This window comes from Sturnus vulgaris, unplaced genomic scaffold, assembly GCF_052056855.1.
Source record: "Sturnus vulgaris isolate bStuVul1 unplaced genomic scaffold, bStuVul1.hap1 Scaffold_198, whole genome shotgun sequence".
In the NCBI taxonomy this organism is placed as follows: Eukaryota; Metazoa; Chordata; class Aves; order Passeriformes; family Sturnidae; genus Sturnus; species Sturnus vulgaris.
Genome location: NW_028276185.1, coordinates 1,330 through 72,530, shown reverse-complemented (window position 1 = coordinate 72,530; position 71,201 = coordinate 1,330). Strand labels below are relative to the sequence as shown.

The 71,201-nt window shown below is 58.6% G+C and overlaps 4 protein-coding genes and 1 long non-coding RNA gene across 33 annotated transcripts; all 5 read right to left on the bottom strand.

Moving 5' to 3' along the window:
• Positions 1–1,717: 1,717 nt before the first annotated feature.
• Positions 1,718–3,952, bottom strand: LOC148217858 (uncharacterized). Its single transcript, XM_088158316.1, is given in 3 exon segments — positions 1,718–1,839; positions 1,842–2,746; positions 3,945–3,952. Coding segments are annotated over 3 exon segments (1,035 nt in total).
• LOC148217857 (uncharacterized) lies at positions 3,100–6,142 on the bottom strand. Its single transcript, XM_088158348.1, has 2 exons — positions 6,005–6,142; positions 3,100–5,595 (listed from the first exon to the last, which is right to left on the bottom strand). Exons 1-2 carry the CDS (start codon positions 6,017–6,019, stop codon positions 4,654–4,656), a joined length of 957 nt encoding a protein of 318 aa, XP_088014474.1. The 5' UTR covers positions 6,020–6,142; the 3' UTR covers positions 3,100–4,653.
• Positions 6,143–6,524: 382 nt separating this feature from the next.
• LOC148217856 (uncharacterized) lies at positions 6,525–14,770 on the bottom strand. The gene is made up of 3 exons (XM_088158315.1): positions 11,279–14,770; positions 7,513–7,897; positions 6,525–6,976 (listed from the first exon to the last, which is right to left on the bottom strand). Exons 1-3 carry the CDS (start codon positions 11,300–11,302, stop codon positions 6,525–6,527), a joined length of 861 nt encoding a protein of 286 aa, XP_088014441.1. The 5' UTR covers positions 11,303–14,770.
• A 7,238-nt stretch (positions 14,771–22,008) lies between these two features.
• Positions 22,009–24,983, bottom strand: LOC148217855 (uncharacterized). 3 transcript variants are annotated; one of them, XR_015800658.1, is made up of 3 exons: positions 24,219–24,981; positions 23,455–24,036; positions 22,009–23,390 (listed from the first exon to the last, which is right to left on the bottom strand). It is a non-coding gene; the product is annotated as an uncharacterized LOC148217855 (long non-coding RNA). The 3 variants fall into 3 exon arrangements; XR_015800660.1 differs by having other exon boundaries at positions 22,010–23,390; positions 23,455–23,534; positions 23,717–24,983; XR_015800659.1 differs by having other exon boundaries at positions 22,010–23,390; positions 23,455–23,514; positions 23,555–24,982.
• A 701-nt stretch (positions 24,984–25,684) lies between these two features.
• Positions 25,685–67,384, bottom strand: SYNGAP1 (synaptic Ras GTPase activating protein 1). 27 transcript variants are annotated; one of them, XR_015800652.1, is made up of 20 exons: positions 67,332–67,372; positions 65,501–65,598; positions 61,733–61,854; positions 60,627–60,737; positions 58,890–59,043; positions 58,698–58,796; positions 56,031–56,585; positions 49,010–49,154; positions 46,695–46,839; positions 46,361–46,597; positions 44,173–44,374; positions 43,331–43,506; positions 42,356–42,484; positions 41,581–41,622; positions 38,790–39,669; positions 36,006–36,204; positions 35,755–35,947; positions 35,295–35,501; positions 35,142–35,258; positions 34,613–35,104 (listed from the first exon to the last, which is right to left on the bottom strand). XR_015800652.1 is itself a non-coding variant. In XM_088158289.1 (19 exons), exons 2-19 carry the CDS (start codon positions 65,534–65,536, stop codon positions 26,277–26,279), a joined length of 5,799 nt encoding a protein of 1,932 aa, XP_088014415.1. In that variant the 5' UTR covers positions 65,537–65,598; positions 67,332–67,384; the 3' UTR covers positions 25,685–26,276. The 27 variants fall into 27 exon arrangements, 21 of the variants coding, with proteins under 21 accessions (XP_088014415.1, XP_088014420.1, XP_088014414.1 ...); XR_015800653.1 differs by having other exon boundaries at positions 34,613–35,113; positions 35,152–35,258; XR_015800654.1 differs by having other exon boundaries at positions 34,614–35,104; positions 35,295–35,482; positions 35,881–35,947; positions 67,332–67,368.
• Between the last annotated feature and the right edge of the window lie 3,817 nt (positions 67,385–71,201).

Here is a 71,201-nt window from a genome sequence, read left to right as displayed (position 1 = left end):
TGGGAACCGGGATGAAATGGGAACCGGGATGTACTTGAAACTGGGAATGGGATGGACTGGAAACTGGGAATGGGATGAAATGGGAACCGGGATGAAATGGGAACCGGGATGAACTGAAAAATGGGAATGGGATGAAATGGGAACTGGGATGGACTGGAAACTGTGAATGGTATGGACTGGGAACTGTGAATGGAATAAACTGGGAATGGGATGGAGTGGGAACTTGGAACCAGGATGGACTGGGTTAGACTGGGAGCTGGGAACTGGGATGGAGTGGGACAAACTGGGATGGACTGGGATGAACTGGGATGGACACCAATTCCTAAATTCCAGCTCCAACACAAATTCCTGTTTGCACTGAATTCCTGAGCCAGCCGAGGGATTTCCAAGGAACTGGGAGGGAATGGGAGGGACTGGGATGGAACTGGAACTGGGAACTTGGATGGACTGGGGTGGACGGAGCTGGACTGGGAGGGACTGGGAACTGGGCTGGAGCGGGAGCTGGGATGAACTGGGAAGGACTGGGAGCTGGGAATGGGTTGAACTGGGAATAGGATGGAGTGGGAACTTGGAACCAGGATGGACTGGGTTAGACTGGGAGCTTGGAACTTGGATGGACTGGGAGGGACTGGAATCTGGGATGGACTGGGAATTCTGAACTGGGATGGACTGGGAAGTGGGATTGACTTTGGACTGGGATGAAATGGGAACTGGGATGAACTGGAAACTGGGAATGGGATGGACTGGAACTGGGGACTGGTAACTGGGATTGACTGGGAGAAGAACCTGAACTGGAATAAGAGCCTGAACTGGGAAGGACAGGGATGGACTGGGATGAACTGGAATGGGAACTGGGATGGACATGGATGGGCTGGGAGCTTGAAACTGGAATGGGCTGAGAGCTGGGAACTGGGACCAGAGCCCTGAACTGGGAACGGGCACCACAGCCTGGACTGGGATGAACTGGGATATAGTTAACATTAATTAATTGTAATGAACATTCATTAATGAGTTAATGACAGAGCTGTGCACAGGATTGATCTCAAACCAACACCCCCAGCACAGCCACACCATCGGTGTTTGTAACTGACATTAATTAGTTACTGGTGTTTGTAATTAATTCGTTAATTAGTTAATCATAGGGCACACCTTGTGCTTGCCCTGGCAGGGCCTGGGGCCACCAAACCAGTAGAGGGAACTGGGATTGGCTGGGCTGAACTGGGAGGGATTTCCAAGGAACTGGCATGGGCTGGGCTGGGAACGGGGAGCGACTTCCAAGGAACTGGGAGGGACTGGGATGGGCTGGGAGAGATTGGAATCCTCTAGGAACTGGGGTCTGAGCTGGGCTCCGGACTGGTCTAGACTGGGAATGGGATGGGAACTGGGATGAACTGGGACTTGGGAACTGGGCTGGACTGGAACTGTCAAAGGGATTGAGATGTACGGGGAACTGGGATGGACTGGGAGGGACTGGGAACTGGGATGGACTGGGAATGGGATAGAATGGGCTGGGATGGACTGGGGTGAACTGGGTTGGACTAGGCTGGACTGGGAATGGGATGAACTGAGGACTGGGATTTGGGATGGACTGGGACCTGGGAACTGGGATGGACTGGGCTGGACTGTAACTGTGAATGGGACTGAGATGTACGGGGAACTGGGAGGGACTGGGATGGACTGGGAGCTGGGAACTGGGATGGACATCACAGCAGTGACATCATCCCCACAGCAGCCTCGGGATGTCCTCGATGGCTTTTGGGCCCCGCGTGGCCACTGTGCGGTCACTGGGGCCACCAGAGCCACTCGGGAGGAGCCCGCAGATGTCCCCAAATGTCCCCTCAGGTGACACTTGGCCAGGTCGGCGCTGGCCTCCCACAGCCGCTCGGCCTCGGCCACCTTGGCCACCAAAGCCTCGGGGACATCGATGGCCGCCCCCTTTGTCCCCACCAGGGTGGCCTTGATGTCCCCGAGGTGGCACCACAGCTCCCGGACCATGGCGGTGGCTTTGTCACACGCGGCCACCAAGCTCTGCAGTGGCCCCAGGGCCACCTTCCCCCTCTGCCCCCTCTTGGTGGCCGCCTTGGCCTGGCTGGTGGCCACCACGGAACTTCCCCAGTCCTTGATGGCCTCTTTGGCCTCCTCAGCGGCCTCCCCCATCATGGCCACCTCCCGTGCTGAGATCTTCTGATCTTTGCCCGTGGCCACCGACAGCCACTGGCTGGTGGCCACCAGCTTGTCCCCAGCTTTTGTGTACTTGGTGTCCTTGTCCTGCAGGTCCCCGGCCCTGGCGGTTTCGGTGGCCGCCGTGGTGGCCTCGGTGGTGGCCGCGTCCCTGCAGGCGTCACGGAGCTCGGTGGCCTCCGTGGCCACCCGGGTCCATTTGTCCCTGGCCGTGGCCACCGAGGCCCGCCAGGTGGTGGCCGCGGTTGACACATCGGCCCAGGTGGCCCCGCGGGTGGCCAGAGTGGTGCCCAAGGAGGTGACACCACGGTGGCTCAGGGCATTCTCGAGGTGGTCAATGAAGGTCTCCAGGGCCTTGTGCAGGGAATTTGGGGACACGGCCAGCAGCACGTCCCCGTCCGGCCCGGCCACAGTGGCCACCAGCTCGCCCAGGGTGGCCACCACGTCCACCAGCGACTCCAACAAGGACGGGGACAGCTGGGGAGGGGACAGGGGAGGTGGCACCTGTGGCCTCCTGGGGTCTCCTCTGTCCCCTCCCTGGAGGGCTCTGCTGTGCCCTCTGTCCCTTTGTCACCCCCGCTGTCCCCTCTGTCCCCTCTGCCACCCATCTGTCACCCCCTGTTGTCCCCACCGCCACCCTGTGCCACCTTCCCATCCCCTGTGCCACCCCGTGCCACCACCGCAGTCCCCTCTGCCACTCCCCTGTCCCTCCCGTCCCCTCCTGCCACCACCTTGTCCCCTCGGTCCCCTCTGTCCCCCCGTGTCCCTGCCTGTCCCCTCCTGCCACCACCCTGTCCCCCCGTGTCCCCTCTGTCCCCTCTGTCCCCCCGTGTCCCTCCCTGTCCCCTCCTGCCACCACCCTGTCCCCCCTGTCCCCTCTGTCCCCTCCTTGTCCCCTCCCGGTTGCCAGAAACGCGATTTTAAATTTGGAAAATTTCCTTTATTTTTAGAAATTTAATACAGGATTAACAAAACATTTTAAAATCAATCAATCAATCAATCAATCAGTCAATCAATCAGTCAATCAAACGGATTTTTAAAAAATTTCTTCTATTATATTTTCGCTCTGCCTTTTAATTTATTAAAAATTATTACACCATTAAATTTATTAAAAATGATTTCCTGCCGTTCTTCCAGTCACATCGAAAAATTCCGAATATTTTGTGGTTTTGCTAAAGCCAAGGATATTATAAACCAATTAATTGTAGAAATTAAACTACATTAAACTGTATTAACTCTATTAAGCTGTATTAAACTATAATAAACTATATTAAACTATATTAAGATGTATTAAACTATATTAAACTATATTAAGATGTACTAAACTACATTAAACTATATTAACTATATCAACTAGATTAAACTGTATTAATTTATATTATCCTATATTAACTATATTAAACTATTTTAACTAAATTAACTAGATTAACTAGATTAAACTGTATTAAACTATATTAACTAAATTAACTATATTAAACTATATTAACTATATTAAACTATATTAAACTATATTAAACTATATTAACTAAACTATATTAAACTATATTAACTAAATTAACTATATTAAACTATATTAACTATATTAAACTATATTAAACTGTATTAAACTATATTAAACTACATTAACTAGATTAAGCTGTATTTAACTATATTAACTATATTAAACTGTATTAAACTGTATTACCTATATTAAACTACACGGAACATACTCGAGCTAATTGATTTTTATCCTAATGAACGGTTAATTAGAATTAATTATGCACTGAACCATATCCGATTATTTATGATCAATATCAGCACGTGCAGGCCAATAATTAATCAATAATTAAATCCCTAATTTAACAATTAAACGTGAAAGTCAAGATCGCACTGGAATTTTTAACACCGGGACCCTTGTTTGGGGGGATTTCCCACGGAATTCCCGGGATTTTGGGGGGGATTCCCAAGGAATTCCCGGGATTTTGGGGGGATTCACATGGAATTCCCGGGATTTTGGGGGGGATTCCCATGGAATTCCCGGAATTTTGGGGGGATTCCCAAGGAATTCCCGGGATTTTGGGGGGATTTTCCCACGGAATTCCCGGGATTTTGGGGGGATTTCCCACGGAATTCCCGGGATTTTGGGGGGATTTCCCATGGAATTGCGGGGATTTTGGGGGTTCCCGGGTCCCATTTTTGGGGCTAGAAGGGCTAAGGGGGGGTCCTGAGGGGTAAATTGGGGTCCTGGAAGGGGAAATGGGGTCCTGGGGGGGGATTTCCCTGTCCCCAAGTGTCCCCAAAATGTCCCCAAAGTGTCCCCAGTGACGTCAGCCCAGGAATTCCCATCAGGATTTGGGGGCGATTTCAATGCAAATTCCCGGAAAATTTCCCAAATCGGGCTCAAATTTGGAGGGGGGAGGGGACAAGCGACACCAGCGGTGTCCCCCGGTGATGTCACCGGCCCCCCCCCCCCGTGACGTCACGGCGGTGACGTCACTCTCCCCGCAGCAGCCCCGGGATGTCCTCCCTGGCTTTTTGGCACCGCGCGGCCACCTCGGGGCCACCTCGGCCACTCGGGAGGAGCCCGCGGGTGACATCGAGCGTGTCCAGCAGGTGATACTTGGCCAGGTCGGCGCTGGCCTCCCACAGCCGCTCGGCCTCGGCCACCTTGGCCACCAAAGCCTCGGGGACATCGATGGCCGCCCCCTTTGTCCCCACCAGGGTGGCCTCGATGTCCCCGAGGTGGCACCACAGCTCCTGGACCATGGCGGTGGCTTTGTCACACGCGGCCACCAAGCGCTGCAGTGGCCCCAGGGCCACCTCCGCCCGCTGCCGCCTCTTGGTGGCCGCCTTGGCCTGGTTGGTGGTCACCACAGTATCTTGCGTGTCCTTTGTGGCCCTCGTGGCGTCCTCAGCGACCTTCCCGACCTTGTCATTGAACGCCTCCAATGCCAAGGTCGCCTTCTCCTTGCTCGTGGCCACCTGCGGCTCTGAGGCCGTGGCCTTCAGGTTGTTCGTGGCCTTTTCCCACTCGCTCTTCTTGTCCTGCAGCTCCCTGGCCTGCACGGTGGTGGCGACCTCGGAGGCGGCCACGTCCCCACAGTCCTTGTGGAGCTCGGTGGCCTCCTTTGCCCGCTGGGACCATTTGTCCCTCAGCTCGGCCACCGAGGCCCGCCAGGCGCTGGCCACGCTTTTCTCGTGCTCCCAGGTGTCTTCTGGGGTGGCCCCGAGGGTGGCCAGGGACTCGCCCAGGGCGGTGTCCTCGCCATGGCCCAGGGTGGCCTGGAGGTGGTCAATGAAGGTCTCCAGGGCCTTGTGCAGGGAATTTGGGGACACGGCCAGCAGCACGTCCCCGTCCGGCCCGGCCACAGTGGCCACCAGCTCGCCCAGGGTGGCCACCACGTCCACCAGCGACTCCAACAAGGACGGGGACAGCTGGGGAGGGGACAGGGGAGGTGGCACCTGTGGCCTCCTGGGGTCTCCTCTGTCCCCTCCCTGGAGGGCTCTGCTGTGCCCTCTGTCTCTTTGTCACCCCCGCTGTCCCCTCTGTCCCCTCTGCCACCCATCTGTCACCCCCTGTTGTCCCCACCGCCACCCTGTGCCACCTTCCCATCCCCTGTGCCACCCCGTGCCACCACCGCAGTCCCCTCTGCCACTCCCCTGTCCCTCCCGTCCCCTCTGTCCCCCCGTGTCCCTCCCTGTCCCCTCCTGCCACCACCCTGTCCCCCCGTGTCCCCTCTGTCCCCTCTGTCCCCCCGTGTCCCTCCCTGTCCCCTCCTGCCACCACCCTGTCCCCTCTGTCCCCTCTGTCCCCCCGTGTCCCCCCGCCCCGGGATTGTCGCACCTCTCGGAGCTCCATGGCCTTGGGGACACTCTGAGGACGCCTTGGGGACACTCTGAGGATGCGACACTCCGAGGAGTCGCTGGCGGAGTGGGGGACACACCTGTGCGACACTCGGGGGACACGCGGGGATGTGGCGGTGCCGGGAGGGGGCGGGGCCGGGTGACGTCACCGCCCCGCCCGCCCGCCCGCGGGGGCACCGCGGTGTCCCCAAGATCCCCCCCCCGATTTCCCCAATGTCCCCCCCCGATGTCACCTGAGTGTCCCCACATGGCCCCGGTGTTTCCCGATGTCCTGTTGGGGACACTGCGGGACACACTGGGGTCCTGATGGGGACACCGGGGGGGGATACGATGGGGTCCTGATGGGGACATTGGGGACACACTGGAGTCCTGATGGGGACACTGCGGGGACATCGCAGTGACCCCAAACGGGACTGGGGACCTCAGGGTGGCCCCGGTGTCCCCAAGGTCCCCAGTGTCCCTCGGGGTGACGGTGCCACCCCCGTGTCCCCTCCCTGTCCCTACCCCCGCCCCGCCACCGCGCCCTGGGCCACCTCCCGGCTGCGCGTCCCCTCCGCCGATGTCCCCAAGGCCTCCACGATTCTCCTGAACACCCGGGGGGCCTTGGGGGACCCGTGTCCCCGTGTCCCCTTCGCCCTGTCCTTGTTGACAGCGGCCACCAAGTGCTCCAGGTGCCGCGTCACCGTCTCCAGCCGCCCCTGGGCATTCGCGGTCACCTCGCTGGTGGCCGCGGCGACCTCGGCGCTGGCCCTGGCGGTCACCACCTGCTGGGCGCGGTCTCGCAGGTGCTGGGCCATGGCCCGGTGCTGGCGGGCGACGTCGTCCAGGTGTCGCCGCGATGTCGCCAAAGCCTGCAGGTTCACCTGGCAGGACGCGGCCACCGTGCCCAGGGCCAGCAGCAGTTCAATGTCCTGGGCCAACCCCAGCGCGGCGCGGACCGAGTCCAGGGACACTGCGGGGACACGGGGACATCCTCGTGTCACCAGCCCAGTGCCACCAGAGCGGTGGCACCGGGGACACGGCAGCAGAGCCACCGGCACAGCGGCACCAGCCCAGTGCTCCCAGTTCAATCCCAGTGTCCCCAGTTCAATCCCAGTGCCACCAGAGCTGCTCCAGTGTCCCCAGTCCTGTCCCAGTGCCACCAGCCCAGTGGCACCACCCCAGTGCCATCCCAGTGTCCCCAGTCCTGCACCAGTGTCACCAGTTCAATCCCAGTGCCACCGGTTCAGTCTCAGTGTCCCCAGTCTTGTCCCACTGTCACCAGTTCCCTCCCAGTGCCACCAGTGCCATCCCAGTGTCCCCATTCTGGGGCAGGGGAAGGTCTGTACTGGTCTGTACTGGTCTGTACTGGCCAGGGCAGGGGGAAGTCTCTACTGGTCTTTAGTGCTTCCTACTGGTCCACACTGCTCTATACTGGCCTATACTGGCCTATACTGGCCTATACTGGTCTATACTGGTCTATACTGGTTTATACTGGTTTTTACTCACACACAGCACCCCACAGCACCATCAGCCCCACGGCCAGCCCGTGCCCAGCCCGTAGCCAGCTCTGGCACTGCCGTGCCCGTTCCTCCTCCCGCTCCAGATCCATGGCCACCACGTCGGCCATGTCCCCAAACAGCCGCAGCTCCTGCTCGTCCTCGTCCCCCAGGGTCCCCCGGGCCACCGCCGGGGCCACCTCGGCCTTCCTGGCCTCCTTCAGATCCTCCAGGGCCACCTGGGCCTCCCTCAGAGCGGCCTCGGCCTCGTCCAGAGCCGCGGGGACGGCGCTCGGTGTCCCCAAGGCCTCGCCCAGGGCTATCAGGGCCACCAGGGCTCGGTGCCTCGCGTTGTCCGCGTGGGTGACCTCGGGGGGGATGGCGGGGGGGGACAGCTGGGGACAGGAAAGGGGGGTTAGGGGGGTGGGGGAGGGGGTTGGGGGGTCCCGGGTGGAGTTTGGGGGGTCTCAGGTGGGGTTTGGGGGGTCCCGGGTGGGGTTTCGGGGGTCCCGGGTGGGGTTTGGGGGGTCCCAGGTGGGGTTTGGGAGGTCCCAGGTGGAGTTTGGGGGGTCTCAGGTGGGGTTTCGGGGGTCCCAGGTGGAGTTTGGGGGCTTCTGGGGAGGGTTTGGGGGTCTCAGGTGGGGTTTGGGAGGTCCCAGGTGGGGTTTCGGGGGTCCCGGGTGGAGTTTGGGGGGTCCCGGGTGGGGTTTGGGAGGTCCCAGGTGGGGTTTGAGGGGTTCAGGGGAGGGACTGGGGGGTCCAGGGTGGGGTTTGAGAGTTCCCAGGCGTAGTTTGGGGGGTTCTGGGGAGGGTTTGGGGGATCTCAGGTGGGGTTTGGGGGATCTCAGGTGGGGTTTGGGAGGTCCCAGGTGGGGTTTCGGGGGTCCCAGGTGGAGTTTGGGGGGTCCCGGGTGGAGTTTGGGAGGTCCCAAGTGGGATTTGTGGGGTTCTGGGGAGGGACTGGGGGGTCCCGGGTGGAGTTTGGGGGGGTCTCAGGTGGGGTTTCAGAGGTCCCAGGTGGGGTTTGGGGGATCTGAGGTGGGGTTTGGGGGTCCCAGGTGGGGTTTGGGGGGTCTCAGGTGGGGTTTGGGGGGTCCCGGGTGGGGTTTGGGGGGTCCCGGGTGGAGTTTGGGGGGTCCCGGGTGGGGTTTGGGAGGTCCCAGGTGGAGTTTGGGGGGTCCCGGGTGGGGTTTGAGAGTTCCCAGGTGGAGTTTGGGGGGTTCTGGGGAGGGTTTGGGGGTCCCAGGTGGGGTTTGGGAGGTCCCAGGTGGAGTTTGGGGGGTCCCGGGTGGAGTTTGGGAGGTCCCAAGTGGAATCTGTGGGGTTCTGGGGAGGGACTGGGGGGTCCCGGATGGAGTTTGGGGGGTCTCAGGTGGGGTTTGGGGGTCCCAGGTGGGGTTTGGGGGGTCTCAGGTGGGGTTTGGGGGTCTCAGGTGAGGTTTCAGAGGTCCCAGGTGGGGTTTGGGGGGTCCCAGGTGGGATTTGGGGGGTCCCGGGTGGAGTTTGGGGGATCTCAGGTGGGGTTTGGGGGATCTCAGGTGGGGTTTGGGAGGTCCCAGGTGGGGTTTGGGGGATCTCAGGTGGGGTTTGGGAGGTCCCAGGTGGGGTTTCGGGGGTCCCGGGTGGAGTTTGGGGGGTCCCAGGGGGGGCTTGGGGGATTCAGAGGAGATTTTGGGGGGTTCTGGGTGGGGTTTGGGGGGTTCCAGGTGAAGTTTAGGAGGTTCTGGGGAGGGATTGGGGGTCTCGGGTGGGGGTTTAAGAGTTCCCAGGTGGGGTCTGGGGGGTTCTGGGTGTGGTTCGGGAGGTTTCAGGTGGGGTTTCCCAGGTGTCCCAGGTGAGAATTCCCAACGATTTGGGATTTCCCAGCTGCGGCTCCAGGGGGGTTTTGGGGTTCCCAGGTACCCAGGTGAGATTTGGGGGTTTTCCAGGTGAGATTTCCCAAGGATTTGGGGTTTCCCAGGTGTCCCAGGTGAGAATTCCCGAGGATTTGGGGGTTCCCAGGTTCGGCTCCAGGGGGGTTTTGGGGTTCCCGGGTACCCAGGTGCGATTTTGGGGTTTTCCAGGTGAGAATTCCCAAGGTTTTGGGGTTTCCCAGGTGTCCCAGGTGAGGTTTTGGAGTTTTCCAGGTGAGAATTCCCAAGGATTTGGGGTTCCCGGGTGAGAATTCCCAAGGATTTGGGGGTTCCCAGGTTCGGCTCCAGGGGGGTTTCGGGGTTCCCAGGTGTCCCAGGTGAGATTTTGGAGTTTCCCACCTTAATCTCCCCAGGAATTTGGGGTTCCCCACTCCCCCCTTTCCCCTCCCACGTCCCTGGGCGCTCCCAAACTTCCCCCAAATCCCCCAAAATCCCCCCCAAAAATCCCGGGGACCCCGCGGGATTTTGGGGTGTCCCAGGTGAGATTTTGGGGTTCCCGGGTGAGAATTCCCAAGGATTTGGGGTGTTCCAGGTAAGAATTCCCAAGGATTTGGGGTTCCTGGGTGTGAATTCCCAAGGATTTGGGGGTTCCCAGGTGTCCCAGGTGAGATTTTGGGGTTCCCGGGTGAGAATTCCCAAGGATTTGGGGGTTCCCAGCTGCGGCTCCAGGGGGGTTTTGGGGTTCCCAGGTACCCAGGTGAGATTTGGGGGTTTTCCAGGTGAGAATTCCCAAGGATTTGGGGGTTCCCAGGTGAGAATTCCGGAGGATTTGGGGGTTCCCAGGTTCGGCTCCAGGGGGGGTTTGGGATTCCCAGGTACCCAGGTGAGGTTTTGGGGGTTCCCGGGTGAGAATTCCCAAGGATTTGGGGGTTCCCAGGTGTCCCAGGAGTGATTTTGGGGTGTCCCAGGTGAGAATTCCCAAGGATTTGGGGTTTCCCAGGTGAGAATTCCCAAGGATTTGGGGGTTCCCAGGTGTCCCAGGAGTGATTTTGGGGTGTCCCAGGTGAGAATTCCCAAGGATTTGGGGTTTCCCAGGTGAGAATTCCCAAGGATTTGGGGGTTCCCAGGTGTCCCAGGAGTGATTTTGGGGTGTCCCAGGTGAGAATTCCCAAGGATTTGGGGTGTTCCAGGTGAGAATTCCCAAGGATTTGGGGGTTCCCAGGTTCGGCTCCAGGGGGGTTTCGGGGTTCCCAGGTACCCAGGTGAGATTTTGGGGTTCCCGGGTGAGAACTCCCAAGGATTTGGGGTTCCTGGGTGTGAATTCCCAAGGATTTGGGGTTCCCGGGTACCCAGGTGAGATTTTGGGGGTTCCCAGGTGAGAATTCCGGAGGATTTGGGGGTTCCCAGGTTCGGCTCCAGGGGGGTTTCGGGGTTCCCAGGTGTCCCAGGTGAGATTTTGGGGTTCCCGGGTGAGAATTCCCAAGGATTTGGGGGTTCCCAGGTGTCCCAGGTGAGATTTTGGGGTTTCCCAGGTGAGAATTCCCAAGGATTTGGGGGTTCCCAGGTTCGGCTCCAGGGGGGTTTCGGGGTTCCCAAGTACCCAGGTGAGATTTTGGGGTTTCCGGGTGAGAACTCCCAAGGATTTGGGGTGTTCCAGGTGAGAATTCCCAAGGATTTGGGGTTTCCCAGGTGAGAATTCCCAAGGATTTGGGGGTTCCCAGGTTCGGCTCCAGGGGGGTTTCGGGGTTCCCGGGTGTCCCAGGTGAGATTTTGGAGTTTCCCACTTTAATCTCCCCAGGAATTTGGGGTTCCCCACTCCCCCCTTTCCCCTCCCACGTCCCTGGGCGCTCCCAAACTTCCCCCAAACCCCCCAAAATCCCCCCCAAAAATCCCGGGGACCCCGCGGGATTTTGGGGTTCTCACCTGGGGCTCCATCCCGGTCCCCATGCGGAGGCTCCGTGGGACGAGGCTCGAAGGAGGGAGGGCCCTGCCAGGACCTTGGGGACACTCTTGGGGTGCGGTTTTAACCCCTCGGCACCTGGATCCTCCCCCAAGGGGCAGAATCCGCCCTGCCAGGACCTCGGTGACCCTTTTGGGGTGGGGTTTAACCCCTCAGGGCCGGGTTTAACCCCTCAGAGCCGGGTTTAACCCCTCAGGGCCGGGTTTAACCCCTCAGGGCCGGGTTTAACCTGCCAGGACCCCCCTGACCCCCTCAGGGCCGGTTTTAACTCCCCAGGGCTCTGATTTACCCTGCCAGGACCCCCGTGAACCCCTCAGAGCCGGGTTTAACCCCTCAGGGCCGGATTTAACCCCTCAGGGCCGGGTTTAACCCCTCAGAGCCGGGTTTAACCCTTCAGGGCCGGGTTTAACCCCTCAGGGCCGGGTTTAACCCCTCAGGGCCGGGTTTAACTCCCCGGGGCTCTGATTTACGCTGCCAGGACCCTGATTTGGAATCGATTTTTGGGATTGTTTTTGGGGGATCCAGCAGCATGTGGGGTCTGGGAATATTTGGGAATCCAGGATTGGAGATCATTTAGGATTGGGTTTTGGGGGATCCAGCAGGATTTGGGGTCTGGGACTCTTTGGGATCCAGGATTTGGGATTTTGAGATCATTTAGGATTTGGGGTCTGGGGGATCCAGCAGGATTTGGGATTTGGGATTTGGGACTTTTGGGAATCCAGGATTGGAGTTCATTTAGGATTGGGTTAGGGGGATCCAGTAGGATTTGGGATCTGGGAATATTTAGGATTGGTTTTGGGGATCCAGCAGGATTTGGGATTTTTGGGAATCCAGGATTGGAGATCATTTAGGATTGGGTCAGGGGGATCCAGCAGGATTTGGGATCTGGGACTCTTTAGGATCCAGGATTTGGGATTCTGAGATAATTTAGGATTGGGGATCTGGGGGATCCAGCAGGATTTGGGATCTGGGAATATTTAGGATTGGTTTTGGGAATCCAGCAGGATTTGGGATCTGGGACTCTTTGGGATTTAGGATTTGGGATTTTGAGATCATTTAGGATTGGGTTAGGGGGATCCAGCAGGATTTGGGATCTGGGACTCTTTGGGATCCAGGATTTGGGATTTTGAGGTAATTTAGGTTTGGGTTAGGGTATCCAGCAGGATTTGGGATCTGGGAATATTTAGGATTGGTTTTGGGGATCCAGCAGGATTTGGGATCTGGGACTCTTTAGGATCCACGATTTGGGATTTTGAGATCATTTAGGATTTGGGGTCTGGGGGATCCAGCAGGATTTGGGATCTGGGAATATTTAGGATTGGGTTAGGGGGATCCAGCAGGATTTGGGATCTGGGATTTGGGATTATTTGGGAATGTTTGACTGGAGATCATTTAGGATTCAGTTTGGGTGCTCCTGCAGGATTTGGGATCTGGGATTTTTTGGCATCCAGGATTTGGGATTTGAGACCATTTAGGATTGGTTTGGGGAGATCCAGCAGGATTTGGGATCTGGGATTTGGGATTTGGGATTGTTGGGAACCCGGGATTGGAGATCATTTAGGGTTGGGTTAGGGAGATCCAGTAGGATTTGGGATCTGGGAATATTTAGGATTGGTTTTGGGGATCCAGCAGAATTTGGGATTTTTGGGAATCCAGGATTGGAGATCCTTTAGGATTGGTTTTGAGGATCCAGCAGGACTTTTTGGTATGGGATTTGGGATTTTTGGGAACCCGGGATTGGAGACCATTTAGGGTTGGTTTAGGGGGATCCAGCAGGATTTAGGATCTTAGACTCTTTGGGATCCAGGATTTGGGATTTTGAGATAATTTAGGATTGGGTTAGGTAGATCCAGCAGGATTTGGGATCTGGGAATATTTAGGATTGGGTTAGGGGGATCCAGTATGATTTGGGATCTGGGATTTGGGATTATTTGGGAATGTTTGACTGGAGATCATTTAGGATTCAGTTTGGGTGCTCCTGCAGGATTTGGGATCTGGGACTCTTTAGGATCCGCGATTTGGGATTTTGAGATCATTTAGGATTTGGGGTCTGGGGGATCCAGCAGGATTTGGGATCCAGGAATACTTAGGATTGGTTTTGGGGATCCAGCAGAATTTGGGATTTTTGGGAATCCAGGATTGGAGACCATTTAGGGTTGGGTCAGGGGGATCCAGCAGGATTTGGGATCTGGGACTCTTTAGGATCCAGGATTTGGGATTCTGAGATAATTTAGGATTGGGGGTCTGGGGGATCCAGCAGGATTTGGGATCTGGGAATATTTAGGATTGGTTTTGGGAATCCAGCAGGATTTGGGATCTGGGACTCTTTGGGATCCAGGATTTGGGATTTTGAGATAATTTAGGTTTGGGTTAGGGTATCCAGCAGGATTTGGGATCTGGGAATATTTAGGATTGGTTTTGGGGATCCAGCAGGATTTGGGATCTGGGACTCTTTAGGATCCACGATTTGGGATTTTGAGATCATTTAGGATTTGGGGTCTGGGGGATTCAGCAGGATTTGGGATCTGGGATTTGGGATTTGGGATTGTTGGGAACCCGGGATTTGAGATGATTTAGGATTGGGTTAGGGGAATCCAGCAGGATTTGGGATCTGGGATTTGGGATTATTTGGGAATGTTTGACTGGAGATCATTTAGGATTCAGTTTGGGTGCTCCTGCAGGATTTGGGATCTGGGATTTTTTGGCATCCAAGATTTGGGATTTGAGATCATTTGAGATTGGTTTAGGGAGATCCTGCAGGACTTGGGATGTGGGATTTGGGATTTTTGGGAATCCAGGATTGGAGATCATTTAGGGTTGGGTTAGGGAGATCCAGCAGGATTTGGGATCTGGGAATATTTAGGATTGGTTTTGGGGATCCTGCAGGATTTGGGATTTTTGGGAATCCAGGATTGGAGATCATTTAGGATTGGGTTAGGTGGATCCAGCAGGATTTCGGATCTTGGACTCTTTGGGATCCAGGATTTGGGATTTTGAGATCATTTAGGATTTGGGTTAGGGGGATCCAGCAGGATTTGGGATCCAGGAATATTTAGGATTGGTTTTGGGGATCCAGCAGAATTTGGGATCTGGGATTTGGGATTTGGGATTGTTGGGAACCCGGGATTGGAGATGATTTAGGATTGGGTTAGGGGGATCCAGCAGGATTTGGGATCTGGGATTTGGGATTATTTGGGAATGTTTGACTGGAGATCATTTAGGATTCAGTTTGGGTGCTCCTGCAGGATTTGGGATCTGGGATTTTTTGGCATCCAAGATTTGGGATTTGAGACCATTTAGGATTGGTTTAGGGAGATCCTGCAGGATTTAGGAACTGGGACTCTTTGGGATCCGGGATTTGGGATTTTGAGATAATTTAGGATTGGGCTAGGGGGATCCAGCTGGATTTGGGGTCTGGGATTTTTTGGCATCCAGGATTTGGGATCATTTGGGACCCCTGGCGTCCCCAAACCACCCCCAGATGTCCCCAGAGGGTCCCAATTTCGCCCCCACTGATGGCCCCGCCCCTTCCCACGCCCCATTGATAGCCCCGCCCCTTCATTCCCACTCAGGCCCCGCCCAATTTAATTTCCCTCCAGGCCCCGCCCCCTTTCCACGCCCCCGTTCATTCCTCGTTTAAGCCACGCCCCTTTCCCACGCCCCCATGCACTGCTCGCTCAGGCCCCGCCCCCTTTTCCCACGCCCCCGTTCATTCCCCGTTTAAGCCACGCCTCTCTTTCCCACGCCCCCGTTCATTTCGCGTTTAAGCCACGCCCCTTTCCCACGCCCCCATGCATTGCTCGCTAAGGCCCCGCCCTCTTTTCCCACGCCCCCGTTCATTCCTCGTTTAAGCTCCGCCCCCTTTCCCCACACCCCCATTAATTTCCCCCCCCTTCCAGGCCACGCCCCCTCCTCTCCCCATTGGCCGCCCCCCACCCGGGCTCGGCCCCGCCCCTTTCCCCAATCCCCGCTCCCCATTGGCCACCCCTCGCTCGGCCCCGCCCCCTTCCCCCAATCCCTGCTCCCCATTGGCCACCCCCCGGCTCGGCCCCGCCCCCTTCCCCAATCCCCGCTCCCCATTGGCCACCCCCCGGCTCGGCCCCGCCCCCTTCCCCAATCCCCGCTCCCCATTGGCCACACCCCCGGCTCGGCCCCGCCCCCTTCCCCAATCCCTTCTCCCCATTGGCCGCACCCCCTGGCTCGGCCCCGCCCCCTTCCCCAATCCCCGCTCCCCATTGGCCGCCCCCCGGCTCGGCCCCGCCCCTCTCTGGGCGTGGCTACAAGACCGATCGTTTATTGAAAGGCTCCGCGCAGCGGCGGCCCCGGGGGGGTGGAGCCAGCCCGGCCCCACCGGGGGGGCTCGGGGGGTCCGGGGGGGGCCCGGAGGGGCCGGGGGGGCTCGGGGGGGCCCCGGGGGGTGGAGCCAGCCCGGCCCCGGCGGGGCCCAACGCGGGGGGGAGGGGCTGGGGCTGGGGGGGGCGGGGTTCGATCAATGGGGGGAGGGGCCCGGGGGGAGCTGAGAGAGAGGGGGAGGGGTGTGGTGAGTGGGGGAGGGGCGGTGAGTGTGGGGGGGGTCTCATGGATTTTGGGGGGGGGTCCTGGTGAGTGTGGGGGTGGATCCCACCTGAACCCAACGATTTAGGAACATTTAGGAACATCCAAAGGGCTCCACAAACTCCTCTCAGCTCCTCATCCCCCTGGGCTGGATCCCATCCCACCCCATCCCATCCCATCCCATCCCATCCCATCCCATCCCATCCCATCCCATCCCATCCCATCCCATCCCATCCCATCCCATCCCATCCCATCCCATCCCCCCCATCCCATCCCATCCCACCCCATCCCATCCCATCCCATCCCATCCCATCCCATCCCATCCCATCCCATCCCATCCCATCCCATCCCATCCCATCCCATCCCATCCCATCCCATCCCATCCCATCCCCCCCATCCCATCCCATCCCATCCCATCCCATCCCATCCCATCCCATCCCATCCCATCCCATCCCATCCCATCCCATCCCATCCCGTCCCATGGGATTTAGGAACATCCGGGGCTCTCCGCTGCTCCCTGGCTCCCCCTCCTGGGCCCCAGGGCCCCGTTCTGTCCCTGTCCCCAGGTGCCACCCCCGCAGGTCGCAGCTGACCTGGGCTGTCCCCGAAGTGTCCCCAGTGACGTCACCCCAGGAATTCCCATCGGGATTTGAGGGAGGTTTCAATGACAATTCCCTGAAAATTCCCCACATTTGGCTCAAATCCGCCATGGGGGACGGGGGGAGGGGACAAGTGACACCAGCGATGTCCCCGGTGATTTCACAGCGGTGACGTCACTGTCCCCACAGCAGCCTCGGGATGGCTGAGGTGGCCACTGGGGCCACGAGGGCCACGAGGGCCACCAAGGCCACCAGAGCCTTGGGGACACTCCGGGAACGCCTTGGGGACACTCTGAGGACGCCTTGGGGACACTCTGAGGATGCGACACTCCGAGGAGTCGCTGGCGGAGTGGGGGACACACCTGTGCGACACTCGGGGGACACGCGGGGATGGGGCGGGGCCGGGAGGGGGCGGGGCCGGGTGACGTCACCGCCCCGCCCGCCCACCTGCGGGGGCACCGCGGTGTCCCCAAGGTCCCCCCCCCGATTTCCCCAATGTCCCCCCCCGATGTCACCTGAGTGTCCCCACATGGCCCCGGCACACTGGTGATTGTAATTGACATTAATTAGTTACTGGTGTTTGTAATTAACATTAATTAGTTACTGGTGTTTGTCATTGACATTAATTAGTTACTGGTGTTTGTAATTAACATTAATTAGTTACTGGTGTTTATAATGGACATTAATTAGTTACTGGTGGTTGTAATTAACATTAATTAGTTAATTACAGGGCACACCTTGTGCTTCCCCAGGCAGGGCTCGGCCTCGGCTTGCCAGGGCTTGTGGCCACCAAAGCAGTGCTGGGAACTGGGATGGACTGGGATGGACTGGGAGGGACTGGGAGGGACTGGGATGAACTGGGAGGGACTGGGATGAATTGGGAGGGACTGGGATGGACTGGGATGGACTGGGATGGACTGGGATGAACTGGGATGGACTGGGATAGACGTCACACACGTCCAGGGCCACCAGCCCAGTGGCACCGGCCCAGTGCTCCCAGTTCAATCCCAGTGCTCCCAGTACAAACCCAGTGCCACCAGTCCTGTCCCAAGTGTCACCATCCCAGTGCCACCAGTCCCTTTCTGACGTCCCCCTCCCAGTGTCCCCAGTTCCATCCCAGTGCTCCCAGTTCAATCCCAGAGTCCCCAGTCCCAGCCCAGTGCCACCAGCCCAGTGCTCCCAGTGCCAGCCCAGTGTCCCCATGCTGGGACAGGGGAAGGTCTCTGCTGATCCATACTGGTCTATACTGGTTCATACTGGTTTTTATTCACACACAGCACTTGGGCCCTGCCCAGAGCCCAGCCCATCCAAACTGGTCTGTACTGGTTCATACTGGTCTGTACTGGTTCATACTGGTCTATACTGGGTTATACTGGTCTATACTGGGTTATACTGCTTTATACTGGTCCGTACTGGTTTATTCTGCTGTATACGGCTCTATACTGGTTTTTACTGGTTTATACTGGTCTATACTGGTTTATACTGGTTTATACTGGTTTTTACTCACACACAACACCGCACAGCACCTTTTGGGGTGGGGTTTAACCCCTCAGGGCCGGGTTTAACCCCTCAGGGCCGGGTTTAACTCCCCGGGGCTCTGATTTACCCTGCCAGGACCCTGATTTGGAATCGAATTTAGGATTGGTTTTGGGGATCCTGCAGGATTTGGGGTCTAGGAATTGGGATTTTTGAGAATCCAGGATTGGAGATCATTTGGGATTGGGTTTGGGAGTTCCAGCAGGAGTTGGGACCTGGGATTTTTTTGCGATCCAGGATTTGGGATTTGAGACCATTTAGGATTGGGTTTGGGGATCCAGCAGGATTTGGGATCTGGGATATTTTGGGATCCAGGATTCGAAATTTGAGATCATTTGGGATTATTCCTTGGGATCCAGCAGGATTTGGGATCTGGGATTTAGGATCCCAGGATTTGGGATCATTTGGGACCCCCAGTGTTCCCAAACCCACTCCCACGATTTCCCCAAGGGGTCTCATTTTAGCCCCCACTGATGGCTCCGCCCCTTTCCCACGCCCCCATTGATGGCTCCTCTCCATTCACTGCCTCAAGCCCCGCCCCTTTCCCCGCCCAATTCATTGCTCGTTTAAGCCCCGCCCCCTTTCCCCACCTCATTCGTCCCCGCCCCTTTCTGCCCCCCTTCCCGCCACCCCCAGACCACGCCCCCTCCTCTCACCATTGGCTGCCGCTCCAGAGGCCCCGCCCCCTTTCCGGGCACAATTCCTTGCCCATTTAGGCCCCGCCCCCTTTTTTTACACCCCCATTGATGGCCCCGCCCCATTAATTGCCTGCTTAAGCCACGCCCACTTTAATTTCCCTTCCATGCCCCGCCCCCTTTCCCCACACCCCCTTCATTCCAGGCCACGCCCCCTCCTCTCCCCATTGGCCGCCCCCCACCCGGGCTCGGCCCCGCCCCCTTCCCCAATCCCCGCTCCCAATTGGCCACCCCTCGCTCGGCCCCGCCCCCTTCCCCAATCCCCGCTCCCCATTGGCCACCCCCCGGCTCGGCCCCGCCCCCTTTCCCAATCCCCGCTCCCCATTGGCCGCCCCCCGGCTCGGCCCCGCCCCTCTCTGGGCGTGGCTACAAGACCGATCGTTTATTGAAAGGCTCCGCGCAGCGGCGGCCCCGGGGGGTGGAGCCAGCCCGGCCCCACCGGGGGGGCTCGGGGGGTCCGGGGGGGGCCCGGAGGGGCCGGGGGGGCTCGGGGGGGCCCCGGGGGGTGGAGCCAGCCCGGCCCCGGCGGGGCCCAACGCGGGGGGGAGGGGCTGGGGCTGGGGGGGCGGGGTTCGATCAATGGGGGGAGGGGCCCGGGGGGAGCTGAGAGAGAGGGGGAGGGGTGTGGTGAGTGGGGGAGGGGCGGTGAGTGTGGGGGGGGGTCTCATGGATTTTGGGGGGGTCCTGGTGAGTGTGGGGGGGGGTCCTGGTGAGTGGGGGAGGGGCGGTGAGTGTGGGGGTGTCCCATGGATGGGGGGGGGGTTCCCATGGATTTTGGGGTCCTGGTGAATGAGGGGGGGAGGGGTCCCAGCGCTTTGAGGGGGTCGGTGGAAGGGGGGGGGGCAGTGAATGGGGGGAGCCCCGGTAAATTTGGGTGGGGGGTCCCTGGTGATAACGCGGGGGGTTCCCGGCTGATTAAGGAGCGGGGGGGGGGGGGGAACCCCAAGGGACCCCCGCCCCCGGTGCCCCTCCCCCCCCAGCGCACGGGGCCCCCCCAATCCCAAAGGGTCAAAGGGGGGGGAGGGGCGGAACCCCCCGGGATGGGTGGGGGGGGCACAAAGGGGGGTCCGGGCCCGGTGCACGGTGTGGGGGGGGAGGGGGTTCGGTACACGAGGTGGGGGGGGGGGGGGGTCCAGTCCCGGTCCCGGTGTTCGAAGGGGGGGGGGGGTGGGTTTCAATGCACGGGGGGGGGGGGTCCCGGTGCACGAGGAGGGTCCAGTCCCGGTGCTGGTGCACGAGGGGGGGGCGGTGCCCGAGGGGGGGTCCCGGTGCCCGGTGATTCGGGGGGGGGTCGATGCTCGTTGGGGGGGGGGTGGGGGGTGTCCGGTGGTCCCGGTGCTCGAGGGGGGATCCCCGTTGATTCGAGTGGGGGGTCCCGGTGATTCGGGGGGAGGGGTCTCCAGTGGTCCCGGTGCCCGAGGCTGGCGATGTTTGAGGGGGGGTCCGGCGGTCCCGGTGCACGATGGGGGGGGGGGGGGGGTTTCAATGCTGGAGGGGGGGTCCCGGTGCATGAGGGGGGGTCCCGGTGATCGGTGGGGGTTGTCCGGTGGTTCTGGTGCCCAGTGCACGATGGAGGGGGTGGGGCTGTCAATGCTCGAGGGGGGGTCCCGGTGCTCGATGACGGCGCTGATTGATGGGGGGGGGTCTCCGGTGGTCCCGGTGCCCGGTGATTGATGAGGGGGGTCTCCGGTGGTCCCGGTGATTGATGGGGAGGGGTCTCCGGTGGTCCCGGTGATTGATGGGAGAGGTCTCCGGTGGTCCCGGTGCTTGAGGGGGTGGTCCCGGTGCCCGGTGATTGATGGGAAGGGTCTCCTGTGGTGCCGGTGATTGATGGGGGGGGGTCTCCGGTGTTCCCGGTGATCGATGGGAGGGGTCTCCGGTGGTCCCGGTGCTTGAGGGGGTGGTCCCGGTGCCCGGTGATGGATGCAGGGGGTCTCCGGTGTTCCCGGTGCTTGATGGGGAGGGGTCTCCGGTGGTCCCGGTGATCGATGGGGGGGTCCGGTGGTGCCGGTGCACGAGGAGGGGGGAGGGGAAACTCGAGGGTCCTGAGGGGGGGTCCAGGTGCACGAGGACGGTCCCGGTGCTCGGTGGGGGGGGGGGCGGGTCCTGGTGCGTGCCCGAGGGTGACACCGGGGACCCTGGCACGGGGCTGGTGACACCGAGGGGCTCCGGGTGGCACAGAGACCCCCCCCCAAAATTCTCTGCAACGAGGTCCTGGTGACACGAGGGGTGGTGGCACTCGGTGACACTCGGAGCTGGTGGCACTCCAGGGGCTCTCGGTGACACTCGGAGCTGGTGGCACTTGGTGACACGGAGGGGTGGTGGCACTCACAGGGCTCTTGGTGGCACTCGGAGCTGGTGGCACTCCAGGGGCTCCTGGTGGCACTCGGTGACACTCGGAGCTGGTGGCACTCGGAGCTGGTGGCACTCACGGAGCTCTTGGTGGCACAAGGACCCCCCCCCGGTCCTCCCGGTGTCACGAGGCCGCGGTGGCACAAGGGACCCTCGCACGAGGACTGGGCTGGTCCCGGTGACACGAGGAACCCCCCAAAATTCCTCTGGGTGGCACAAAGAGACCCCAAAATTCCTCTGGGTGGCACCAGGACCCCCCAAAATTCCTCTGGGTGGCACGAGGAGCCCTTGCACGGGGACCCCAAAATCCTCGCACGGGGACCCCCGAAATCTTCACGCGGGGTCCCCAAATCCACGCGGGGACCCCAAATCCTGTCACGAGCCCCCCCCCTCCCCCCTTTTTCCCCGCACGAGGAGCCCTTTGCACGAGGATCCGTCGCACGAGGACCCCCAAAAATTCCTCGCGCGAACCCCCCCGAAATCCTCGCTGGGGACCCCCAAACCCCCCCCCCCCCCAAAATCAGCGCGACCCCCCCCTCGCCTTCTTCCTCCTCCTCCTCCTCCTCCTCCTCCTCCTCCTCCTCACCCCGGGGGTCTCCGGGTTTTCCCCCCCCTCCCCCCCCCCCGCCGCCCTCCCCTTTTTTCCCCCTTTTTTTTTTTTTTTTTTTTTTTTTCCCCGCCCCCCCCAAAATTCTGGAGGGGGGGTGGGGGAGAAAATTTCGGGGGGGAATCGAAAGGGGGGGTGCGGGTGTGGATTTTTTTTTTTTTTTTTTTTTTTTTTTCCTTTCTCCTCCTTTCGCTTTTTCGTTTCCCTTTTTTTTTTTTTTTTTTTTTTTGGGGGGGGGGGAGAGGGGAGGGGGTCCCGGCGGCCCCCGGGGCGGGGGTCAGTGCTCAGCAGCGGGGCCGCGCCGCTCGCAGCCGTTGGCCGTGATCGGGGGTGGCGGGGGCGGAGGCGGGGGCCGCCCGGGGACCCCCCCCGGCCCCCCAAATCACACCCGGGTCTGCTGCACCCACGGCGGAAAGCTGCCTCTCCTGCAAGGCACCGAGGGGGCTCATTCACCCCCCCGCCCCCGGGACCGCCTCCCAAAATATCCCTGAGGGTCCCCCAAAAATATTCCTGAGTGTCCTCAAAAATATCCCTGAGTGTCCCCCAAAAATATCCCTGAGGGTCCCCCAAAAACGTCCCTGAGTGTCCCCAAAAATTGACCCCAAAATGTCCCTCCCGCCCCCCCCGCCCCCCCCCAGGGTCACTCACCTGCGGCACCGGCGCGGGGACCTCGAAATCACCGAGAATCCACCCAAAATTAACCCTGAGCGCCTCCAAAATTAACCCCGAACAGCCCCGAAATTAACCCCCAGCTCCTGGAATTAAACCTGAGCTCCTGAAATTAAACCTGGACTCCTAAAATTAAACCTGGACTCCTAAAATTAAACCTGAAGCCATAAAGTTAACCCCGAGCTCCTGAAATTAATCCTGAACCCGTAAAATTAACCCTGAGCCCCCCCAAAATTAGCCCCGAACTCCTAAAATTAAACCTGAACCCATAAAATTAAACCTGAATTCCTGAAATTAAACCTGAACTCCTAAAATTAAACCTGGACTCCTAAAATTAACCCTGAACCCATAAAATTAACCCTGAATCGCTAAAATTAATCCCGAACTCCTAAATGAAACCTGAACCCATAAAATTAACCCTGAACTCATAAACTTAATCCCGACCCCGCAAAATTAACCCCGAACTCCTAAAATTAAACCTGAACCCCTGAATTTAATCCTGAACCCATAAAATTAACCCTGAGCCCCCCCAAAATTAGCCCCGAACTCCTAAAATTAAACCTGAACCCATAAAATTAAACCTGAATCGCTAAAATTAACCCTCAGCTCCTGGAATAAAACCTCAACTCCTAAAATTAAACCTAGACTCCTAAAATTAAACCTCAAACCATAAAATTAACCCAGAACCCCTAAAATTAAACCTTAACCCCTAAAATTAACCCTGAACCCATAAAGTTAACCCTGACCCCGCAAAATTAACCCCGAGCTCCTAAAATTAACCCCGAGCTCCTAAAATTAAACCTGAACTCCTGAAATTAAACCTAAAGCCATAAAATTAACCCCGGACTCCTAAAATTAAACCTTAACCCCTAAATTTAATCCTGAACCCATAAAATTAACCCAGAGCCCCCCCAAAATTAACCTCGAACTCCTAAAATTAAACCTGAACCCATAAGATTAAACCTGAACTCCTAAAATTAAACCTGAGCCCATAAAGTTAACCCTGACCCCGCAAAATTAACCCCGAGCTCCTAAAATTAACCCCGAACTCCTAAAATTAATCCTGAACCCATAAAATTAACCCAGAGCCCCCCCCCCAAATTAACCCCGAACTCCTAAAATTAAACCTGAACCCATAAAATTAAACCTGAACCCATAAAGTTAACCCCCAGCTCCTGAAATTAAACCTGAACTCCTAAAATTAACCCTGAGCTCCTAAAACTAAACCTGAACCCATAAAATTAATCCTGAACTCATAAAATTAGCCCCGACCTCCCAAAATTAACCCCGAACTCCTAAAATTAAACCTTAACCCCTAAACTAAATCCTGAACCCCAAAAATTAACCCTGAGCCCCCCCAAAACTAACCCCGAACTCCTGAAATTAAACCTGAACCCATAAAATTAACCCTGAATCGCTAAAATTAACCCCGACCCCGCAAAATTAACCCCGAGCTCCTAAAATTAACCCCGAACTCCTAAAATTTATCCTGAACCCATAAAATGAAACCTGAGCCCATAAAATTAACCTCGAACTCCTAAATTTAATCCTGAACCCATAAAATTAACCCTGAACCCATAAAGTTAACCCCGACCCCCCCAAATTAACCCCCAACTCCTAAAATTAAACCTGAACTCCTAAAAATAAACCTGAGCCCATAAAGTTAACCCCGACCCCGCAAAATTAACCCCAAACTCCTAAAATTAAACCTGAACTCATAAAATTAACCCCGAGCTCCTGGAATTAAACCTGAACCCATAAAATTAAACCTGAACTCCTAAAATTAAACCTTAACCCCTAAATTAAATCCTGAACCCATAAAATTAACCCTGAGCCCCCCCAAAACTAACCCCGAACTCCTGAAATTAACCCTGAACCCATAAAATTAAACCTGAACCCATAAAACTAAACCTGAACCCATAAAATTAACCCCAACCCCGCAAAATTAACCCCAAACTCCTAAAATTAAACCTGAAATCCTGAAATTAAACCTGAACCCATAAAGTTAACCCCCAGCTCCTGAAATTAAACCCGAACTCCTAAAATTAAACCTGAACCCATAAAATTAATCCTGAACCCATAAACTTAACCCCGAACTCCTAAAATGAAACCTGAACTCCTGAAATTAAACCTGAACCCATAAATTTAATCCTGAACCCATAAAATTAACCCTGAGCTCCTAAAATTAAACCTGAGCCCATAAATTTAACCCTGACCCCTAAAACTTGGCACCGATCCCCGAAAATTCACCCCAAAAACGTCCCCCCGACCCCTAAAATGAACCTCGAACTTCTGAAATTAATCCTGAACCCCCTCTAAAATTAACCCCGAACCCCTAAAATTAATCCTGAACCCCTAAAATTAACCCTGAGCCCCCAAAATTTGCCCTGACCCCCCAAAACTGACGCTGATCCCCCCAAAAAATTAACCCTGAGACCCTAAAATTAACCCTGAGCCCCCTAAACGTAATCCTGAACCCCTAAAACTCCACCTCGATCCCCCCAAATTAATCTTGACCTCCCCAAATTAAACCCGAACTCCTAAAATTAACCCCGAACCCCTAAAATTAACCCCAAAAATGTCACCCTGTCCCCCCAAAATTAACCCTGACCCCCCAAAAATTAACCCTGAACTCCTGAATTATTCCTGACCCCCCCAAATTAACCCCGACCCCCCAAAAATTAACCCCGAACCCCTAAAATTAAACCTGAACCCCCCAAAAAATCCCAAAATTAACGCCAAGAAACGAAGACCCGAAATTTGTCCCCGCCTCGCCGAAACTGAGGCGATTCACCCCCAAAAATTGTCCCCAAATCCGCCCTAAAATTGTCCCCAACCTCCTCTAAAGTGTCCCCAAACCTCCTAAAACTGTCCCCAACCCCCTAAAATTGTCCCCAACCTCCTCTAAAGTGTCCCCAACCTCCTCTAAATTGTCCTCACCTCCCAAAAATTGTCCCCAACCTCCTCTAAAGTGTCCCCAACCCCCCCAAATTGTCCCTAATCCCCTCTAAAGTGTCCCCAACCCCCTAAAATTGTCCCCAATCCGCCCTAAAATTGTCCTCACCCCCCCCCAAAATTGTCCCCAACCCTCTCTAAAGTGTCCCCAGCCCCCCCAAATTGTCCCCAACCCCCTCTAAATTGTCCCCAACCCCCCCAATTATCCCCCTGACCCCCCCCCGCCCCCCCCCCCGCGATGTCCCCGCGCTGTCCCCTCCCCCGGTGACAGGACATGGCACACGGACACGGTGTCCCCTCCCCCCCGTGAGATGGGGACAGACACAGGACACGAGGATGGTGACGGTGACGCGGCGCCAGCGCTGGGGGACATTGGGTGACAACCCCCCCCCCCCCCCCAAACCATGGTCACCCCCCCCGGGGGGGGACGGGGACAATGGTGGCACCTCCAGGGGGTGGGGACAGGGCCGGGGGTGGCACCTGAGGGGATGTGGGGACACCTGGGGGCGGTGTCACCAAACGGTCCCCAAAGGGTCCCCAGTGTCCCCAAAGGGACATGGGGACACCTGGAGGGACATGGGGACACCTGGGGGGTGTCACCAGTGTCCCCAAAGGGTTCCCAGTGTCCCTAAGGGACATGGGGACACCTGGGGGCGGTGTCACCAAACGGTCCCCAAAGGGTCCCCAGTGTCCCCAAAGGGACATGGGGACACCTGGAGGGACATGGGGACACCTGGGGGGTGTCACCACTGTCCCCAAAGGGTCACCAGTGTCCCCAAAGGGATGTGGGGACACCTGGGCGGTGTCACCAGTGTCCCCAAAGGGTCCCCAGTGTCCCTAAGGGACATGGGGACATCTGGAGGGACATGGGGACACCTGGGGTGGTGTCACCAAAGTGTCCCCAGTGTCCCCAAAGGGTCCTCAGTGTCCACAGGGGACATGGGGACATCAGGAGGGACATGGGGACACCTGGGGTGGTGTCCCCAAGGAGTCCTCAGTGTCCCCAAAGGGACATGGGGACAATGGGGAAGAGACTTGGGGACACCAGGAGGGACATGAGGACATCTGGGGTGGCGTCCCCAGAGGGTCCCCAGTGTCCCCAGGGGACATGGGGACACCTGGAGGGACACGGGGACACCTGGATCCATGTCCCCAGGTGACACAGGGACACGGGAGGGACAGGAGGACACCAGAAGGGACATTGGGACACCTCGGTCCATGTCCCCAGGGGACATGGGGACAGCAGGAGGGACATGGGGACAGCGTGATCCGTGTCCCCAAAGGACATGGGGACAGGGGAGGGACATGGGGACATCCAGATCTGTGTCCCCAATGGTCCCCAGTGTCCCTGAGGGACATGGGGACAGCAGGAGGGACATGGGGACACCGGGGGTGGTGTCCCCAAGGGGTCCTGAGGGACATGGGGACAGGGGAAGGACATGGGGACATCCAGATCTGTGTCCCCAATGTCCCTGAGGGACACGGGAGGGACACGGGGACATTGGAGGGCCTTGGGGACATCTTGGATCCGTGTCCCCAAGGAGTCCCCAATGTCCGTGAGGGACATGGCAGAGACATGGGGACACAGGAGGGACATGGGGACATCGGGATCCGTGTCCCCAATGGTCCCCAAGGGTTCCTGAGGGACATGGGGACACAGGAGGGACATGGGGACATCGGGATCCGTGTCCCCAATGGTCCCCAATGTCCCTTGGGGACAGAAAAGGACCTTGGGGACATTCCAGATCTGTGTCCCCAAGGGGTCCCAGTGTCCCTGAAGGACATGGGGACACAGGAGGGACATGGGGACACCAAGATCCCAATGTCCCCTGGGACACAGGATGGACATGAGGACACCAGAGGGCCTTGGGGACATCTTGGATCTGTGTCCCCAGTGGTCCCCAATGTCCCTTGGGGACAGAAAAGGACCTTGGGGACATCTCGGGCTCCGTGTCCCCAATGGTCCCCAGTGTCCTGGAGGGACATGGGGACAGAGAAGGGACATGGGGACACTGGGACTGGTGTCGCCAAGGGGTCCCAGTGTCCCCTGGGGACAAAAAAGAGTCTTGGGGACAATTGGATCTGTGTCCCCAGTGTCCCTGAGGGACATGGGGGGGACACGGGGACACAGAAAAGGGTCCTGGGGACATCTCGGGCCCCGTGTCCCCAAGGGGTCCCAGTGTCCCTGAAGGACATGGGGACACAGGAGGGCCTTGGGGACACTCGGATCTGTGTCCCCAATGGTCCCCAATGCCCCTTGGGGACAGCAGAGTGCTTGGGGACATCTGGATCCGTGTCCCCAAGTGTCCCCAGTGTCCATGAGGGACTTGGAGACACCCGAGGGTCTTGGGGACATCCAGATCCGTGTCCCCAGGGGTTCCCCGTGTCCCTGGGGGACATGGGGACACAGGAGGGACATGGGGACAATTGGATCCGTGTCCCCAGGGGTTCCCCGTGTCCCTTGGGGACAGAAAAGGGCCTTGGGGACATCCAGATCCGTGTCCCCAGGGGTTCCCCGTGTCCCTGGGGGACATGGGGACACAGGAGGGACATGGGGACACTCGGATCCGTGTTCCCAGTGTCCCTTGGGGACAGGAAAGGACCTTGGGGACATCTCGGGCTCCGTGTCCCCAATGGTCCCCAGTGTCCGTTGGGGACAGCAGAGTGCTTGGGGACATCTGGATCCGTGTCCCCAATGGTCCCCAGTGTCCATGAGGGACATGGGGTGACAAAAAGGACATGGGGACACTCGGATTTGTGTCCCCAAGGGTTCCCAATGTCCCTTGGGGACAGAAAAGGGCCTTGGGGACATCCAGATCTGTGTCCCCAATGGTGCCCAGTGTCCCTTGGGGACATGGGGTGACAAGGACATGGGGACATCCAGATCCGTGTCCCCAAGAGTTCCCAGTGTCCCTTGGGGACATGGGGTCACAGGAGGGACATGGGGACACTCGGATCCGTGTCCCCAATGGTGCCCAGTGTCCCTTGGGGACATGGGGACACAGGAGGGACATGGGGACACTCGGATCCGTGTCCCCAGTGTCCCTTGGGGACAGAAAAGGACCTTGGGGACATCTCGGGCTCCGTGTCCCCAACGGTCCCCAGTGTCCCTGGGGGACACAAGAGGCTCTTGGGGACATCTCGGGCTCCGTGTCCCCAAGTGTCCCCCTGTGCGGCCCGGGGGGTGACAGGGAGGGGACAAGGACCCACCTGGGGTGTCACCGGTGGCCGAGGGTCCGGTGCCACTGGCGGGGCCGGGCCGCGCTACCTGACGGACAGCTGTGACAAGAGAGACACGGGGAGGGGACATCAGGGGACATCGGGGCCACCGCGGCCACCGCGCCGCGCGGGGACACGGCCCGGCCGGGCTGGTGGCCCGGAGGTGGCACCGGGGTGGCCCTGAAGTGGCACCGAGGGGACCCCGACCCGAGGAGGGGGCGCGGGAACGGCCCCGTCACTGGGGGAGGGGACACGGGGGTGGCCTTGGGGACAGCGGGGTGGCCTTGGGGACACGGGGGTGGCCTTGGGGACACGGGGGTGGCGCTGTCCCTGGGGCGGGGGAGGGGCGGTGTCACCTCTGCCCTGGAATGTCCCTCTGGTGTCACCCCAGGGGTGGCACTTTGTCCCCTCTGGGGGTCACTTTGTCCCCATGGGGGTGGCCCTGTCCCAACTGGGGTGGCCCTGTCCCAACTGGGGTGGCCCTGTCCCTTCCAGGGGTCACTTTGTCTCTTCCAGGGGTCACTTTGTCCCCTCTGGGGGTGGCCTTGTCCTTCTGGGGGTCACTTTGTCCCCTCAGGGGTGACTTTGTCCCCTCAGGGGTGGCCCTGTCCCTCCAGGAGTGGCCCTGTCCCTTCCAGGGGTCACTTTGTCCCCTCTGGGGGTGGCCCTGTCCCAGCTGGGGGTGGCCCTGTCCCTTCCAGGGGTCACTTTGTCCCCTCTGGGGGTGGCCTTGTCCTCACTGGGGGTGGCCCTGTCACCCTCACGTCCCCCTGGGGGACACCAGGTCCCCTCTGGGGGTGGCCCTGTCCCCCAAGGGTGGCCCTGTCCCCTCTGGGGGTCCCTTTGTCCCCTCTGGGGGTGGCCCTGTCCCCCAAGGGTGGCCCTGTCCCCTCTGGGGGTCCCTTTGTCCCCTCTGGGGGTGGCCCTGTCCCCTCTGGGGGTCCCTTTGTCCCCCCAGGGTGGCCTTTTGTCCCCCCGTGCCTCCCCCCCCCCCCCCCAAGTGCCACCATGTCCCCCCCAGGGGTGGCCTTGTCCCCCCACGGCCCCCAGAGGTGACAGGAGCCCCCCCGAGGGTCCCCAAATCCCCCCCAGAGGGACCCAAAAATCCCCCAAATACCCCCCAGGACCCCCAAATACCCCCCAGAAACCCCAAAATCCCCCCAAATCCCCCCAAAATCCCCCCAAAATCCCCCCCAAATCCCCCCAGGGCTGCCCCAACCCCCCCCTGGGGACACCCAGACCCCAAAGATCCCCCCCAAAACCCCCACGGATCCCAAATAATCCCCCCCAAACCCCCATGGACCCCAAAACCCCCACGGACCCCAAATATCCCCCCCAAACCCCCCACGGGACACCCATAACGCCCCAAATTCCCCCCACAGATCCCCAATAGTCCCCAAAATTCCCCCAAATCCCCCCCAGAACACCCCAAATCCCCCCCGAAAACCCCCACAGACCCCAAATAATCCCCCCCAAAATCCCCCCATAGACCCCAAATAATCCCCCCCAATCCCCTAATAGACCCAAAATAACCCCCCAAGACCCCCAAATCCCCCCCAGGACCCCCAATAACCCCCCAAAATCCCCCCTAGGAACCCCCATAACCCTCTAACAACCCCCCCAAAACCCCCAAATCCCCCCCCAATCCCTTAATAGACCCCCAAATCCCCCATAGACCCCAAATCCCCCCCAAATCCCTTAATAGACCCCCAATAACCCCCTCAATTCCCCCAAATCTCCCCTAGGAAGACCCATAACCCCCAAATTCTCCCCATAGACCCCCAATAACCCCCCAAATTCTCCCCATAGACCCCCAATAACCCCCCCAAATCCCCCAGAGACCCCCAATAACCCCCCCAAATCCCTTAATAGACCCCCCAATAACCCCCCAAATCCCCCCCAGGAACACCCGTAACCCTCTAATAACCCCCCCAAAACCCCCAAATCCCCCCATAGACCCCCCAAATGCCCCCCAAATTCCTTAATAGACCCCAAATAACCCCCTCAAATCCCCCATAGACCCCCAATAACCCCCCAAATCCCCCCCAGCACACCCATAACCCCCCAAATTCCCCCCATAGACCTCCAATAACCCCCTAAATTCCTTAATAGACCCCAAATAACCCCCCCAAATTCCTTTATAGACCCCCAATAACCCCCCAAATCCCCCCCAAATCCCCCATAGACCCCCAATAACCCCCTAAATTCCCTAATAGACCCCCCAATAACCCCCCAAATCCCCCCCCAAATCCCTTAATAAACCCCAATTAACCCCCCAATAACCCCCCCAAATCCCCTAATAGACCCCCAAATCCCCCCCCCAGCCCCCCCGGGGACCCCCAGCGCGGCGTGGGATGGCCGATGTCACACGGAGCAGAGCAATGACATTGTAATTTCCACCTGAGCGTCGAGCAGCCGCCGCCGGCCCTCGGATGGGTCGTGGGCGCCCAAGTGATCCCTGCGCAGCTCCTGCTCCACCAGCATCAGCCTGCGGGGCCAGGCTTCACCGGGGTCATGCTGCCACCCCCCCGGGGACATCCCCGGCACAGCCAGGGACACCCCCGGGGCGTGGGGACACCCCCCGGGGAACGGGGACACAGCCAGGGATACACCCGGGGACATGGGGACACACCCGGGGACATGGGGACACACCCAGGGTCACACCCGGGGACATGGGGACACACCCAGGGTCACACCCGGGGACATGGGGACACAGCCAGGGACACACCCGGGGACATGGGGACACACCCGGGGACACACCCGGGGACATGGGGACATCCGCAGGGACATGGGGACAGCGCCCCGGGAACGGGGACACAGCCAGGGATACACCCGGGGACATGGGGACACACCCAGGGTCACACTCAGGGACATGGGGATACACCCAGGGACACCTTGGGGACATGGGGACACCCGCAGGGACACCCCAGGGACATGGGGACACCCCCGGGGCGTGGGGACACCCCCCGGGGAACGGGGACACAGCCAGGGACACACCCGGGGACATGGGGACACAGCCAGGGACATGGGGACAGCGCCCGGGGAACGGGGACACATCCAGGGATACACCCGGGGACATGGGGACACACCCAGGGATACACCCGGGGACATGGGGACACCCCCGGGGAACGGGGACACAGCCAGGGACACAGCCGGGGACATGGGGACACATCCGGGGACATGGGGACACACCCCGGGTCACACTCAGGGACATGGGGACACACCCAGGGACACCTTGGGGACATGGGGACACCCGCAGGGACACCCCAGGGACATGGGGACACCCCCGGGGCGTGGGGACACAGCCAGGGACACCCACGGGGGAATGGGGACACAGCCAGAGACACCTTGGGGACATGGGGACACCCCCCGGGGAACGGGGACACATCCAGGGACACACCCGGGGACATGGGGACACCCGCAGGGACACAGCCAGGGACATGGGGACACACCCAGGGATACACCCGGGGACATTGGGACACACCCGGGGACATGGAGACACAGCCAGGGACACGGGGACACCCGCAGGGATACACCCAGGGACATGGGAACAGTCCTCGGAGACATGGGGACACCCCCCGGGGAATGGGGACACACCCAGGGACACGGGGACACAGCCAGGGACACCCCCCGGGGAACGGGGACACAGCCAGGGATACACCCGGGGACATGGGGACACCCGCAGGGACATGGGGACACCCGCAGGGACACAGCCAGGGACATTGGGACACACCCGGGGACATGGGGACACAGCCAGGGACACCTTGGGGACATGGGGACACACACAGGGACACCCCCAGCGACATGGGGACACACCCAGGGTCACCTTGAGGACATGGGGACACCCACCGGGGCGTGGGGACACAGCCGGGGACACACCCAGGGACACACCCAGGGACATAGGGACAGCCCCAGGGACACCTTGGGGACATTGGGAACACACCCAGGGACACACCCGGGGACATGGGGACAGTGCCCGGGGACACACCCGGGGACATGGGGACACAGCCAGAGACACACGCGGGGACACACCCAGAGACATGGGGACACCCGCAGGGACATGGGGACACACTCAGGGTCACCTTGGGGACATGGGGACACCCTGGGGATACACCCGGGGACATGGGGACACTCCCGGGGGAACGAGGACACAGCCAGGGACACCCCCAGGGACATGGGGACACCTCCAGGGACACTCTGGGGACACCCCAAGCCATGGGGACACGCCAGGGCCACCCCCAGAGCCGTGGGGACAATGGCGGGGACACAGGTGGCCGTGTCCCCGTGTCCTTCGATGTCCCCCTGTCACCTCTGTGTCACCCATGTCCCACATGTGCCTGTGTCACCGCCACGTCCTTCTGTGTCCCCTGTGTCCCTCGTGTCATCCTGCGTGTCCCCAGTGTCCCTGTGTGTCCCCCTCGATGTCCCTGATGTCCCCACTGTCCCCAATGTCCCTGTGTGTCCCCGTGTCCCTGTGTGTCCCCCTCGATGTCCCTGATGTCCCCACTGTCCCCAATGTCCCTGCGTGTCCCCGTGTCCCTGTGTGTCCCCCTCGATGTCCCTGATGTCCCCACTGTCCCATGGCTGTCCCCAATGTCTGTTTGTCCCCACTGTTGTCACTGTCCCTGTGTGTCCTCATGTCCCCAATGTCTGTTTGTCCCCAATGTCCCTGTGTGTCCCTGTACCCCCATAACCCTGTCTGTCCCCCATGTCGCCAATGTCCCCATGTCCCCCGTGTGTCCCCATGTCCCAAATGTCCCCAAGTCCTCAATGTCCCCATGTCCCTGTGTGTCCCCAATGTCCCTGTGTGTCCCCATGTCCCCGCTGTCCCCGTGTGTCCCTCACCTGCCGATGATGCTCTTGATCTGCGAGTCACCGTGTGTCCCCATGTCCCGAGTGTCCCCATGTCCCTGTCTGTCCCCATGTCCTCAATGTCCCCATGTCCCTGTGTGTCCCCATATCCCTGTCTGTCCCCAATGTCCCCATGTCCCTGTGTGTCCCCATGTCCCCGCTGTCCCCGTGTGTCCCTCACCTGCCGATGATGCTCTTGATCTGCGAGTCACCGAGTGTCCCCAATGTCCCTCTGTGTCCCTAATGTCCCTGCTGTCCTATGTCCCCTGTCTGTCCCCATGTCCCTGTGTGTCCCCATATCCCTGTGTGTCCCCATGTCCTTGTGTGTCCCCACGTCCTTGTGTGTCCCCAATGTCCCCATGTCCCCGAGTGTCCCCTGTGTGTCCCCGCTGTCCCCGTGTGTCCCTCACCTGCCGATGATGCTCTTGATCTGCGAGTCACCGTGTGTCCCCATGTCCCTGCTGTCCCATGTCCCCTGTCTGTCCCCATGTCCCTGTGTGTCCCCATGTCCCCTGTGTGTCCCCATGTCCTTGTGTGTCCCCACGTCCTTGTGTGTCCCCAATGTCCCCATGTCCCCGAGTGTCCCCTGTGTGTCCCCGCTGTCCCCGTGTGTCCCTCACCTGCCGATGATGCTCTTGATCTGCGAGTCACCGTGTGTCCCCATGTCCCTGCTGTCCCATGTCCCCTGTCTGTCCCCATGTCCCTGTGTGTCCCCATATCCCTGTCTGTCCCCAATGTCCCCATGTCCCTGTGTGTCCCCGTGTGTCCCCGTGTGTCCCCGTGTCCCCGCTGTCCCCGTGTGTCCCTCACCTGCCGATGATGCTCTTGATCTGCGAGTCCTTCTCCTGCTGCTGCTGCCGGAGCCGTTTCTCGCTGAGCTCCAGGCGCTGCTGGTACTGCAGGAGGATGCGGCTCGTCTGCTCCTCCTGCGTCACCAGGCGCCGCTCGTACTCCTCCAGCTTGCGGTTGGACATGTGCAGCCGCTCCTTCAGCGAGTGGATCTCCTCCTCGTACTCCTTCACCTGCCAAAGTTACACTGCAGCACACCTGGGCACACCTGGCCACACCTGGGCACGGCTATGGGCACACCTGGCACACCTCACACCCCCCTGTCCCTGTCCCTGTCCCTGTCCCTGTGCAGCCGCTCCTTCAGCGAGTGGATCTCCTCCTCGTACTCCTTCACCTGCCAAAGTTACACTGCAGTGCACCTGGGCACACCTGGAACCCGCTACAGGCACACCTGGGCACACCTGGGCACACCTGGGCACACCTGGGTACACATGGAACCCACTATGGGCACACCTGGCACACCTGGAACCCGCTAAGGGCACACCTGGCACACCTGGCACACCTGGCACAGCTGAGCACAGCTGGGGACACCTGGAACCCGCTACAGGCACAGCTGGGCACAGGTGGGGACACCTGGGTATGGCTACAACCCCGCTATTGGCACACCTGGGTACACCTAGAGTCTGCTAAGGGCACACCTGGGCACCGCTACAGCCCCACTATGGGCACACCTGGACGCTGCTACGGGCACACCTGGGCATACCTGGACACAGCTATGGGCACACCTGGGCACAGCTACAGCCCCACTATGGGCACACCTGGAACCCGCTAAGGGCACACCTGGGTACAGTTCCAGCACCTGGGAAAGCCATCAAGGAACACCTGATACACCTGGAGACACCTGGCACACCTGGGTCTCCTCCTCATAGTAATTCACTTGCCACTGGGCACACCTGGGCACACCTGGCACACCTGATAAACCTGGGCACACTGGGCACACCTGGGCACACCTGGGCACACCCTACCCGGTCCAGCCGGCTCTCGTCCATGGATTTCGAGACTCCTTGAGCTTGGATCCCTCACACCTGCATCCCTGCACACCTGGATCCCTGCACACGTGGATCCCTGCACACCTGGGCACAGCTGGGCACAGCTGGAACCCGCTATGGCCACGCCTGGAACCCGCTACAGGCACACCTGGCACACCTGGGAACTGCTACCGGCACACCTGGGCATGGCTACAGCACCTGGGAAAGCTGTCAAGGAACACCTGATACCCCCGGAGACATCTGGCACACCTGGCTCTCCTCCTCGTACTCCTTCACTTGCCACTGGGCACACCTGGCACACCTGGGCACACCTGGCACACCTGGGCACACCCTACCCGGTCCAGCCGGCTCTCGTCCATGGATTTCGAGACTCCTTGAGCTTGGATCCCTCACACCTGCATCCCTGCACACCTGGATCCCTGCACACCTGGATCCCTGCACACCTGGCACAGCTGGGCACAGCTGGGCACAGCTGGAACCCGCTATGGCCACGCCTGGAACCCGCTACAGGCACACCTGGCACACCTGGGCACACCTGACACACCTGGGCACACCTGGGCACACCTGGGCACACCTGGCACACCTGGGCACACCCTACCCGGTCCAGCCGGCTCTCGTCCATGGATTTCGAGACTCCTTGAGCTTGGATCCCTCACACCTGCATCCCTGCACACCTGGATCCCTGCACACCTGAGCACACCTGGGCACACCTGGCACACCTGGCACACCTGGGCACACCTGGCACACCTGAGCACACCTGGACACACCTGAGCACACCTGAGCACACCTGGCACACCTGGGCACACCTGGCACACCTGGGCACACCTGGGCACACCCTACCCGGTCCAGCCGGCTCTCGTCCATGGATTTCGAGTACTCCTTGAGCTTGTACTCCTCGCGCTCGATGTGCGAGCTCTCGATGTCGGCCGACAGGTGCGGCATGTTGGACACCCAGGCCACCGTGCGCTCCGAGGCCGGCAGCACCGGGTTCAGCGTGGAGGGCGTCTGCGAGGCCTGGGGACACAGCGGGGACACAGGGGACACACAGGGGACACAGCGGGGACATAGGGGACACACAGGGGACATAGGGGACACACAGGGGACACACAGGGGACACACAGGGGACATACAGGGGACAGGGGGACAGAGGGGACACAGGGGACAGACAGGGGACACAGGGGACAGACAGGGGACAGACAGGGGACACAGAGGACAGGGGGACACAGGGGACAGAGGGGACACACAGGGGACACAGAGGACAGGGGGACAGACAGGGGACACAGGGGACACAGGGGACACAGGGGACACACAGGGGACACACAGGGGACACACAGGAGACACACAGGGGACACATAGGGGACAGACAGGGGACACAGGGGACACACAGGGGACAGACAGGGGACACACAGGGGACACATAGGGGACAGACAGGGGACACACAGGGGACAGACAGGGGACACACAGGGGACACACAGGGGACACACAGGGGACACAGGGGACACACAGGGGACACACAGGGGACACACAGGGGACAGGGGGACACAGCGGGGACACACAGGGGACACACAGGGGACACAGGGGACACAGGGGACACAGGGGACACACAGGGGACACACAGGGGACACAGCGGGGACACACAGGGGACACAAGGGACACAGCAGGGACACAGGGGACACAGCGGGGACACAGGGGACACACAGGGGGACACACAGGGGACATAGGGGACAGACAGGGGACACAGGGGACACACAGGGGACACACAGGGGACAACAGGGGGACAACAGGGGACAGACAGGGGACACAGGGGACACCGGACCACGGGGACAGGGGACACACAGGAGGACACAGGGGACACAGGGGACACAGGGACACAGGGGACACAGGGGACACAGGGGACACAGGGGACACACAGGGGACACACAGGGGACACCACAGGGGACACACAGGACAGGGGACACACAGGGGACCAGGGGGACACAGGGGACAGACAGGGGACACAGGGGGACACAGAGGGGACAGGGGGACAGAGGTGGGACAGAGGGGGACAGAGGGGACAGGGAGGGAAGACAGGGCGACAGAGGGGGACAGAGGGACAGGAGGGGACAGGTGAGGGGACAGAGGGGACAGGGACAGGGACGAGGGGACAGGGGGGACATTGATGGGACAGGGGGGACGGGGGGAACAGAGGGGGGACAGGGAAGGACAGAGGTGGGACAGAGGGGACAGGAGGGACAAGGGAGGACAGGGGGACCGAGGGGATAGTGAGGGACAAGGGGGACAGTGAGGGGACAGAGGGGACAGCAGGGGACAGAGGGGATAGTGAGGACAGAGCGGGGACAGGGGGGACAGTGAGGGGACGGGGGGGCAGGGGGGACAGGGAGGGACAGAGGGGGGACAGAGGGGGGACAGGGGGACAGAGGGGACAGAGGGGACAGGGAGGGACAGAGGGGGGACAGAGGGGACAGTGGGGACAGAGGGGACAAGAGGGACAGAGGGGATAGTGAGGGGACAGGGGGCGGGGGGACGGGGGGACAGAGGGTACAGAGTGGGGACATGGGGACATGAGGACAGTGTGGGGACATGGGGACATGGAGACAGTGGGGACAGCGGGGACAGCAAGGACAGCGGGGGTCAGACGGGACAGCGGGGACAGTGTGGGGACAGAGGGGACAGCGGGGGACATGGGGACATTGACAGATGTAGGGGGCCATGGGGACAGCAGGGGGACATCGGGGGACACAAGGGGACACAAAGATGAGTTCGGTTCTCCCGTCACCAGCGTGTCCCCATGTCCCAATGTCCCCACGTCCCCACACCCCATGTCCCCCAATGTTCCCATATCCCCCACAGCCCCCAATGTCCCCAATGTCCCCAATGTCCCCAATGTCCCCTTATGCCCCAACACCCGGCACATCCCCATCCCCCCACATCCCCCCAGCGTCCCCAGTGTCCCCAATGTCCCCTCCGTCCCCCATCCCTCCCGCTGTCCCCTCTGTCCCTGCTGTCCCCATTCCTCCCTCAGTCCCTGCTGTCTCTGTTCCCATCCCTGCCGCTGTCCCCTCTGTCCCCATTGTCCCTCTGTCCCCCACATCCCCACTGTCCCCCATATCCCCCCATGTCCCCCATATCCCCCCATGTCCCCCCAGTGTCCCCTCTGTCCCTGCTGTCCCCATTCCTCCCACTGTCCCTCCTGTCTCTCTGTCCCCATCCCTGCCGCTGTCCCCTCTGTCCTCATTGTCCCCCCGTCCCTCTGTCTCTGCTGTCCCTCTGTCCCCCACATCCCCACTGCCCCCTCTATCCCCGCTGTCCCCCATGTCCCCCCAATGTCCCCCCAGTGTCCCCGCTGTCCCCATTCCTCCATCTGTCTCTGCTGTCTCTGTCCCCATCCCTCCCGCTGTCCCCTCTGTCCCCATTGTCCCCCCCGTCTCTCTGTCTCTGCTGTCCCTCTGTCCCCCATCCCTGCCGCTGTCCCCTGCGTCCCTCTGTCCCCCACATCCCCACTGCCCCCTCTATCCCCTCTGTCCCCCATATCCCCCCCATGTCCCCCCAGCGTCCTCCATGTCCCCGCTGTCCCCGCAGTGTCCCCGCTGTCCCCACACCTGCTTGGTGACGGGCGGCTTCATCCCGGCCACCGAGGCCTCCTTGGCCAGGGAGGGCTGGCGGGACCGGGGGGGTCCGTACGCGGGTTCGGGGGACGCCAGCAGGTTCCCGCTGGCGGGGCGCGGCTTTTGGGGCACCCCCAGCGCCGAGGGCCCCCCGCCCCCTTTTCCCGCCCGCGACCCCCTGGGGGTGGGCGGCGGGGGGGCCCCGATGGTGATTTGGGGGGGGGCCAGCGTGTCCTGGAGCGACAGCTGCCTGCGCCCGAAGTCGCCCCCGGGCCGCCCGAACTCGTCGCTGTAGCTGTGGCTGTGCGTGATGTGTTTTTGGGGGGGGGTCGCCAGCTCCTCGCTCTTGCTGTAACCGTGCAGCGGCGGCGGGGCGACCCCCCCGAAGTGCCCCCCGTCTCCGCCGCCCCCCTCTCCCCTCCCGCCGCCCCCTCCGCTCCCGTCGGGGCCGCGCAGGGGCCCGTCGGCGGCCAGGTGGAACAGCGGGTTCTGGAAGGAGAGCGGCACCCGCAGCTGCGGCCCCCCCGCTTCGGGCACCCCCAAACGCGGCGGGGCCAGGCTGGAGGCGCTGCCCTGCGAGAGGCGACCGGGCCGCAGCCCCCCCTGGCCCGCGCCCCCCGGGGCCGGACCCCCGGCCAGCAGCTCGGCCGGCAGGCTGGGGATGCTGTCCACGCGTCCGTCCTGCAGGTCCAGCATGGACACGCTCTTGCCCACGCCCAGAGCGCCGCCGCGGCCGCCCTCGGGCTCGGTGAGGTCCGAGCTGCTGGTGCAGTAGGCGGGCGAGGAGCGGGCGAGCGGGGGGCGGCTCAGGACCAGCACCTCGGGAGGGCCCTTCTCCTGCGGCGGGGATGGCAGGCGGGGAACGTCCATGGAGCTGCGGGCACGGCACAGGGGAAGGTGGGGATGGGGGGATGTGGGGCACGGGGTGTGGGGGGAAACGGGGTGTGAGAATGTGGAAATGTGGGGAACGAGTTGTGGGGATATGGGAGTGTGGGGTACGGGGTGTGGGGGGAATGGGGTACGGGGTGTGGGGTACGGGGTGTGGGAATGTGGGAATGTGGGGAACGGGGTGTGGGGTACGGGGTATGGGGTGTGGGGTGTGGGGAATGGGATGTGGGAATGTGGAAATGTGGGGCAAGGGGTGTGGGGATATGGGAATATGGGGTACGGGGTGTGGGGAATGGGGTGTGGGGTGGGGAATGTGGGGTACGGGGAGTGGGGTGTGGGATATGGGATATGGGATGGGATATGGGATATGGGATATGGGATATGGGATATGGGATATGGGATATGGGATGGGGATATGGGATATGGGATATGGGATATGGGATATGGGATAGGGGATGGGGATATGGGATATGGGATATGGGATATGGGATATGGGATATGGGATATGGGATATGGGATATGGGATATGGGATATGGGATATGGGATGGGGATATGGGATGGGGATATGGGATATGGGATATGGGATATGGGATGGGGATATGGGATATGGGATATGGGATATGGGATATGGGATATGGGATATGGGATATGGGATATGGGATAGGGGATGGGGATATGGGATATGGGATATGGGATATGGGATATGGGATATGGGATATGGGATATGGGATATGGGATATGGGATATGGGATAGGGGATATGGGATATGGGATGGGGATATGGGATATGGGATATGGGATATGGGATATGGGATATGGGATATGGGATATGGGATATGGGATATGGGATATGGGATGGGGATATGGGATATGGGATATGGGATGGGGATATGGGATATGGGATATGGGATGGGGAACACACACGGGATGAAGGCGGTTGGACACGGCCCCAAATCCATCTCTGGAATCTCGTCCCGCTGCTTCCCTGTCCCGTCCTGTCCCCCCACCCCATCCCCATCCCAAATGTTGCCGTCTCAAATCCCAAACATTCCCATCCCATCCCAAACATTCCCATCCCATCCCATCCCAAACATTCCCACCCCATCCCTGTCTTCATCCCATCCCTGTCCCCATCCCATCCCATCCCATCCCATCCCATCCCAAACATTCCCACCCCATCCCTGTCCCCATCCCATCCCATCCCATCCCGTCACGATCCTGCTCCAGGATCCCAATCCTCACTCTGACCCCAATCCTAAATCCTGATCCCAAATCCAATACCAAATCCCCATCCTAAATTCCAGATTTGGTCCCATCCTAATCCCATCCTTGCCCTGATCCCAAATCCCCAAATCCCAAATCCCCAAATCCCAAACCCCAAATCCCAAATCCCAAACCCCAAACTCCAAATCCCCAAACCCCAAATCCCAAACCCCAAACCCCAAATCCCAAAACCCCAAATCCCAAATCCCCAAATCCCAAACCCCAAATCCCAAATCCCAAATCCCAAACCCCAAATCCCAAACCCCAAATCCCAAATCCCAAATCCCAAACCCCAAACCCCAAATCCCAAAACCCCAAATCCCAAATCCCCAAATCCCAACTCCCAAATCCCAAATCCCAAAATCCCAAACCCCAAATCCCAGACCCCAAACCCCAAATCCCAAATCCCAAATCCCAAATCCCAAATCCCAAATCCCAAATCCCAAAATCCCAAATCCCAAATCCCAAATCCCAGACCCCAAACCCCAAATCCCAAAATCCCAAATCCCAACCCCCAAATCCCAAATCCCAAATCCCAAAATCCCAAAATCCCAAACCCCAAACCCCAAATCCCAAAATCCCAAATCCCAAATCCCAAAATCCCAAATCCCAAATCCCAGACCCCGCCCCTCACCTGTTGAGCCCCCGCACCATGTAGGACTGGAGATCCACGGAGCTGCGGGGACAGGGACAGGTGAGAGCCCAGGTGACACCTGGGGACACCTGGGACAGGTGGGGACACCCAGGGGACACAGGGCAGGACAGGTGACATCTCCAGGTGACACCCAAGGGCACGTGGGACAGGTGTAGGGACACCAGGGCAGGACAGGTGACACCTCCAGGTGAGACCCGGAGACACCTGGCACAGGTGGGGACATCGGGGGACACCCAGGGGACACCAAAACAGGACAGGTGAGACCCGCAGGTGAGACCCAGGGACACCTGGCACAGGTGGGGACATTGGGGGGACACCCAGGGGACACCGAAACAGGACAGGTGAGACCCGCAGGTGAGACCCAGGGACACCTGGCACAGGTGGGGACATTGGGGGGACACCCAGGGGACACCAAAACAGGACAGGTGAGACCCGCAGGTGAGACCCAGGGACACCTGGCACAGGTGGGGACATCGGGGGACACCCAGGGGACACCGAAACAGGACAGGTGAGAGCCCAGTGGAGACCTGGGAACACCTGGGACAGGTGGGGACACCCAGGGGACACAGGGGCAGGACAGGTGACACCTCCAGGTGATACCCTCAGACACCTGGGACAGGTGAGGACATTGGGGGACACCCAGGGCAGGACAGGTGACACTGCCAGGTGACACCTCTGGAGACACCTGGGACAGGTGGGGGACATGCAGAGGGACACGGGGGGGGGGGGGGACAGGTGACACCCCCAGGGATACCTGGGACAGGTGGGGACATGGCGGGACACCGAAACAGGACAGGTGACACCTCCAGGTGAGACCCGGCAACAACAGGTGACATTGGGGTCACAGGTGGGACAGGAAGGTCCCGCAGGTATTTGGGGGTCACTGTGGGGACATGGGGGAGGTCACAGGTGGGTGGGGCCTCCCCAGGTGAGACTGAAGACCACCAGGTGAGACCAGGTGAGACAGGGGGACACGGTGGGTCACAGAACAGGACATGACAGGGAGGTCACAGGTGGGTGGGGCCACTCCAGGTGAGACCGAGGCCCACCAGGTGACACAGGGGGACACCTTGGCCACACAACCAGATGTGACAGGGGCGTGACAGGTGGGTGTGGCCATCCCAGGTGAGACTGAGGCCCACCAGGTGAGGCAGGTGAGACAGGAGGACACCTGGGACACAACCAGATGTGACAGGGGCGGGGTCACAGGTGGGTGTGGCCATCCCAGGTGAGACCAGGTGAGGCAGGGGGACACCTTGGGACAGACAACAGGACGTGGGGGGGGGGGGGACAGGTGGGTGGGGCCGCCCCAGGTGAGACAAGGGGGCGCCTTGGGACCCACAACCAGACAGGACAGGGGCCCAGGTGAGACTGAGGCCCACCAGGTGAGGCCACGTGAGACAGGGGGACACCTGGGACACAAAACTGGACACGACAGGGGGGTCGCAGGCAGGTGAGGCCACCCCAGGTGAGGCCAGGTGAGACAGGGGGACACCTTGGCCACACAATCAGATATGACAGGAGGGTCACAGGTGGGTGGGGTCACCCCAGGTGAGACCAGGTGAGACGGGGAACACCTTGGCCACACAACAGGTGGCACAGTGAGGCCATGGGCGGGGTCACAGGTGGGTGGGGCCACCCCAGGTGAGGCCAGGTGAGACGGGGGGACACCTCGGCCGCACAGCCGCACACGCTGGGGGCAGGCAGGTGTGCGGGCAGGTGCGCTCACCTGTTGAGGTCGCGCACGAGGTAGGGCTGCAGGTCGGCCGAGGGCCCGCGCAGGACCAGCCCCTTGGGGGGCAGGCGCTCGCCCTGGCTCGGCTGCCGCTGCAGGTGAGGGTTCCGCAGAGCCACGCTGATGTCGGTCAGCAGCCGCGGCAGCGGGCCCAGCTTCAGCAGCGCCTCCTGCGGGACAGGTGAGCACACCTGAGTGCACCTGAGTGCACCTGGGCACACCTGAGTGCACCTGGGCACACCTGGGATCTCATACAGGGGAACCCCATTGACTGTGACAGGGCCCAGCTTCAGCAGCGCCTCCTAAAAGGGACAGGTGAGCACACCTGAGTGCACCTGGGCACACCTGAGTGCACCTGGGCACACCTGGGATCTCATACAGGGGAACCCCATTGACTGTGACAGGGCCCAGCTTCAGCAGCACCTCCTGCAGGACAGGTGAGCACACCTGGGCACACCTGGGGAAAGTCGTCCTCCCCATGAGCACCACCCAGGTGAAGATGTACCTGCACAGGTGAGGCCGTGGCTGCACAGGTGAGGCCGTAGCCACATAGGTGAGGCTGTACCCATACAGGTGAGGCTGTGCCCACACAGGTGAGACCATAGATGCACAGGTGAGGCTGTGCCCATACAGGTGAGGCTGTACCCACACAGGTGAGGCTGTGCCCATACAGGTGAGGCTGTACCCATACAGGTGAGGCCGTAGCCACACAGGTGAGGCTGTACCAACACAGGTGAGGCTGTACCCATACAGGTGAGGCTGTACCCACACAGGTGAGCCCGTACCCACACAGCTGAGCCCACGGCCGGCTCCCCAGGTGTGCCCAGGTGCGGTACCTTGCTGAGCTGGCTCATGACCTCCCAGAGCAGCGCGTGCAGCGTGGACAGCTCGCGGCCCAGGTCGATGTAGCCCTCGAAGCTGGTGCTGTTGGTCAGCGTGTCCAGGTTGGAGATCTCGTACAGGAACTGCTGCATGCTGGCCCACTCCAGCTCCAGGAACTCGTTCATGAACGCCATGTACTCCTCCTTGCTCCCGAACCTGCGCCAGGTGCGCCAGGTGAGGGCGGGGCCGCCAGGTGGGGCCGGCAGGTGAGGGTGGGTATGGCAGGTGAGGACACGGCAGGTGAGGACGGGGTCAGCAGGTGAGGGCGGGGCTGGCAGGTGAGGGTGGGGCCGGTAGGTGAGGATGGGTATGGCAGGTGAGGCCGGCAGGTGAGGGCAGGGCTGACAGGTGGGTGGGAACACTCCTGGCGGGTGAAGGTGGGGCTGACAGGTGGGCCCTGACAGGTGAGGGCAGGGCTGGCAGGTGAGGGTGGGGCTGACAGGTGAGCCTGGGCAGGTGAGGGTAGGGATGACAGGTGAGGATGGGGCTGACAGGTGTAGTTAGGGATGACAGGTGAGGACGGGGCTGACAGGTGAGGGTGGGGCTGACAGGTGGGCCCTGCCAGGTTGGGGTGGGGATGACAGGTGGGCCTCTGCAGGTGAGGGCGGTGCTGACAGGTGTAGGTAGGGATGACAGGTGAGGACGGGGCTGACAGGTGAGGGTGGGGCTGACAGGTGGGCCCTGGCAGGTGAGGGTGGGGCTGACAGGTGAGAGCAGGGCTGACAGGTGAGGGCGGGGCTGACAGGTGGGGGTGGGGATGACAGGTGGGCCTCTGCAGGTGAGGGGAGTCCCCAGTGTGAGAGTTTGGGGTGGGAGGAGGCAGGAGGGGGGTGGGGAAGGGTGGGGAGGGGCCTTGTTATCATCCATCATCGATTGTGGATACCCATCATCATCATCATCATCACCATCATCATCATCCACTGACATCATCATCATCATCATCATCATCGTCATCGTCATCATCCATTGACATCATCGTCATCATCACCATCATCACCATCATCATCCATCATCACCATCATCACCATCATCATTATCATCTATTGTCATCAACATCCATTGACATCATCATTGATCATCATCATCCACTGACATTGTCATCAATCATCACCATCATCATCATCCTCATCATCCATTGTCATCATCATCAATCGTTATCCTTCATCCATCATCATCGTTTGTGGTTATCCATTGACATCATCATCATCATCATCATCATCATCATCATCATCATCATCATCATCATCATCCTTCATCCATGGTCATCAACATCCATTGACATCGTCATTGATCATCATCATCTACTAATGCTGTCATCCATCATCAATCATCATCACCATCATCATCATCCACTGACATTGTCATCCATCATCATCATCATCATCTTCATCCACTGACATAATCATCAATCATTATCCTTCATCCGTCCATCATCCATCATCGATTGTGGTTATCCATCATCATCCATCATCATCATCATCATCATCCATTGTCATCAACATCCATTGACATTGTTATTGATCATCATCATTGTCATCCACTGATCTTGTCATCCATCATCACCATCATCCTCATCATCATCCTCCATCCATTGTCATCATCGTCCATTGACATCATCATCGATCATCATCTTCATCATCATCATCCACCATCATCATCATCGTCATCCATCATCCATGGTCATCATCATCCATCATTCATTGACATCATCATCATCATCATCATCATCATCCTCCTCCTTTATCCATTGTCATAATCATCCATTGACATCATCATTGGTAAAAAGGAGCCGCCATCATCATCATCATCATCATCATCCACTGACCTTGTCATTCATCATCATCATCATCACCATTATCCATCATCATCATCATCATTGATCATCATTATCATCATCATTCACTGACATTGTCATTCATCACCACCATCATCATCATCATCATCATCATCTACTGACCTTGTCATTCATCATCATCATCATCCATCGTCATCATCATCATTAATCATCATTATCATCATCATCAGACACTGACATTTTCATTCATCATCATCATCATCATCATCATCACCATCATCATCCCCATCCATCCCCACCCCTCCACGGCCCCACCCCCTCACCCCTCCCGGTGTCGCCGCCCTCACTTGGTGAAGTTGGCCAAGTTCTGGATGACCTTGGCGATGAGCGTCAGCGTCCGCGCCGTCTGCTCGTCGGGGTACTCCTGCATGAGGCCGAAGAGGCTGGGGGACATCACGGCGGGGCACAGGAAGCGCAGGAAGAGCGAGGCGCTGATCAGGCGGTCGGCGATGTCCTCGCGCCCGCGCTCGGCGCAGCGCAGCCGCCACGAGGCGAACACCTCCTTCAGCTCCCGCGGGAACACGCTGCCGGCGGGACGCGCCGTCACGCGGTGTCACTCGGTGTCACTCGGTGTCACTCGGTGTCACTCGGTGTCACACCGAGGACATTCCCGGCACTCACCAGTGGGAGTTGACCACCTTGCAGAGCGCCAGCTCGCAGCACATGCGCAGGTTGGCCTGGTGGTCGGCCAGCGTGGAGGCCGAGCACTTCATGGGGTCCACCTCGCAGTTCTCCTCCGACTCGTAGAGCGCGCGGATGAACTCGCCTGCGGCGCGGGGACACCACGGGGACACCACAGGGACACCACGGGGACACCACAGGGACACCACGGGGACACCACAGGGAGGGAGAGAAGGGAGCCAAGCATGTCATAATTGGGAGAAGGGACCACCCAACGATCTCATGGTGGTGGTCATGGAACGTGGCCATGAGTGAGGACACATCCAATGACCCCAATGACCCCAATGACCCAACGACCCCAATGACCCCAATGACCCAATGACCCCAAAGACCCAATGACCCCAAAGACCCAATGACCCCAATGACCCAATGACCCCAAAGACCCCAATGACCCCAATGACCTGGCCATGACAGGAACCACCCAACCATGTCATGGCCATGAGTAGGCACCATTCAACGATCTCATGGCCATGAGAACTGACCACCCAAAGATCTCATGGTGATGGTGATGGAACCTAGAACCACCCAATGATCTCATGGTGGTGGTGATGGAAGGTGACCATGACTGGCGACCTCTCAATAACCCAATGGTCTAACAGCCATGACCAGGATCGCCCAACCACGTCATGGCCATGACAGCTGACCACGCAACGATGTCATTGGTGGTGGTGATGGAACCTGGCCATGAGTGGGCACCCATCCAATGACCCAATGACCCCAATGACCCAATGACCCAATGACCCAATGACCCCAATGACCCAATGACCTCAATGACCCCAAAGACCCCAAAGACCCAATGACCCCAATGACTCAATGACTGCAATGACCCCAATGACCCAATGACCCAATGACCCCAAGGACCCAATGACCCCAATGACCCCAATGACCCAATGACCTGGCCATGACAGGAATCACCCAACCAAGTCACGGCCATGAGTAGGGACCACTCAACGATCTCATGGCCATGAGAACTGACCACCCAAAGATCTCATGGTGGTGGTGATGGAACTTAGAACCACCCAAAAATCTCATGGTGGTAGCGGTGGAAGGTGACCATGACTGGGGACCATTCAATGACCCAATGGTCTAATGGCCATGACAAGGATGACCCAATCACGTCATGGCCATGAGAGGTGACCACGCAATGATGTCATTGGTGGTGGTGATGGAACCTGGCCATGACTGGGGACCCATCCAATGACCACATGACCCAATGACCCAAATGACCCAATGACCCAATGACCCCAATGACCCAATGACCCCAATGACCCCAATGACCCCAATGACCCAATGACCCCAAAGACCCAATGACCCAATGACCCCAATGACCCCAATGACCCCAACAACCCAATGACCCCAACAACCCAACGACCCAATGACCCCAATGACCCCAAGGACCCAATGACCCCAATGACCCCAATGACCTGGCCATGACAGGAACCACCCAACCGAGTCATGGCCATGAGTAGGGACCACTCAATGATCTCATGGCCATGAGAACTGACCACCCAATGATCTCATGGTGGTGGTGATGGAACCTAGAACCACCCAATGATCTCATGGTGGTGGTGATGGAAGGTGACCATGACAAGGGACCATTCAATGACCCAATGGTCTAACGGCCATGACAAGGATGACCCAACCACGTCATGGCCATGAGAGGTGACCACACAATGATGTCATTGGTGGTGGTGATGGAACCTGGCCATGAGTGGGGACACATCCAATGACCCAATGACCCAATGACCCAATGACCCAATGACCCAATGACCCAACGACCCAATGACCTCAATGACCCAATGACCCAATGACCCAATGACCCCAATGACCCCAATGACCCCAATGACCCAACGACCCAAAGACCCCAATGACCCCAAAGACCCCAATGACCCCAACGACCCAACAACCCAATGACCCAATGACCCCAATGACTCAATGACCCCAACGACCCAACGACCCAATGACCCAATGACCCCAATGACTCAATGACCCCAATGACTCCCCAAATATGGACGTGAGAAGGGACAACCCCACCATGTCATGATGGTGGCAATGGAATCTGGAACCACCCAATGAACTCGTGATGGTGGTGATGGAACCTGGCCATGACTGGGAACCATCCAATGACCCAATGGCCATGAGTGGGGACCACCCAACCATCTCATGGCCATGAGTGGGACCACTCATCCCACCACACCCCAGCCAATGAGGCCACGCCCCCACCTGCGATCCCCCCCAGTGCCGCTGGCGCTCACCAATGGCATCCTTGAGGTATTTCTGGCCGATGAGCTTCAGGTACTCCTCGATGGCTTTGGTGGCCAAGGTGTTCTCCCGGAAGATCAGGTGCTCCCGGTCCATGAAACGATCCACCTCCGTCATGGCCATGTCCGACAGGAAGTCCTGGCAGCGAACGTCAGCATGGCCCAGCGCCAGACATCTCTCTGTCCCATCTCCATCCATCCATCATCCATCCATTATCCATCCATCCATCATCCATCCATCATCCATCATCCATCCATCCATCCATCATCCATCATCCATCCATCCATCATCCATCCATCATCCATCCATCATCCATCATCCATCATCCATCATCCATCATCCATTAATCCATCATCCATCATCCATCATCCATCATCCATCATCCATCCATCATCCATCCATCCATCATCCATCCATCATTCATCCATCCATCATCCATCCATCATCCATCCATCATCCATCCATCCATCCATCCATCATCCATCATCCATCCATCATCCATCATCCATCATCCATCCATCATCCATCATCCATCCATCATCCATCCATCCATCCATCATCCATCCATCCATCATCCATCCATCATCCATCCATCCATCCATCCATCATCCATCATCCATCCATCATCCATCCATCCATCCATCCATCCATCATCCATCCATCCATCCATCCATCCATCATCCATCTTCCATCCATCATCCATCCATCATCCATCATCCATCATCCATCCATCATCCATCCATCATCCATCATCCATCCATCATCCATCCATCCATCATCCATCCATCATCCATCCATCATCCATCATCCATCATCCATCCATCATCCATCCATCCATCCATCCATCATCCATCATCCATCCATCCATCATCCATCATCCATCATCCATCCATCATCCATCATCCATCATCCATCATCCATCATCCAACCATCATCCATCCATCATCCATCCATCATCCATCATCCATCATCCATCATCCATCATCCATCCATCATCCATCCATCCATCCATCATCCATCATCCATCAATCCATCATCCATCATCCATCATCCATCATCCATCCATCATCCATCATCCATCCATCATCCATCCATCCATCCATCATCCATCCATCCATCATCCATCCATCATCCATCCATCATCCATCCATCATCCATCATCCATCCATCATCCATCCATCCATCATCCATCCATCATCCATCATCCATCATCCATCCATCATCCATCATCCATCCATCCATCCATCCATCCATCATCCATCATCCATCATCCATCCATCATCCATCCATCATCCATCATCCATCCATCCATCCATCCATCCATCATCCATCATCCATCATCCATCATCCATCATCCATCCATCATCCATCCATCCATCCATCTATCCATCATCCATCCATCATCCATCATCCATCCATCATCCATCTTCCATCCATCATCCATCATCCATCCATCATCCATCTTCCATCCATCATCCATCATCCATCCATCATCCATCATCCATCCATCATCCATCTTCCATCCATCATCCATCATCCATCATCCATCATCCATCATCCATCATCCATCCATCATCCATCCATCATCCATCATCCATCATCCATCCATCATCCATCCATCCATCCATCCATCCATCATCCATCATCCATCCATCATCCATCCATCATCCATCATCCATCATCCATCATCCATCATCCATCCATCATCCATCCATCCATCATCCATCATCCATCATCCATCCATCCATCATCCATCCATCCATCCATCATCCATCATCCATCCATCATCCATCATCCATCATCCATCCATCATCCATCATCCATCCATCATCCATCATCCATTTTCCATCCATCATCCATCATCCATCCATCATCCATCATCCATTTTCCATCCATCATCCATCATCCATAATCCATCCATCATCCATCATCCATCATCCATCCATCCATCCATCATCCATCATCCATCATCCATCATCCATCATCCATCCATCATCCATCCATCCATCCATCATCCATCATCCATCCATCCATCATCCATCATCCATCCATCCATCCATCATCCATCCATCCATCCATCATCCATCCATCCATCATCCATCCATCATCCATCCATCATCCATCATCCATCCATCATCCATCCATCCATCCATCTATCCATCATCCATCCATCCATCCATCCATCCATCATCCATCTTCCATCCATCATCCATCCATCATCCATCATCCATCATCCATCCATCATCCATCCATCCATCCATCCATCATCCATCATCCATCATCCATCATCCATCATCCATTAATCCATCATCCATCATCCATCATCCATCATCCATCATCCATCCATCATCCATCATCCATCATCCATCATCCATCATCCATCCATCCATCATCCATCCATCATCCATCCATCCATCCATCTATCCATCATCCATCCATCCATCCATCCATCCATCATCCATCTTCCATCCATCATCCATCATCCATCATCCATCATCCATCATCCATCATCCATCCATCATCCATCCATCCATCATCCATCATCCATCATCCATCATCCATCCATCATCCATCCATCCATCATCCATCATCCATCATCCATCATCCATCATCCATCCATCATCCATCCATCCATCATCCATCCATCCATCATCCATCATCCATCATCCATCATCCATCATCCATCATTCATCATCCATCCATCATCCATCATCCATCATCCATCCATCATCCATCATCCATCATCCATCCATCATCCATCCATCCATCATCCATCATCCATCATCCATCCATCATCCATCCATCATCCATCATCCATCATCCATCATCCATCATCCATCATCCATCCATCCATCCATCGTCCATCCATCATCCATCATCCATCATCCATCATCCATCCATCCATCCATCCATCATCCATCATCCATCCATCATCCATCCATCATCCATCATCCATCCATCCATCCATCATCCATCATCCATCCATCATCCATCATCCATTTTCCATCCATCATCCATCATCCATCATCCATCATCCATCCATCATCCATCATCCATCATCCATCATCCATCATCCATCATCCATCATCCATCCATCATCCATCCATCCATCATCCATAATCCATCCATCATCCATCCATCATCCATCCATCATCCATCATCCATCATCCATCCATCATCCATCATCCATCATCCATCATCCATCATCCATCATCCATCCATCATCCATCCATCATCCATCCATCCATCATCCATCCATCCATCATCCATCATCCATCATCCATCCATCCATCCATCCATCATCCATCATCCATCCATCATCCATCATCCATCATCCATCCATCATCCATCCATCCATCATCCATCCATCATCCATCCATCATCCATCATCCATCCATCATCCATCATCCATCCATCCATCCATCTATCCATCATCCATCATCCATCATCCATCCATCATCCATCCATCATCCATCATCGATCATCCATCATCCATCATCCATCCATCATCCATCCATCATCCATCCATCATCCATCCATCATCCATCCATCCATCCATCCATCCATCATCCATCCATCCATCATCCATCATCCATCCATCATCCATCCATCCATCATCCATCCATCATCCATCCATCATCCATCATCCATCCATCATCCATCATCCATCATCCATCATCCATCATCCATCCATCATCCATCATCCATCATCCATCATCCATCATCCATCCATCATCCATCATCCATCATCCATCCATCATCCATCATCCATCATCCATCATCCATCATCCATCCATCCATCCATCCATCATCCATCCATCATCCATCATCCATCCATCATCCATCATCCATCATCCATCCATCCATCATCCATCATCCATCCATCCATCATCCATCATCCATCATCCATCATCCATCCATCATCCATCCATCCATCATCCATCCATCATCCATCCATCCATCATCCATCCATCATCCATCATCCATCCATCATCCATCATCCATCCATCCATCATCCATCATCCATCCATCATCCATCATCCATCATCCATCATCCATCATCCATCATCCATCATCCATCATCCATCCATCATCCATCATCCATCATCCATCATCCATCCATCATCCATCATCCATTAATCCATCATCCATCATCCATCATCCATCATCCATCATCCATCCATCATCCATCATCCATCATCCATCATCCATCATCCATCATCCATCCATCCATCATCCATCCATCATCCATCCATCCATCCATCTATCCATCATCCATCCATCCATCCATCCATCCATCATCCATCTTCCATCCATCATCCATCATCCATCATCCATCATCCATCATCCATCATCCATCCATCATCCATCCATCCATCATCCATCATCCATCATCCATCATCCATCCATCATCCATCCATCCATCATCCATCATCCATCATCCATCATCCATCATCCATCCATCATCCATCCATCCATCATCCATCCATCCATCATCCATCATCCATCATCCATCATCCATCATCCATCATCATCATCCATCCATCATCCATCATCCATCATCCATCCATCATCCATCATCCATCATCCATCCATCATCCATCCATCCATCATCCATCATCCATCATCCATCCATCATCCATCCATCATCCATCATCCATCATCCATCATCCATCATCCATCATCCATCCATCCATCCATCCATCATCCATCATCCATCATCCATCATCCATCATCCATCCATCATCCATCCATCATCCATCATCCATCCATCATCCATCCATCATCCATCATCCATCCATCCATCCATCATCCATCATCCATCCATCATCCATCATCCATTTTCCATCCATCATCCATCATCCATCATCCATCATCCATCCATCATCCATCATCCATCATCCATCATCCATCATCCATCATCCATCATCCATCCATCATCCATCCATCCATCATCCATAATCCATCCATCATCCATCCATCATCCATCCATCATCCATCCATCATCCATCATCCATCCATCATCCATCATCCATCATCCATCATCCATCATCCATCATCCATCATCCATCCATCATCCATCCATCATCCATCCATCCATCATCCATCCATCCATCATCCATCATCCATCATCCATCCATCCATCCATCCATCATCCATCATCCATCCATCATCCATCATCCATCATCCATCCATCATCCATCCATCCATCATCCATCCATCATCCATCCATCATCCATCATCCATCCATCATCCATCATCCATCCATCCATCCATCCATCTATCCATCATCCATCATCCATCATCCATCCATCATCCATCCATCATCCATCATCGATCATCCATCATCCATCATCCATCCATCATCCATCCATCATCCATCCATCATCCATCCATCATCCATCCATCCATCCATCCATCCATCATCCATCCATCCATCATCCATCATCCATCCATCCATCCATCATCCATCCATCATCCATCCATCCATCATCCATCCATCATCCATCCATCATCCATCATCCATCCATCATCCATCATCCATCATCCATCATCCATCATCCATCCATCATCCATCATCCATCATCCATCATCCATCATCCATCCATCATCCATCATCCATCATCCATCCATCATCCATCATCCATCATCCATCATCCATCATCCATCATCCATCCATCATCCATCATCCATCCATCCATCATCCATCCATCCATCATCCATCATCCATCCATCATCCATCCATCATCCATCATCCATCATCCATCATCCATCCATCCATCATCCATCATCCATCATCCATCCATCCATCATCCCTCCATCATCCATCATCCATCATCCATCCATCATCCATCCATCATCCATCATCCATCCATCCATCATCCATCATCCATCCATCATCCATCCATCATCCATCATCCATCATCCATCATCCATCATCCATCCATCATCCCTCCATCATCCATCATCCATCATCCATCGTCCATCCATCATCCATCATCCATCATCCATCATCCATCCATCATCCATCCATCCATCATCCATCCATCATCCATCATCCATCATCCATCATCCATCATCCATCCATCCATCCATCCATCCATCCATCATCCATCCATCCATCATCCATCATCCATGATCCATCCATCCATGATCCATCATCCATCATCCATCCATCCATCATCCATCATCCAACCATCCATCATCCAACCATCCATCATCCATCCATCATCCATCATCCATCATCCATCATCCATCCATCATCCATCCATCATCCATCATCCATCCATCATCCATCATCCATCCATCCATCATCCATCATCCATCCATCATCCATCCATCATCCATCATCCATCCATCCATCATCCATCATCCATCCATCATCCATCCATCATCCATCATCCATCATCCATCCATCCATCATCCATCATCCATCATCCATCCATCATCCATCATCCATCATCCATCCATCATCCATCATCCATCCATCTATCACCCATCCATCATCCATCCATCATCCATCCATCATCCATCCATCCATCCATCATCCATCATCCATCCATCATCCATCATCCATCCATCATCCATCCATCATCCATCCATCATCCATCCATCATCCATCCATCATCCATCATCCATCCATCATCCATCCATCATCCATTCATCATCCATCATCCATCATCCATCCATCATCCATCCATCATCCATCCATCATCCATCCATCCATCCATCATCCATCCATCATCCATCCATCCATCCATCATCCATCATCCATCCATCATCCATCATCCATCCATCATCCATCCATCATCCATCCATCATCCATCCATCATCCATCATCCATCATCCATCCATCATCCATCCATCATCCATCCATCATCCATCCATCATCCATCCATCATCCATCATCCATCCATCATCCATCATCATCCATCCATCATCCATCATCCATCCATTATCCATCCATTTTCATCCCTCCCACCCCTCACCCTCCCCATATCCCCCCATCCCCACCTTGGCCTTGCCGGTGCTCTGCAGGATGTGCACCAGCGCGCAGGCCACCTCCTCCTTGCTCTTGACGCTGAGCACGGGCTCCAGCACGGCGCAGAGCATGCGGTAATTGTTGGTGACGTACTCGGCGAACTCCTTGTAGAGCTCCATGGGCAGGATGCTCATGGTCTGGAAGCGGCTCTTGACCCGCAGCGCCGGGCACCCGGCCTTGCTCTTGCTGCCGCTGGGCTGGCTCAGGGGGTACCACTGCTCGGCGAAATGGCGCCCGGTGACGCTGGCGATGGGGATGCTCACCATGCCCACGTAGTTGCTCTTGTCCTTCTTCCTCTTCTTGTCGGTGTCCTTGTAGAGGTGCAGGCGGATGGTGCGCACGGCCGGCAGGTTGTTGAACTCGAAGTGCTCGCCCCAGAAGACGTTGTCGGTGCGGGCCTTGCTGGTGGTGCGCGCGTACAGCATGTCGTCCAGGCACAGCTCGCAGTAGTAGCGCTTCTTGGGCGGCAGGTCGCGCGCCTCGATCACCCACAGCTTCAGCACGTTGTCCACGCGACGGCTGTTGTCCTGCGGGGCGGGGCCGGTGGTCAGCACGTGGGTCGGTGGTCAGCATGTGGTCAATGGTCAGCATGTAGTCAGTGGTCATCATGTGGTCAGTGGTCACCATGTGGTCAGTGGTCAGCACGTGGGTCGGTGGTCAGCAAGTGGTCAGTTGTCACCATGTGGTCAGTGGTCATCATGTGGTCAGTGGTCAGCACGTGGTCAATGGTCATCATGTGGTCAATGGTCAGCACGTGGTCAGTGGTCATCATGTGGTCAGTGGTCACCATGTGGTCAATGGTCACCATGTGGTCAGTGGTCACCACATGGTCAGAGCACTGGGGAGTGACGAGGCTTGGAACAAGGGCAGGGACTCCTCAGCCTGGTTGGCATCAATGCCAGGTGACCATCGACACCAGGTGACCGTTGACACCAGGTGACCATCAACACATGGTGACCATCGACACCAGGTGACCGTCCCCATTCCCACCAGGTGGTCATTGACACCAGGTGAGCATTGATGCCAGGTGACCATCAGCATCATGAACACCCTCAACACACCGTGACCACCAACACAGTGACCACCAACACAGTGACCATCAACACACAGTGACCATCAACACACAGTGACCATCAACACACAGTGACCATCAACACATGGTGACCACCAACACAGTGACCACCAACACACGGTGACCATCAACACACGGTGACCATCGATACCAGATGACATCAACACACAGTGACCATCAATCCATGGTGACCATCAACACACGGTGACCATCAACACCAGTTAACTACGGCCATTGCCAGTTCACCATCAACACCAGCTGACCATCGGTCATTGACACCAGGTGACCATTGACACCAGGTGACCATTGATGCCAGGTGACCATCAACATCATGAACACCCTCAACACACGATGACCAGCAACACACGGTGACCATCGACACATGGTGACCATTGACACCAGGTGACCATTGATACCAGCTGACATCAACACCAGGTGACCATCAATCCATGGTGACCATCAACACACAGTGACCATCAACACACAGTGACCATCAACACCAGGTGACCCTCAACACACGGTGACCATGGACACACAGTGACCATCAATCCATGGTGACCATCAACACACGGTGACCATGGACACATGGTGACCATTGATCCATGGTGACCATCGACACACAGTGACCATCAACACCATGACCACCACCACCGTGCCCATCCTCACGAGCTGACCATTCCCCTGACCGGTTTATCATTGACACCATTTCCAATCCCACCCCTTCACCCCCTCATGGCCAGCTGACCACTGAACACCAGCTGCCCATCAGACACCATTGGCCACCCCCCACCCCCACCACTAGCCCCACCCCCATTACCCCCTTCCCATCCCTACTAGCCCCTCCCCAAACCCAGTAGCCCCTCCCCATCCCCACTAGCCCACCCCCCATCCCCACCAGCCCCTTCCCCACTAGCCCCTCCCCATCCTCACTAGCCCCACTCTCATCCCCACTAGCCCCTCCCCACCCCCACTAGCTCCACCCCATTCCCACTAACCCCTTCCCAATCCCACTAGCCCCTCCCCAATCCCAGTAGCTCCATTATCATTAGCCACACCCCCATCCCCACTAGCCCCTCCCCATCCCCACTAGCCCACCCCTCATCCCCACTAGCCCCACCCCCATTTCCACTAGCCCCTCCTCAATCCCAGTAGCTCCATTCTCACTAGCCTCTCCCCATTCCCACTAGCCCCTCCCCACCTCCACAAGCCCCTCCCCAATCCCACTAGCCCCTCCCCATCCCCACTAGCCCACCCCCCATCCCCACTAGCCCCTCCCCACCCCCACTAGCCCCTCCCCAATCCCAGTAGCTCCATTTTCATTAGCCCCACCCCCATCCCCACCAGTCCATTCCCACTGGCCCCTCCCCACCCCCACTAACCCCTCCTCCATTTCCATGAGCCCACCCCCATCCCCACTAGCCCCTCCCCACCCTCACTAGCCCCTGCCCACCCTCACTAGCCCCTCCCCACCCCCATTAACCCCTCTTCCATTTCCATGAGCCCACTCCCATCCCCACTAGCCCTTCCCCACCCTCACTAGCCCCTCCGCACCCCCAGTAGCCCCCACCTTGTTGGGTTTCACGGCCCTCTGCAGGTTCTCGATCCATTTGTCCCTCTCGGCCGCCGACCGGCAGGCGAAACATTTGGTGCCCGACGCCGTCGTCACCTGCGGGCGGCCAGGTGAGAAAATTCCCGGGAGAAAAAAAAAAAAAAAAAAAAAAAAAAAAATTCCCCGAAAAAAATTTCCGGGAATGGCCACCTCGAAGCAGAACTCCTGGCCCAGGATGCTGCTGTGCACGGCCTTGATGATGGAATCCTCGTCCAGGTTCAGCTCCAGCGCCTCGGCCGCGCTCGAGGGGCTCAGCAGCGACTCGTGGGAGTGAGATTCCTTAAAGCTCTGCATCAGCCGGGCCCTGGGACGGGAATTCGGGAATTCTGGGGGGGGATTCTGGGAATTTCGGGGCATCTGGAGGGAATTTGGGGGGATTTGGGGGGGGATTTGTAGGGGTTGGAAAGGGATTTGGGGGGATTTGGGGATTTTGCGGGAGTGAGATTCCTTAAAGCTCTGCATCAGCCGGGCCCTGGGACGGGAATTCGGGAATTCTGGGGGGATTCTGGGAATTTGGGGGGATTTGGGAAGGATGTGGGGGGATTTGGGGGGATTTGTGGAGGATTTAGAGGAGTTGGAAAGGGATTTTGTGGGAATTCCAGGAGGTTTTAGGGGGTGGGACACCTTAAAGCTCTGCATAAGCCATGCTCTGGGAAGGGAATTCGGGAATTCTGGGGGGGGGATTCTGGGAATTTCGGGGCATCTGGGGGGAATTTGGGGGGATTTGGGGGGATTTGTAGGGGTTGGAAAGGGATTTGGGGGGATTTGGGGAGGTTTTAGGGGGTGGGACACCTTAAAGCTCTGCATCAGCCGGGCCCTGGGACGGGAATTCGGGAATTCTAGGGAATTCTGGGAATTTGGGGGGATTTGGGGGGGATTTCGGGGGGATTTGGGGAGGATTTGGGGGGATTTGGAGGAGTTGGAAAGGGATTTTGTGGGAATTCCAGGAGGTTTTAGGGGGTGGGACACCTTAAAGCTCTGCATAAGCCATGCTCTGGGACGGGAATTCGGGAATTCGGGAATTCGGGAATTCTGGAATTCTGGGGAATTTGGGGGATTCTGGGGAATTTGGGGGGATTTTGGGGGGTTGGAGTGGGATCTAAGGGGGATTTGGGGGCGGGGGGGGTTGGGAGAATTTGAGAAGATTTGGGGGGGGGGATTTTGGGGGGATTTTTTGGGATCTGATGAGGGTTTTGTGGGGTTTTGTGAGGAGGATTGTGGGAAGATTTGAGGGGATTTGGGGGGGATTTTGGGGATTTTTGGGGGATTTTGGGGGGATTTGGGGGAGTTCCTGGTGGAGTTCAGGGCACCAACACTGTGGGACCCCAAACACCCCCAGGTGTGTCCCCCCAGGTGTGTCCCCCCAGATGTGTCCCCCCAGGTGTGTCCCAGGTGCATCCCAGGTGTGTCCCAGGTGTGTCCCCCCAGGTGTGTCCCCCCAGGTGTGTCCCAGGTGTGTCCCAGGTATGTCCCAGGTGTCCCGCCTGGTGTCCCCCCCAGGTGTGTCCCCCCCAGGCGTGTCCCCCCAGGTGTGTCCCAGGTGTTCCCCCAGGTGTGTCCCCCCAGGTGTGTCCCAGGTGTTCCCCCAGGCGTGTCCCCCCATATGCGTCCCCCCAGGTGTGTCCCAGGTGCATCCCAGGTGTGTCCCAGGTCTGTCCCAGGTGTCCCCGCAGGTGTCCCCACAGGTGTCCCCACAGGTGTGTCTCCCCCAGGTGTGTCCCGGTGTGTCCCTCCAGGTGTGTCCCAGGTGTGTCCCCCCAGATGTGTCCCAGGTGTCCCCGCAGGTGTGTCCCCTCAGGTGTATCCCCCCCAGGTGTGTCCCAGGTGTCCCCCCCAGGTGTCCCCCCCAGGTGTGTCCCTCCAGGTGTGTCCCAGGTGTTCCGGTACCTGTCACGCTCGGCGCTGTGGGAGCTGCTGGTCCAGTGTCCCCAAATGTCCCCAAATGCCCCTGTGGTGTCCCCAGGTGTGCCCTGATGTCCCCAGGTGTGTCCAGGTCTCCTAGGTGTGTCCCAAGTGTGTTTCCAGGTGTCCCCAGGTGCCCCCAAACTCCCTCAGGTGTGTCCCCAGGTGTGCCCAGGTGTGTCCCAGGTGCCCCCAAACTCCCTCAGGTGTGTCCCCAGGTGCCCCCAGCTTTGTCCCCAGTGCCCCCAGCCATGCCCAGGTATCCCCAGATGTGTTCCCAATGCCCCCAGGTGCGCCCAGGTGTGTCCCAACCCCCTGAGGTGTGTCCCAGATGTGCCCAGGTGTGTCCCAGGTGCCCCCAGGTGCCCCCAGGTGCGCTCACCTGTCGTGGTCGGCGTTCCGGAAGCGCGGCAGGATCTGCCGGAAGCTGCCCCTGAACCCCCTCAGGTGTGTCCCAGGTGTGCCCAGGTGTACCCAGCTTTGTCCCCAATGCTCCCAGATGTGCCCAGGTATCCCCAGATGTGTCCCCAATGCCCCCAGGTGCGCCCAGGTGTGTCCCAACCCCCCGAGGTGTGTCCCAGCTGTACCTGGGTGTACCCAGGTGTACCAAGCTGTGCCCAGGTGCCCCCAGGTGCGCTCACCTGTCGTGGTCGGCGCTCCAGAAGCGCGGCAGGATCTGCCGGAAGCTGCCCCTGAACCCCCTCAGGTGTTTCCCAACCCCCTAAGGTGTGTCCCAGGTGCCCCCAGGTGTGCCCAGGTGCGCTCACCTGTCGTGGTCGGCGCTCTGGAAGCGCGGCAGGATCTGCCGGAAGCTGCCCCTGAACCCCCTCAGGTGTGTCCCAGGTGTACCCATGTGCGCTCAGGTGTGTCTCAACCCCCCGAGGTGTGTCCCAGCTGTGCCCAGGTGTGCCCAGGTGCCCCCAGGTGTGTCCAGGTGCGCTCACCTGTCATGGTCGGCGCTCCGGAAGCGCGGCAGGATCTGCCGGAAGCTGCCCCTGAACCCCCTCAGGTGTGCCCAGATGTGTCCCCAATGCCCCCAGCTGTGCCCAGGTGTGTCCCAGGTACCCCCAGGTGCCCCCAGGTGCGCTCACCTGTCGTGGTCGGCGCTCCGGAAGCGCGGCAGGATCTGCCGGAAGCTGCTGGTCCGGTCCAGCTTGGGCTGGCTCTTGGTTCTCTTGATGGAGCTCTTGAGGCGCCGGCTCAGGAAGCCTTGCTGGGGACAGAGGGCACACCTGGGGTCACCTGCGGGCACCTGGGCACACCTGGGGACACCTGGGGACACCTGGGGACACCTGGGGGCACTCAGGGGTCAGGGGTCATCCAGGGTCAGGGAGCCTTGCTGGGGACAGAGGGCACAGGGGGTCACGTGGGGACACCTGGGGTCAGCTGGGGACACCTGGGGACACCTGGGGTCACTCGGGGATCACCTGGAGTCATCTAGGTGTCACCCAGGATGACCCAGGCTCAGTGGTCACTCAGGGTCACTCAGGGGTCACTCAGGGTCACTCAGGGGTCATACAGTGGTCATAAGGGGTCATGGGTCATCCAGGGGTCAGGAGTCACCCAGGGGTCACCCAGGGGTCACCCAGGGGTCAGTGGAGGTCACTGAGGGTCACCAGAGGTCAGGGGTCACCCAGGGGTCAGGCAGCATTGGGGTCACTGAGGGGCCACTGAGGGGCCACAGAGGGGCCACTGAGGGGTCAATGAGGGGTCACTGAGGGGTCACTGAGGGGTCAATGAGGGGCCACTGACGGGCCACAGAGGGGCCACTGAGGGGTCACTGGGGTCACTGAGGGGTCACTGAGGGGTCACTGAGGAGTCATTGGGGTCACTGAGGGGTCACAGAGGGGACATTGGGGACATTGAGGGGTCACTGAGGGGACACTGGGGGGTCATTGAGGGGTCACTGAGGGGTCACTGAGGGGTCGCTGAGGGGTCATTGAGGTCACTGAGGGGTCATTGGGGTCACTGAGGGGTCATTGGGGACACTGAGGGGTCACTGAGGGGACATTGAGGGGTGACTGAGGGGTCACTGAGGGGTCACTGAGGGGTCATTGGGGTCATTGAGGTCACTGAGGGGTCACTGAGGGGTCAATGAGGGGTCATTGGGGTCACTGGGGTGTGGGCATTCATTGGGGTCACCCTGGGGGGGGTCATTGGGGTCACGGTTGCCACGGCAACGGGCACCATCAGGCAGTGGTAACCGTGGCTATGGGTAGAGCAGTGCCACGGTTACCATGGCAACGGAGTAGCCAGGACCTGGGTTACCTGGTTACCGTGGTAACCGGTTAGCCCAGATCCGAGTTGCCTGGTTACCATGGCAACGGATTAGTCCAGCTCAAGGTTACCTGGTAACCATGGCAACAGTTAATTCAGGACCAGGATTCGCCGGTTACCATGGCAACGGGTCACTCTGGACCTGGGTCACTTGGTTACCATGGCAACGGGTTATTCCAGATCCAGGTTACCTGGTTACCACGGCAACTGATTAGTCCGGACCTGTTTTTCCCGGTTACCATGGCAATGGTTTATTCCAAACTTGGTTAGCTGGGTTACCATAGCAACGGTTAACTCTGGACCTGGGTTGCATAGTTACCATGGCAACGGGCTATTCCAGATCCAGGTTATCTGGTTACCATGGCAACGGCCTAGTCAGGAACTGGTTTACACAGTTACCATGACAACGGGTCATACGGGACATGGGTTAACTGGTTACCATTGTAATGGATTATTCCAGATTCCAGTTACCATGGTAACAGGTTAGTCCAGATCCAGGTTATCTGGTTACCATGGCAACTGGTCATTCAGGACATGGGGGGGCGGGGTGTGTCACCTGGTAACCATGGTAACCATGAGCACAGAACCATGGTTGTCATGGAAACAGGTGAGCCAGGAGCCAGGTAACGAGGTTACCTTGGCAATGGATTATCCAGCACCTGGATTATTGGGTTGCCATGGTAACATGGGAGTGAAGCACCGCGGTTGCCATGGTGACAGGTGGAGGAGCAGTTGCCAAGGCAACGGGGACGTGGGGACCACAGGAACCATGGCAGAGGGCCATGGTAACCATGGCAACGGGGATGTAATGGATCACAGTAACCACAGCAGCAGGCACAACCACTGTAACCATGGCAACAGGGACATGCAGGGCCAGGGTAACCATGGGAACCAGGATCTGCTGGACCGCAGTTACCATGGGAACAGGCCTGGAATGGGGTAACCATGGCAACCGGGATCTGCTGGACCACAGTAACCACGGGAACAGGCCTGGACCACGGTAACCATGGCAACTGCGACGTGCTGGACCACAGTAGCCCTGGGAACAGGCCGGGGGTGGAGTAACCATGGTAACCGGGATGTACTGGACTGCAGTAACCATGGCAACAGAGAAGTGATGCACAACTCTACAATAACTGGGATGTGCTGGACCATGGTAACCATGGCAACGGGGGCTGGGCTGTGTGTGGGCTGTACCTGTGGGTACAGGTGATTGGGAACGCCGGTAACCATGGCAACGGCTGCCTGGGTACCACAGTAACCATGGCAACAGGTGATGGAGAACTATGTATCCATGGCACTGGGTGTGTGATGAGGTAACCATGGCAACGAATGTTGGGACCATCATAACCATGGGGAACCACCGTAACCATGGCAAGGGGTGATGGGGGGGACTGTGGTAACCATGGCAACGGGGAAACTGGGACCCGGGTAACCATGGCAACAAGTGACAGGAGTACACAGTAACCATGGCAACGGCTGATGACAGGCGCTGTGGGCCATGGTAACCATGGTAACGGGTGTGTGAGGGGGGTAACCATGGCAACAGGCGATAGGAGAACACAGTAACCATGGCAACAGCTGGTAACGGGTTGTGTGTGTTCAGCAACCACGGTAACGGGTGTGTGATGGGGTAACCATGGCAACAGGCATATAGGAGCCCACAGTAATCATGGTAACATGGAAACAGGATCATGGTAACCATGGCAACAGGTGTGTGATGGAGGGCTGTAGTAGCCATGACAACAGTTACACCAAATAGCAAAGACAACAGGCGAAGGAGAAAAAACAAACAAACAAACAAAATATAATGGTAACCATGGCAACGGATGATGGGTGAGAATGGTAACCATGGAAATGGGAGGATGGGGGGATAATGGTAACCATGGCAATGGGTGATGGGTGACAATGGTAACCATGACAATGGGTGATGGGTGACAATGGTAACCATGGCGATGGGTGATGAGTCGATCACGGTAGCCATGGCAACAGCTCATGGTGACAATGGCAACCATGGAAATGGGAGGATCATGGTAACCATGGCGACGGGTGATGGGGATCATGGTAACAGCAGCAATGGGTGATGGGTGACAATGGTAACCACGACAACGGGTGATATGGGGGGGGATCACGGTAGCCATGGCAATGGCTCATGGGTGACAAGGGTTACCATGGAAATGGGGGGTGGAGACCATGGTAACCATGGCGACGGGTGATGGGGGGGGATCACGGTAACCATGGCAACAGCTCATGGTGACAATGGTAACCACAGAAATGGGAGGATGAGGGGGGGATCATGGTAACCATGGCTACGGATGACAGGGAATTATGGTAACCATGGTGACGTTGACTCCGCGGTTGCCATGGCGACGGGTGATGGTGATGATGGTAACCATGGCGACGGGTGATAGTGATGACGGTAACCATGGCGACAGTGTCCCACAGTTGCCCTGGCGACGGGTGATGGGTGATGACGGTAACCATGGCGACGGTGCCCCGCGGTTGCCCTGGCGACGGGTGATGGGTGATGACGGTAACCATGGCGACGGTGCCCCGCGGTTGCCATGGCGACGGGGACTCACCGAGGGCCGGAAGGGCGGCGCGGGCGGCGCGTCCATGTTGATGCTGAACTGCTTCCCCCCGGGAACGCTCTTCCTGCGGGAGCGGCCGCCGTGGTAATCTGGGAATTGGGGGAGGGGGAGGGGGGTGAGGGGGGGTCAGGGCACCCCAAAAACCGGGGGGGACCCCAAAATCCCAACCCCAAATCTGGGGAGACCCCAAAATCCCAACCCATAACCCCGGGAGAGCCCAAAATCCCAATCCCTGTGGGGGGGGTTCCAAAATCTGCTCTGTGGGATGATGGGAGGGGGTATTTGGGGTCGGGGGGGGATTTTGGGGGAGCTTTGGGGTTTTAGGGGGGCACGGGGGGGTGAGAGGACGCCCAAAATCCGGGGGCACCCCAAAATCCCATCGTCAAATCCAAGGAGAGCCCAAAATCCCAACCCAAAGGCCTGGGGGTTGGGGAGGGATCCCAAAATCTGCTCTGTGGGGTGGTGGGAGGGGGGATTTGGGGTCTGGGGGAAATTTTGGGGGGTTTAGGGGGGCTCTGGGGAGTTAGGGCACCCCAAAAAACGGGGGGGACCCCAAAATCCCAACCCATAACCCCGGGAGAGCCCAAAATCCCAATCCTTGTAGGGGGGTTCCAAAATTTGCCCCTCGTGGTGATGGAGGGGGGGATTTGGGGTCTGGGGGGGATTTTGGGGGGACTTTGGGGTTTTAGGGGTGTCACAGGACCCCCAAAATATGAGGATTATGGATGGGGGGGGTCCCCAAAATCCCCCCCATTGACCTGTGAGGACCCCAAAAAATCCCACCCCCAAATCCTCTGGGAGTCCCAAAATCCGCCCCGAGGGGGGAAGAGGAAATTTGGGGGAAATTTGGGGAAGTTTTGGGGGGTCCCAGCACCCCCCGGGGGTCCCCTCGCTCCTCCCCCACCCCCAAATTTTTTGGCCCACCCCCCCAAATTTTTCCCCAGCCCCCAAATCCCCTCGGCTCAGCCCCTCCCCCCAAATTTTAGACCCCACCCCAAATTTGGGTCCCCCCAATTCTCAACCTCCCCTCCCCCCCAAATTGAGTCCCCTCCCCCAAAATTTGGGGTCCCTTGAATTCTGCCCCACCCCCCTCCCCAAAAACTCCCCGGGACCCCCCCCCCAAAATCCCCCCAAAATTCTTCCCCCTCCCCCAAATCTGTTTTGACCCCGAGCCCCCTCCCCAAATTTCGGGGTTCCTTTCTTTCTCCCCCCCTCCCCAAATTTTCGGTTTCCTCCCCAAATTTTGGGGTCGCCTCAACTCTTCCCCCCCAAATCCCCCTCCCCAAAATTCTTCCCCCTCCCCCAAACCTGCTTTAACCCTCAAGACCCCCTCCCCAAATTTCGAGCCCCCTCCCCCAAATTTTGGGCTCCCTTTAATTCCGCCCCCCTGAAACCTCCCCAAAATTCCTCTAAGCCCCCCCCAAACCCCCCCAAAAACCCCCAAAATTCTTCCCTCTCCCCAAAATCCGAGCCCCCCCCCCTCAAATCTCCCCCCTCCCCAAATTTCGAGCCCCCTCCCCCAAATTTCGGGGTCACTTCAATTCTACCCCCCCCCAATCGCCCCCAAAACTGCTCTAAGCCCCCCCAAACTCCCCCCCAAAATTCTTCCCCCTCCCCAAATTTCGAGCCCCCTTCCCCCAAATTTTGGGCTCTTTTTGATTCTGCCCCCCTAAACCCCCCCCCTCAAATCTCCCCAAACTCCCCCCAAATCCTCCCCCCTCCCCAAATTTCGACCCCTCGCCCCCTCCCCAAATCCCCCCCGTCCCCCTCCCCAAATTTCGACCCCCCCCACCCCCCCCGCCCCCCTCCCCAAATTTCCTACCGGCCACGGTGCTGCTGCCGCCCTCGGGGCCCAGGCGGGGGCCGGGGGGGGGTCCCAGGGTCCAGGGGGACCCCGAGATTTGGGGGGGGGGGCGCGGCGGGGGGGCCCCACATGGTCCTAGAGCGGCCCCGGGGCCCCCCCGAGCCCCCCCGGCGGGGCCAGAGCGACCCCCGCGAGCATCGGGGGGGGGCGGGGGGGGGGGAGCGCACCTGGGGGGGGGCGGGACAGGCTCACCTGGGGGGGGGGGGACACCTGAGAGGGGGGGACAGACACACCTGGGGGGGGGGACAGACACACCTGGGGGGGGGACAGACACACCTGGGGGGACAGACACACCTGGGGGGGGGGCAGACACACCTGGGGGGGGTGGGACAGGCTCACCTGGGGGGGGGGACATACCTGGGGAGGGGGGACAGACACACCTGGGGGGGGGACACCTGACAGGGGGGGACAGACACACCTTGGGAGGGGACAGACACACCTGGGGGGGGCAAACACACCTGGGGAGGGGGGAACACCTGGGTGGGGGGACACCTGAGGGGGGGGAACAGACACACCTGGGGAGGGGACACCTGAGGGGGGGGGAACACCTGAGGGGGGGGGAGCACAACTGGGGGTGTTCAGACACACCTGGGGAGGTTCAGACACACCTGAGGGGGGAACACCTGGCGGGGACAGACACAGCTGGGGGGGGGGCACAGACACACCTGGGGGGGCACAGACACACCTGGGGGGGGCACAGACACACCACACACATCTCGAGCCTCGCACACTCACCTGGTCCCTCACACTCACCTGAGCCCCCCCAAAATCCCACACTGACCCCAACCCCCCCCAGACCTTGCACACTCACCTGGTCCTTCTCACTCACCTGAGCCGCTCCCCAAACCCTGCACTGACCCCAAACCCCCCCTTGCACACTCACCTGAGCCCCCCCCAGTCCCCCCTGCACGCTCACCTGAGCCCCCCCGCGAACACTCACCTGAGCCCTGCACCGATCCCAAACCTCTCCTTGCACACTCACCTGGTCCCTCACACTCACCTGAGCCCCCTCCCCAAACCCTGCACTGACCCCAAACCCCCCCTTGCACACTCACCTGAGGATCCCTTGTACACTCAGCTGAGCCCTCACACTCACCTGAGCACCCCCAGACCGTGCACACTCACCTGAACCCCCCCAGTCCCCCCTGCACGCTCACCTGAGCCCCTCCAAACCCTGCACTGACCCCAAACACCCCCTTGCACACTCACCTGAGGATCCCTTGCACTGACCCCAAACGCCTCCGGCCTTGCACACTCACCTGAGGATCCCTTGCACACTCACCTGAGCCCTACACTCACCTGAGCCCCCCCAGACCATGCACACTCACCTGAGCCCTGCACTGATCCCAAACCTCCCCTTGCACACTCACCTGAGCCCTCACACTCACCTGTACCTCCCCCAGCCCTTGCACACTCACCTGAACCCCCCAGTCCCCCCTGCACGCTCACCTGAGCCCCCTCCCCAAACCCTGCAATGACCCCAAACCCCACCTTGCACACTCACCTGAGGCCCCCTTGCACACCCACCTGAGCCCTACACTCACCTGAGCCCCCCCAGACCGTGCACACTCACCTGAGGCCTCACGCTCACCTGAGCCCCCCCAGACCTTGCACATTCACCTGAGCCCTGCACCGATCCCAAACCTCTCCTTGCACACTCACCTGGTCCCTCACACTCACCTGAGCACCCCCAGCCCTTGCACGCTCACCTGAACCCCCCCCAGTCCCCCCTGCACGCTCACCTGAGCCCCTCCAAACCCTGCACTGACCCCAAACACCCCCGGCCCTTCCACACTCACCTGAGCCCCCTCCCCAAACTCTGCACTGACCCCAAACCCCCCCTTGCACACTCACCTGAGCCCCCCCGCGAACACTCACCTGAGCCCTGCACCGATCCCAAACCTCTCCTTGCACACTCACCTGAGCCCTACACTCACCTGAGCATCCCCAGCCCGTGCACACTCCCCTGGTCTCTCACACTCACCTGTGCCTCCCCCAGCCCTTCTACGCTCAACCCCCCAGACCTTGCACACTCACCTGAGCCCCCCTGGCCTTTCCACACTCACCTGAGCCCCCCCAGCCCTTCCACGCTCACCTGAGGCCCCCGTGCACGCTCACCTGAGCCCCCCCCCGGCCCGTGCCGAGCCCTGCACTGACCCCAACGCCCCCCGTGCACACACACCTGACCCCCCCGGCCCTTCCACGCTCACCTGAGCCCCCCCGTGCACACTCACCTGACCCCCCCGGCCCTTCCACACTCACCTGAGCCCCCCTTCCACACTCACCTGAGCCCCCCCGTGCACACTCACCTGAGCCCCCCCGTGGCTCCCGCTCACCCGCCGCCCTCTCCCCATCCCTTCCCACGCTCCCCCCATTTTCTCACCCCTCCCCCCCCCATTTTCTCACGCTCCCCTCCCCCATTTTGCACACTCACTCCCCCTCCCCTCCCCCCCCCCCCCCCCCGCTCGCGGCTCCGCGCGCCGCCCCCGCCGCCCCTCCCCCCCCCCACCACCCCTCCCCCTCCCCCTCCCTCGGTCACACTCGCCCTGCCCCGCCCCTCCCCCTCCAGGCACACTCGCCATCCTCCTCTCCACGCTCGCCATCCCCCCTTTCCACGCTCGCCATCCCCCCCTTGCACACTCGCCCCCCCCCTCACTCACCCGGCGCCGCCGCCGCCGCCCCGCGCTGGGGAGGCCCCGCCCACCGCGCTCAGGCCACGCCCACCGCGCTCAGGCCACGCCCAGCGCGTCCCTGGCCACGCCCTGCGTGGGGAGAGGCCACGCCCACAAAAACGGGAGGAGGCCACGCCCAGAGCGGGGGCGTGGGAAAGGGGCGGGGCCAGGGGGCCGTGGGAAAAAAGGGGGTGGGGGGAGGGGGAACTGGGGGGACACTGGGACACACTGGGGACACCGGTGGCACTGGGGATGGTGGCACTGGGACACGCTGGGGACACGGGATGGTGGCACTGGGACGGGATGGTGGCACTGGGGATGGTGGCACTGGTGGCACTGGGGATGGTGGCACTGGGACACGGTGGGGGACACGGGATGGTGGCACTGGGACACGCTGGTGGCACTGGGGATGGTGGCACTGGTGGCACTGAGACACACTGGTGGCACTGGTGGCACTGGGGATGGTGGCACTGGGACACGCTGGGGACACGGGATGGTGGCGATGGTGGCACTGGGACACACCGGGGACACGGGATGGTGGCACTGGGAATGGTGGCACTGGAACACATTGGAGGTGACTGGTGGCACTGGGGATTGTGGCACTGGTGACACTGGGACACATCGGTGGCACTGGGGACAGAGGTGGCAGTGAGTGGTGACACTGGGGATGGTGGCACTGGGACACATTGGTGGCACCGGGGACAGAGGTGGCAGTGAGTGGTGACACTGGGGATGGTGGCACCGGTGGCACTGGTAGCACTGAGGACACTGGGGATGGTGACACTGGTGGCACCAGTGGCCCTGGTAACACCGGTGGCACTGGGGATGGTGACACTGGTGGCACCGGGGACAGTGGGGATGGTGGCGCTGGTGGCACTGGGGATGGTGGCACTGGGACACACTGGAGGTGACTGGTGGCATGGGGATGGTGACACTGGGACACATCGGTGGCACTGGGGACAGAGGTGGCAGTGAGTGGTGACACTGGGGATGGTGGCACTGGGACACATTGGTGGCACCGGGGACAGAGGTGGCAGTGAGTGGTGACACTGGGGATGGTGGCACCGGTGGCACTGGTAGCACTGAGGACACTGGGGATGGTGACACTGGTGGCACCAGTGGCCCTGGTAACACCGGTGGCACTGGGGATGGTGAC

Excerpts from the sequence above, each read along its gene's own strand:
- LOC148217856 (XM_088158315.1), bottom strand. The coding sequence starts at position 11,302 with ATGGGGACCGGGATGGAGCCCCAG. Across the intron at positions 7,898-11,278 it reads GGACCGGGATGGAGCCCCAG|CTGTCCCCCCCCGCCATCCC; the intron begins GTGAGAACCCCA and ends TCCTGTCCCCAG. Across the intron at positions 6,977-7,512 it reads GGTGCTGTGGGGTGCTGTGT|TGTCCCTGGACTCGGTCCGC; the intron begins GTGAGTAAAAAC and ends GTGTCCCCGCAG.
- SYNGAP1 (XM_088158288.1), bottom strand. The coding sequence starts at position 65,536 with ATGGACGCGCCGCCCGCGCCGCCCTTCCGGCCCTCG. Across the intron at positions 46,840-49,009 it reads ATACCTCAAGGATGCCATTG|GCGAGTTCATCCGCGCGCTC; the intron begins GTGAGCGCCAGC and ends CCCGCGCCGCAG. Across the intron at positions 46,598-46,694 it reads AAGGTGGTCAACTCCCACTG|CGTGTTCCCGCGGGAGCTGA; the intron begins GTGAGTGCCGGG and ends TCCCGCCGGCAG.